Raw genomic sequence first — 60948 nt, forward strand, 5'->3', positions numbered from 1 at the left:
TGGCTCAGTGGTTAAGAGCACTTGTTGCCCTTCCAGATGACCTGGGTTTGATTCCCAGCACCCACACGGTGGCTCATAGGCAGCTGCAATTCCAATTCTAGGGTGTTTGATGCCCTCTTTTGTCCTTCATGGGCACTAGACACACACATGGTACACAGATATACATGCAGACAAAATACTCATACATATTCTAAAAGAGTTATTTTAATTCAAAACATGTACACACACACACAAAGAAAAATAAAACATAACTGTCGAGAATCTAGTCATCTTTATTCTGGGTTTGATGAAAGCAAATGAAATTACCAACTTTTTTGTTGTTTTTTTTTTGAGACTTTTTAAGATGTCTACAATCATCCTCTTTGTACTTTAGTTCATCATAGTTAAGATATGGAAATGACCGTAATGTCCACCAATGACCTTATGGATAAAGAAATTGTGATCTGTATTTGTAATGATTGAGAGTCTCCAGAAAAAGATCTTGTTGTATCCTATTATATGATAAGGTAGAAGGACATTATAACAAGTGAAATAAAATAGAAAGAAAAATATTATATTAGCTTGCTTATTCATAGATGTTTTTAAAGTTAATGGTGTGTAGTTATTTCCTCTGGATTGTAAGGTTCCTTGCTGGAGGGAGAGGGAAAGCTCACCAGACATATAAAACTTACAAGAAACTCTCAGCACTCAGAGGCTCATGAAACTTACATGACTCACAAAGCCCTCCAAGATTGTAGAAACTACTATTTCTTAGGAAGACGAGACTTTTCAGTAGTATATCTGCCTGCACATCGCACAGCTCTCATGAGTTGACTCTCCAATGATGCAGCCCCTTTGAGTCATCTGTACTTTTGTAATTAACCCCAGCAAAACCATTGGACTTTGATGGAATTGCTTCTTTGGTTTATCATTGGTCTCTTCATGGGGGTGAATGGTAATGGGCTTCCAAGGAAAAGATCACACAATAATCACATAACACAGAAAATAGAACATAGCCTATGGTGTGTAGAGAACTGATTTTAGATACCTAAGGTGGACAAGTCTAGATATCTAATTACAAAATAGTGATACAGTTAATAATTTTATTGAATAAGATAGTTGTGTTCAGTAAGTAATGGCTAGTAAGTAGATCTTCTCTAATTCAAAAAGAGATTAAAAACATAATGCAAGATAACAGAGAGTTAATTTGCTTCAGATACTGGTGACCTTACTTCCCCTATGGAACCCATAATATTCTTTTATGAACCTCAAACACATGCAGTTATTTTTATTTAAAAAAACTAACAAACTAACTATAAAATAAAACTAGAAAAAAGAAAAGCAATATTCTACTGCATGCAAAAAAAAGTCACCTCTAACTATTACAGTAGAGAGACTTGGGAATCTCTGATTCTGGAGTGACTAGGGAAATCCATGCTCTCTGATGACCAATTAGCTACTGTCCTGGATGAGAAGATCCTGAGGGGTTTCAGTTTCCATGGAGATGCAATTTCCTTCTCACAAAAAACAACAACAACAAAAAAAAAACAAAAAACAAGATTTGTGAAAAGCAAGGGGTGGCTGTGTGCCCAGATACACTAGTGGCTTCTTCGGATTTCTTGAACATGAAATACATTTCCACTAATATAATCGAATTGCTATGTTCTCTGCAAACTAAATAATAAAATATAATAACCAGAAAACAATTTTATTGAATAAAATTCTGTGTCCAAATAAGCACTTTTTCTATTAAGTTGTACATACACTTGAATTATTTAGACCTTGATAAACAAAACACAAAGAGAAATACATTTATTTGTTACAATATTGGCTAGTGCCCCAAGCTAATAAATATAAAATACAGAATCTTAGGCAGCAGCTAGCTGGATAAGATCTAGAGCAAAATAGGGCATATTCAAATAATTTCTATTTAGTATCTGGGCAACCTGAAAATAACAACACAACATAATTAATTATCTGGCATTTGGTCTCCTGATAAGTATAACTAATAAGAGGGAGGAATTTGCCTATATCCCACACTGAAATAATTAAATGTAATAGCACAAGATGTTCTATAAGCTCAGGGCTTGCGTTATATTAAGAGTTCTAGAAATGAGAACACTTATAGATTAGTTAACTCTATAAAGCACATTGTTTGACCTTTTGCCTAAGAATGGGCAATTAAGAAGAATCTAGAACTTTGGAAAGAACCGGGCAGACCAAGCAGTGATGTGTACTAATTAGGTTCATGTTGGATTTCCGCTCCAGTTTCTCTAGATTCTTCTCTTCCATGAACAGTATCATCTTCCCACACCACGCATCATTTCTGAGTTGCACTGTGCAGCTGAGGAAACAGCAATGTCCCCACGCCCCACTTACAGAATGCCTCCCTAATACCTCAAGTAGAAAAGCAACATTCCTTTCTAGCCTCTACAGCCTTCATGATACATCAGTAATCATTGTTTTCTTATGTTCTCCAAATGTCATAGAAGGGTATACACTTCAGCAGGCCTTAAAAAGAGGTCCTAAGATGTGAAGGGACATAGGCAGGGCAGAGGGGATTAGAAGCATAGACATCGGTGCAGGTCCTTGTCATAGGGCATTCAGCATGGCACCATGCTAGAAATCTGGATGGTGCTGCCATCAGAACAATGCTTCTCTGTCTTCTAGGCTTACCTAGAAACTGTCTCTACTTTGTATAAGAGGAGACAATATCCATTTCCTAAGTGCCTTGTTACGGATCACCTCTTACTCCCTGTAGCATATGGAGTATAGGCACTGAATTACAAAGCATTTCAAAAGACGCTCCCACTTCCAACTTCAAAATAAGGAATCCCAAAACCCATAGGGTCTGTTGAAACAAACCCAGAAGCCCTGCTTGCTGTCAATCTGTCTCTTGTTAAGTCTGCTGAACTGAAAGGTTACTGAGTCAGTGCTGGACCAATGATGCCAGGAAGCCATTTATACACCATCTTTGCTGCTGTTGTGGGAAATACGAAGACGTGTGAATGACATAATAAAATACTAATTCACATGGATATATCAAAGCTTTCTCAACAAACACATTTATTAGATTTTGTGATGATATAAAATGTATCATTGTTTTAGGTTTTTTATATGCATACTTACAGGTGTGTAATGTCAAAGGTGGTCTTTGCAAGTCCATTACCTTAGCATGGTATGGTTTATTTACAGTCCTTACCAGGTCCCTGGGGACCAGCTGTACCACCTGTTCAGACGTGTTCATTTCACTCATTTCTGTGAGTCTCAGTTCATGAAACAAATGAGACAAGATTTTTTTTAAAAAAAATTGAATGATACCATATATTCTGAAAGTTATTAAGAATATGCCACATGAAGATTTTGAAATATTTTTATTATATATTTTGAATTGCTTCACTTTTGTTGACATGTATAAATTGTACATATAGCTGGGGCCTATGAGATAATTCAACACAAGCACAAAGTACACTTACAGAACTCAGCCTCTCTAATTGGTTCACAGAACCCAGCCCCCCATCCACTCACAGACCCAGCCCCTCTCATTCACTCACAGACCCAGCCTCCCTCATCTATTCACAGAACCTAGCCCCTCTCATCCACTCACAGACCCTGCCCCCTCATCCACTCACAGACCCTGTCCCCATCATCCACTCACAGACCCAGCCTCCCCTTATCCACATTATATACCCACCTTTCCAAATTCTAGTGACCAGTGCTCTACATTTAGTTTGGCATCTTCACTTTCCACATGATAAAGACCATAAAGCTCTTGTCTTTCTGGGTCCTGTGGTCTTTGTCTGTCTACATCACGAAGCTCGACGATGCAACAAGGTGTGGTTTGTTAGCTGCTATCATCCCATTTCCAGATGCAGTGTCTAGAGAATGAACAGAACTCAGCAAAAATTGTTAAATGATAATTAATGCATTCTCCTCCATTAGAAAACATACGTCATAGAATATTTGTCTCCAAAGTGACACAAACAGAATAAACACATATTGTTTTTAACGGTGGAATAAAGTTTTACTGTTTAAACATTCCTATCCATGTTTTATCAACAAACTGTTCATAATTATAGCTGTGCTTGATATTAATATTTTAATAAATGAATCAAGCTTAGAAACCTAATAAAAGCAGTGATTTGGGTCGGGGACCGACTGGGACCGGAGCGGCAGCAGAGGACACAGGCTGCTGGTGGCGGGAACCGTCCCAGCAGCAGAAGCAGGCTGCAGGGACCACGCGCAACACCAAGAACAGATCACCCCACTACAATTAAACCAAAGAGGTAGGCCTTCGGTTGGGGAGGTCCCTGGCAAAGGAGGAGCCGGGTCCTATTCCTGAAGACCCTTCTGAGGGGTGAGAGGGATCTTGTCCCCCGGCAGGAACCAGGAAACAGAGCAAGGGCATTTTGTAAGAGGAGCCCCTGGCCAGCAGGGAAACCTGAACCAGTTTTAAAAGACCCCTTAGATAGCATCGATAGGAGGAGATGGGCAGGCGCCAAGGAAAGAATTCACCCAATAATCTGAAAAACAACATGAAAACACCAGAACCCAACGATCTTACAACAGAAGGTCTCCAACACCCTAACACAGAAGAAGTGGAAAAAATTGACTTTATGAAAGCAGTAGAGTCCCTTAAACAACATGTGAAAAATGCCCTTATAGAAATGGATGAGAAGTATAACCAAAAATTTGAAGAAATGAGTAAATACATACATAATACCCTGGGAAACCAAAAGAACGATCAAACAGGTAATGGAAACAGTTCAAGAATTGAAAACTGAAATGGAAGCAAGGAAGAAAACACAAACTGAGGACCAGCTGGATATGGAAAATCTAGGTCAACGAGCAGAGCCTACAGAAACAAGCATAATCAATAGAATACAAGAAATAGAAGAAAGAATCTCAGATTCTGAGGACACCATAGAGAAAATAAACGCTCTGACCAAAGAAAACTGCAAAGCCAACAAATTCTCATCACAAAACATTCAGGAATTATGGGACACAATAAAAAGACCAAATAGGAATAGAAGAAGAAGAGTCACAGCTCAAAGGCCCAGAAAATATTTTGAACAAAATTATGGAAGAAAACTTTCCCAACATAAAGAAAGATATTCCTTTGAATATTCAAGAAGCATACAGAACACCAAACAGACTGGATCAAAGGAAAACATCCCCTCGCCATATAATAATCAAAACACAAAATATACAGGTTAAAGAAAGAATACTAAGAGCTGCAAAGGAAAAGGGCCAAGTAACTTATAAAGGTAAACTGATCAGAATTACACCTGATTTCTCTATGGAAACAATGAAAGCCAGAAGGTCCTGGATAGAAGTACTGCAGAAGCTAAGAGACCATGGATGCAAGCCCAGACTACTATACCAGCCAAGCTTTCGTTTACTATAAATGGAGAAATCAAGACATTCCAGGATAAGAACAAATTTAAACAATACGTAGCCACGAATCCAGCCCTACAGAAAGTAATAGAAGGAAAATCGCAACCCAAGGAATCCAACATTGCCAACACTGCCTACAATAACTCAGGCATCTAGCGACCCTTCACTAGCACAACTCAAAGAAGGGAGACACACAAATTCTACTTCCAAAAACAATAAGAATATCTGGCGTAAACAACCACTGGTCATTAATATCACTTAAGATTAATGGTCTCAATTCACCTATAAAAAGGCACAGGCTAAGAGATTGGATACGAAAACAGGATCCAACATTCTGCTGTTTGCAAGAAACACATCTCAACCACAAAGACAGGCATCTACTCAGAGTAAAGGGCTGGGAAAAGGTCTTTCAAGCAAATGGTCCTAAGAAAAAAGCAGGTGTGGCCATATTAATTTCTAACAAAACTGACTTCAAACTAAAATCAATCAGGAGAGATCGAGATGGACACTTTATACTCAAAACAGGAACAATTTGTCAGGATGACGTCTCAATCCTGAATATTTACGCCCCTAATATAAAAGCACCCACGTATGTAAAAGAAATATTACTAAAACTCAAGGCAGACATCAAACCACACACACTAGTAGTAGGAGACTTCAATACACCTCTCTCAGCAATGGACAGGTCAATCAAAAACCTAATAGAGAAACCTAATAGAGAAGTAAGAGAACTACTGGAGGTAATGAAGCAAATGGACTTAACAGACATCTATAGAACATTCCACCCAAATAGGAAAGAATATACCTTCTTCTCTGCAGCCCATGGAACCTTCTCGAAAATTGACCACATACTCGGAAACAAAGGAAACCTCCACAGATACAAAAAAATATCAGTGTCCACCTGTGTCTTATCAGATCACCACGGATTAAAGTTAGAATTCAACAACAATCCTACCTCCAGAAAGCCGACAAACTCATGGAAACTGAACAGTCAACTACTGAACCACACCTGGGTCAAGGAAGATATCAAGAAAGAAATTAAAGTCTTGAATTTAATGAAAATAAAGGGACAACATACTCAAACCTATGGGACACTATGAAAGCAGTGCTATGAGGAAAGTTCACAGCACTAAGTGCCCACTTAAAGAAAACAGAGAATGCATACATCGGAGACTTAACAGCACACCTGAAAGCTTTAGACAAAAAAGAAGCAGACGCGCCCAGGAGGAGTAGAAGACTGGAAATAATCAAACTGAGGGCAGAAATCAACAAAATAGAAACGCAGAAAACAGTCCAAAGAATCAATGAAACAAAAAGTTGGTTCTTGGAGAAAATCAACAAGATCGACAAACCCCTATCCAAACTAATTAAACGACAGAGAGAGAACACGCAAATAAATAAGATCAGAAATGAAAAGGGGGACATAACCACAGACACAGAGGAAATTCAGAGAATCATTAGATCTTACTACAAAAGCTTGTATGCCACAAAACTAGAAAATGCAAAAGAAATGGACATTTTTTTAGATAAGTACCACATACCAAAGCTAAACCAAGACCAGGTGAACGATCTAAATAGACCTGTTAGTCGCGAAGAGCTAGAAACCGTTATCAAAAATCTACCTTCCAAAAAAAGCCCAGGACCAGATGGTTTCAATGCAGAATTCTACCAGAACTTCCAAGAAGAGCTAATACCTATACTCCTTAATGTATTTCACAATATAGAAACAGAAGAGTCATTGCCAAATTCCTTTTATGAAGCTACAGTTACCCTGATACCAAAACCACACAAAGACCCAACCAAGAAAGAGAATTACAGGCCTATCTCACTCATGAATATCGACACAAAAATTCTCAATAAAATACTGGCAAACCGAATCCAAGAACACATTAGAAAAATTATCCATTATGATCAAGTAGGCTTCATCCCAGAGATGCAGGGCTGGTTCAACATATGCAAATCTATCAATGTAATCCACCATATAAATAAACTGAAAGAAAAAAACTATATGATCATTTCATTAGATGCTGAAAAAGCATTTGACAAAATTCAACACCCCTTTATGATAAAAGTCTTGGAGAGATTAGGGATACAAGGGTCATACCTAAATATAATAAAAGCTATTTACAGCAAGCCATCAGCTAACATTAAATTAAATGGAGAAAAACTCAAAGCCATCCCACTAAAATCAGGAACACGACAAGGCTGTCCACTCTCTCCATACCTCTTCAATATAGTGCTTGAAGTTCTAGCAATAGCAATAAGACAACATAAAGGGATCAAGGGGATTCGTATTGGAAAAGAAGTTAAGCTCTCGTTATTTGCAGATGATATGATGGTATACATAAGCGACCCCAAAAACTCCAGCAAAGAACTCCTACAGCTGATAAACACCTTTAGTAATGTGGCAGGATACAAGATCAACTCCAAAAAATCAGTGGCCTTCCTATACACTAAGGATAAGGAAGCAGAGAGGGAAATCAGAGAAGCATCACCTTTCACAATAGCCACAAATAGCATAAAATATCTTGGGGTAACTCTGACCAAGGATGTGAAAGATCTATTTGACAAGAACTTTAAGTCTTTGAAGAAAGAAATTGAAGAGGACACCAGAAAATGGAAAGATCTTCCTTGCTCCTGGATTGGGAGGATCAACATAGTAAAAATGGCAATTCTACCAAAAGCAATCTATAGATTCAATGCAATCCCTATCAAAATCCCATCAAAATTCTTCACAATAAACAACTTTATATGGAAAAACAAAAAACCAGGATAGCCAAAACTATCTTATACAACAAAGGAGCGTCTGGAGGCATTACCATCCCTGACTTCAAACTCTACTACAGAGCTACAGTATTGAAAACAGCTTGGTATTGGCATAAAAACAGAGAAGTCGACTAATGGAATTGAATAGAAGACCCTGACATTAACCCACAAACCTATGAACACCTGATTTTCGATAAAGGAGCTAAAAGTATACAATGGAAAAAAGAGAGCATCTTCAACAAATTGTGCTGGCAAAACTGGATGTCAACCTGTAGAAGAATGAAAATAGATCCATATCTATCACTATGCACAAAACTCAAGTCCAAATGGATTAAAGACCTCAATATCAGTCTGAACACACTGAACCTGATAGAAGAGAAAGTGGGAAGTACTCTACAACACATGGGCACAGGAGACCACTTCTTACGTATAACCCCAGCAGCACAGACATTAAGGACCTCATTGAATAAATGGGACCTCCTGAGACTGGGAAGCTTCTGTAAAGCAAAGGACACTGTCGCTAAGACACAAAGGCAACCCACTAACTGGGAAAAGATCTTCACCAACCCCGCAACTGACAAAGGTCTGATCTCCAAAATATATAAAGAACTCAAGAAACTAGACCGTAAAAGGCTAATCAACCCAATTATAGAATGGGGCATTGAGCTGAACAGAGAATTCTCAACAGAAGAACTTCAAATGGCCAAAAGACACTTAAGGTCATGCTCAACTTCCTTAGCGATCAGGGAAATGCAAATCAAGACAACTTTAAGATACCATCTTACACCTGTCAGAATGGCTAAAATAAAAAACACCAACGATAGCCTTTGTTGGAGAGGTTGTGGAAAAAGGGGTACACTCATCCATTGCTGGTGGGAATGCAAACTTGTGCAACCACTTTGGAAACCAGTATGGCGGTTTCTCAGGAAATTCGGGATCAACTTACCCCTGGACCCAGCAATACCACTCTTGGGAATATACCCAAGAGAGGCCTTATCATACAACAAAAGTATATGCTCTACGATGTTCGTAGCAGCATGGTTTGTGATAGCCAGAACCTGGAAACAACCTAGATGCCCTTCAATGGAAGAATGGATGAAGCAAGTATGGAATTTATACATATTAGAGTACTACTCAGCAATAAAAAAACAAGGACTTCTTGAATTTTGCATGCAAATGGATGGAAATAGAAAACACTATCCTGAGTGAGGTAAGCCAGACACAAAAAGAGGAACATGGGATGTACTCACTCATATTTGGTTTCTAGCCAAAACCAAGGATATTGAGCCTACAATTAGTGATCCTAGAGAAGCTAAATAAGGAGAACCCAAAGAAAAACATATAGGCATCCTCCTGAATATTAACCTTCAGCAAGCGATGAAAGGAGACAGAGACAGAGACCCACATTGGAGCACAGGACTGAAATCTCAAGGTCCAAATCAGGAGCAGAAGGAGAGAGAGCACGAGCAAGGAACTCAGGACCCCGAGGGGTGCACCCACACACTGAGAGAATGTGGATGTTCTACTGGGAACTCACCAAGACCAGCTGGCCTGGGTCTGGAAAAGCCTGGGATAAAACCAGACTCTCTGAACATAGTGGACAATGAGGACTACTGAGAACTCAAGAACAATGGCAATGGGTTTCTGATCCTACTGCATGCACTGGCTTTGTGGGAGCCTAGGCAGTTTGGATGCTCAACTTACTAGACCTGGATGGAGGTGGGGGTTCCTTGGACTTCCCACAGGACAGGGAACCCTGATTGCTTTTCGGGCTGGGGGGGGGGGGGACTTAATTGGGGGAGGGGGAGGGAAATGGGAGGCGGTGGCGGGGAAGAGACAGAAATCTTTAATAAATAAATAAATTTTTAAAAAAAAGCAGTGATTTGCTTTAAAATAATTTTAGACAGTAAAAATTGAACTTAGCTTCAAATCTTGAAGTATAAGACTCAACTTGAAAACCTGAAGTTCATGTATTAGAAAATCAGATGGCCTGGGAATGTACCCACCAAAGGCTCAACACAGGCCATCAGTGCCCACTGACTGCTGAGTCTTAGCAAATGCAAGCTCAGACTAGACAAAAATCTAATCGGTGCCTCCTCTCACATTTGGAGGGAGACCTGGAAGTCATCTCTTCAGCCGCTTGTGTCATCCGTTCCCTGTCTCTGGCAAATCTAAAACCATTACTCAAATGATGACAGCCTCTCTCCACCAGTCATCTCCTGTAGCCTTTCTTCTATGTGGCCTTGAGTTCCCCACGTCTACTGATAAATCTATTATTCCTTTGCCTCTTGTTTCAATAATTTTCTTATTAATATCTTTAAGCCTATCAAAGCATGATTCACCCAATTCTGGAAGAATGGAATTTTTTTTTAATAGGATCTATCACTAAATCCAGGCTAATAAGTTCTGCAGGAAAAAAGAAACAATTCAAGTGCCTGAAGCAATACTATTAACAATTCATAGCCTTGCTAACATATGTCTTACCTCTCCTTCTCATCTGGATAGCTGTCTACAGAAATTATCTATTAGGAAGACTGTACAATTTTTAAAATATCATCCCTGCCTCCAGTTTCTGTTATCACCCTCTTCTAGATCTTATCCTGATAGCATTTGGCAGGTTGAGCCACTGTCCCTTTCTGTTTAGTCTTTTCACCTCCCTCCCTGTATGTCTTCCTTCCCTGCATCCTCTCCTGCCATCTCCTCTACCTGTACGCTGCGGATCCTCTTCTAATATCATGCTACAAACCATTCCTGGAAAAGTCATCCACTTCAGGGCTCGAGTCACACTCCCTGTGTGCATAACACACAACTACATCCCCATCCCTGTCTGTTGTCTGCATTTCGGATGATGTTTTGATATTTGGAGCCTGCTTGACCATAAGGGACTTCCACGTTGAGGTACAGAAATTATCACAGATAGCAAAACACTTCCTTGTAAGAAACATCTCATGAAAACAATCAGTCTAGAGTCCTTCCAGATCCTCTGCTGGTGTTTAACACAGAGGCTTCTATGCTCTGTAACACAAGACCATGTTATGTCATATCATAAAGCATGCTGAAATTCTTTTTTAAAAAGGCACAGTATTTAAACTTTGTACACTGTCTCGTAGTCTGTGGCTTTTGTCTGCATTTCCCTCATCTTCCCTTCTCTCTAGCAAGCTTTGGCTCCTCACTTTGTGGACCCATGTACAGCAGGTCTCTTCCTTTTGAGAACTGTTGAGCAACGAGCTACTGACCAAATTCCAGTTATCTCCTTACCAGGGGCCTCACTTTACCTTAAAGGATAGCAAAGCCTTGGTGTTACTTGACGTCTCCTTGCCTGTCATTTTCTCTTGGAAGCGCCCTGAATCTCAGCATATTCAACCAAAACTCGTTCTTGTCCCTTATAGAAACGCTTCTTCTCCTGTGTGCTTCATCTCAGGGAAGTACATCTCAGCTATGCTGGTCACCTGACCAGAAACTAGTCACCAGCCTCCACACTGATACTTTCTTTGAGTACACACTACAAGCCACTTTATCTAGAACAGCATTTCTCAATTGGAGATGAAGTCATGCATTCAGGAAGATTCACCGATGTCCACAAATGTTTCTTCTGTTTGTCGAGGCCAGGGGTGGTGCATGTGTGCATAGCAGCTCACGTGCGTCACCACCACATACACATGAATTATCCAGTCCAGAATGTCAGGACTGCGAAGGTGACAGTCTCACTTCTTGGGAGAAGTCTTCCTTACTTTCGTGTGAACTGAAAACTCCATGTTGTATGATCATATGGGCACTTCATCTTCTCACATAACACTTACCATCCTTGACATTAATTTATGACCTTTAGCTCCAAGTGTGCCAGGGCTTGTGAGGAACAAAACCATGTCTGTCTTGTCTTCAGAACAAGTACGTGAAGACATCCTTCATGAGAAATGGGTGTTTTAAATTATTTTTTTAGATTCTAAAACCAAGTACAAATGCAGATGCTTCATGGCTTCTATCCACAGTTAAAGTGTTGTGCTCTGAGAAAGACAGTAACTTCCCTCTGTTCTCCAAAGCCAAAACTTAGATTTTCAAAGGTAAATCATAATATAAGAAAATTTGGGTGAAAGGAAAACAGACTAAATAAAGACTGTCTGGAAAGGAAACTGGCTTCTGGTTTCTCAAAAGCTTCCTGCGCATCCAGAGCCTGAAACTTTTACTTCCATTATATTGTAAAATGTTCTAGCATTCTCTCAGCAAATTGGGGTGGCTTTATACCCAGGTGTGACACTCCAGAGTTTCTCCTTTGAAGCTATCTTTCCAAAAATTAACATGCTTGACTAAATTCCCTCTTGGCTAAATTACTTTTATATTTACATATTTGATACAGCAATAGAAAGACTGTTGACTATCTGTGTTCATGTCTGTCTATATATGTGTATAGGAGTATTAATGATATCTGCAAAAAATAAAATTCTTGAGAGCGAAACTCACATTTAATTCTTTTTCAATTTCTTTATGCCATTCTAATACATCACTGATTTAACTAAATGGAGCCACATTCCAGCCAGAAATGTCAATCATCTGACCAAGCATGGGTGCTTCTAACTCATCCCCAACTTTCCTTATTAGAAAATTCATTCTTAAATAAATCAGTGTTTGGTGCATGAGTTCTCACCTTTTATATCTCTTCAGGAGTGTTTCCTTGTGATTTTTATGCATTTTAAATTAAAATATAGTTGCATTATTTTCACCGATTCTTTTCCTCTGTCCAGTCCCTCCCAAACTCCCTCCCCACAACTCATATCATGTCTGCCCCATTCTCAAACTGACAGCTTCTTCTCTGATTATTACTGCGACACACACAATTTCTCTATCTCTTTTTATCTGAGTGTGCAATTTTTTATTAGCTTGTAGAAGACTCTCCTCACTGTGGAGCTTTATTAGGCACCAATGCACCCTGCTCCCCATTCTCGACCACAGCCTCCTCCTCCACAGATTTAATTGTTGCTTACTCAACCCATCTTTCCCATGCTAAAATCACCCAGTATCTCATTCTATCCCGCATCTTTCTTACATGAGTTTCAGGAATCCATCACCTTCTTGGCAGAAGCAATCAATATTTTTTAGAATGCAGTCAGCTTATTTGGCATCCAAAAGACAAATGAACAAATGCACACTCTATGTTCACACCGACTCCTCAGGTAAAACATTGTCTTCTCTCATGTCTGCATCCTTGTCTACTCTAAGAAGTCTTCCTTGATGTATCAACAGCTCTGACTTTGCATCTAGCCTTTGTCTCCTAGTTATGATGTATGTACCTTATTTTGCATGTTTTATTGCCTTGGCATCACAGAAGCTAAGTTTTGCAAAACACTATTAAGCCAATCTTTGCACTTAATGAGAAAAGCAAATGCTCTGTAGATGTTTAGTGAGTTCCCTAATTTTTATGTAACTGGAAAGTTAGCAAAAGTATTGTGCAACCTGCTGTGGACACTTAAGTGGGAGGACAGAGAAAGAAAAGACTCAATTAGTGCTAAAATATCTTCCTGCCTGAGTTCCACGTTTCTACACTCAAGCCAGGAACACCATAGAACCTTGCATAACTGCTTAACGCAAGGTCTATTATTTTCTGATTTGTCTGTGGGTGCTGAAGTACCACTGAGTCATTGCTCACCCACAGCTCCAAGGAAGAAAACTACCGCACTTGCCTCTCTTGATAGTGTTGGCATCCAACGTGAGGGGAGACCCACAGGGCACAGTCATCTAAGAGCCAGGGAGAGCCACCTGCTACCTCAGACCTGGCCTCCTCTGTAAGGTGCAGAGCTTGACTGAGAACGACTGTCCTGGAGAGCTTGTGACAATAAGTGGTTTCTTCCTTCAGCGGGGGAGGTTGCTGAGCTTCATAACTCGGGGTGAGGAGCCATCACCTCCACTGTTCTTCCTCACTCAGCCCAAGTCAGACTGGGAAACTGTTATACCTCCATATCAGCTAAGTCCAAGCCCTTCTGTTCTGTCCTGAGGGCATCACCCCCTTTAAAAATCACAAAAGGGAGAGTTGTTTATGAGTTAAGTCCCTAGAGACCTGCATGCCCCGTGAGGCCATTAAAATCAGCCGACGGACTCCCCAAGACCTAAATTGCAGGCCTCAGTGTTCCCTATTCCCCATACACTGTTCAAATATAACTGATTATTATTCAATATCCTCAATACATAAACCCCAAAGATCAGGACATACTAGATCATTTAAATCAACAGGAGCTGAACAGCTGCTGCCTCTCCCTTAGAAAGAATAAGCTATGTCTCCACTGAACCACCCCTCTTTCTGGCTACACAAACCTCCATCCTGCAGGCATTCTTTCATTCCTGAATTTTTAAAATTATTTACTGCGTTTCTCTCTCCTCTCTCTCCCTCTCCCTCCTTCTCTCTCTGTTGGTATGGAAATCAAAGGACAACTCTCAGGAGTGGATTCTCTCCTTCTACCACGTGGGTCCCAGGGATTGAATTCACATATGGTTTGGAGGCAAACACATTTATCCTTTGCTCCCGATCCTGGGTTCTTAAGAAGAGGACAGACGGGAAAGACTGGGGAATCTAGGGCAACATATCAGATTTGGCAGCAAATTTTGAAGTCCCTGTCCAACACACAGAACTCTGAATCTGTATACAAATGTTGCCGCGCAGCCTGCTCTTATGTCTTGGGGAAGGAAAGCACCCCTTACATAATTTTCAGCTCTTCCATTATAAGCTGTCCTTTGAGTTTCAATATTCACCTTCATTTTTCCATTCCGTATCACAAGGAAACTCATCTTCCACATACAAAGCAGCTTCTCAAATATTGAGGTTATGATGTCTTTAAAAACTCAACTTCATATGGTATAATTTATGTATAAAATAATGTAGGCATTTTGTGTATGAGTCCTGCGAGCTTCACTTTTTAAAAATAATGTATTTATTTATATTTTATATGCACTGATGTTCTATTTGCATGTATGTCTGGGTGAGGGTGTCGGATACCCTAGAACAGGAGTTACAGATAGTTTTGAACAGTCATGTGGGTGCTGGGAATTGAACCCTGGTCGTCTGGAAGAGCAGTCAGTGCTCTTACTCACCAAGCCATTTCTCCAGCCCCAAGCTTAAGTTTTAATTGTAGTTTAAAAATTAAAATTTAACAGGAAGAAATAATAACTGAGGAGATATCTTTAACATAATGTGCTTTTTATACTTTGCCCTTTTCTTTTTGCACGTTTTATTTAATTTTGCCACTTTTAGTATTTTTATCTCTTGTTGCCTATTTTAATCTAGTATATATGATACATATCATAATGATTTTGCTTTCATTCGTGAATTTCTCATGTATGTTTTAGGGTTTTTCTGTATGTCTCTCCACAAAGTCAATGAGTACTCATTACTATTCTTCTCAGACATAATTCGTACACTTTCCCTCTCTTCCTTTTTCTCTTTCTCATCTCCTCCTTTATAACTATAACTTTCCATAGCTTTAACAGTCTTTAAGTCATGGTTATTAGCAGTTTCCCAATTTTCCCCTCCAAATATTTTCCCACCTTAATATTATTTTTCTAATGATTCTAAGACTAGTTTGTGTCTTTGCCCAGCCAACTTCCCTTCTACACCTAACCGTAGGAACTAAAGCATACTGTGTTCCATATTATCCTTGTTAGTTTAGCCTCCACGGTTTTGAGGTTAACTGAACCACAGTTGATAGTTGACTAATAGGGCATTTGCCTGTTGTGCATATCCAGCAGCTGGCTATGTTAGATAAGTTATAAGGGAGAGAAAACTCACACCATGATGACAAAGGAAGATGGCTATGATGCAAACATTTTCCTGAAACACTAGATCAAGCCTTAGTTTGGTTCCTAGTTACTTCTTAATAAGCTGTATTCTCAGCAATAATTGGCCAAAAGAAAACAAACTCAGTGGCATCTTTGGAGGTTCCTTGTCTCATAAAGTAGTATCAAGGCACTTCATATTTTTAACTTTACCTTATCTTTATTTTATTTTATGTATACAGATTATATGTGCACATATTTCTTCTCTCTTTTTAATGCACAGATCCTTTGCATATATATTACAGCTCTCAGTTTAGTATTTTTATGGGATTTCTGAGTGTGTGAACAGTGGGTCTCTGTTTTTTGTTCCTTCTCTTGGGCTCTTCTCCTTCTTTTTGCTTTGCCCTATTCCGATGTGTTAGTTTGTGTTTTATCCTATTATAATTTATTATTATCCTATAGACACCTGTCTGTTTGCTAATGAGAGACAGAAAGGGGGTAGATATGGATGGGAGGGGAGATGGGAAGGAGCTGGAAGGGATAGAGGGAGAGGACATGGTGATCAGGATGTATTATGTATGGAGGGGGAAATCTATTTTCAACAAAACAAAAACTGTTCAAGATCCACATAAGCAAAGACAGTGTCAGAGTTGTCTCATAAAGAGAATGATTTTGTCACTGCCTCCTGGGATTGGAGAGCGGCAATCTCTGGTACTGCAGTTTACAATCAATTAGTCTTCCATACATAATGCACCCATGCAGAGACAAACAGATAATGGGTCATTGCCCCCTGAGTTGAATACAGCAAAGTTGTTTGTTTGGGGCCACATACTAACCCATCAGGAACAGAGTGAAAATCTGTGTTGACTACAAATTGCTTGCTAGGATTTGAATAGTTGGCAGCCCCAGCGCCAGCACAGCCTATCAATCCATGTCCCTCTTTCTCTGCTCAAATCTGGTACTCACCGTGTTTTATGTCATCTGATTTGCACCTGGGGTCCTTACTTGTGATCTTGATGACGAACACTGTGAAGAGCATTAGGACAATAGAAAGTGCTGTAGTAAATTAATCTCTTGGAATGCTAATGGGTACAAAAGTGTATTCCACTCAGTGCATATGGTTTCAGGGATGGGGTGGGGTGGATATTTTGAGGAGCACAATAGCTCAGGTTAATAGAGGGCCTTCAAGAATGGTATATGGAAAGGACTTTAGAAAGATTTGAAATAATTCATCAGAGAAATCTATCTGGCCGCATTCTCAGGAGTATTCTGGAAGTCTCTCAGGTCACCTGAGGGAAATGCGTTTTAAAGAACGCTCTTTCACAAGTAAATGCAGAATAGACACTCTAGCTGGGAAGCTGGCTGAGATCCTAAGGTACAGTTTAGTACGGTGCAATACATTCCCACCTGTGTGCAATTACTACTGAGTAACAGTAAGGTGTATTTCCTTTGCTTTCTCCAAGATAAAATATTGTATTATCTTTCATTATTTTCATATTTGAGTTGAAAACAAGTAGAAAGGACATTGATCAGAAGGTGCTCATAGCTTCTTGGTTAGGTGTGGGACTCTGTCTACCTCCCCTTCTCAGTGCTGCAACTTCGGCTGTTTTGAACCTGTGTAGGTCCTGTGCATACTCTCTGTGAGCTCATATGTACATCACCCCAAAGCTCCACCTTTACCCAAGAAGCTATTTGCTATTGATGCCCCCTGAAAAGGGGGAAATTAGTTTTCTCCAATGGGGTGTCACTGGGCATATCAACCACAATCCAGGCCAGGGCCCATGCCCAGGAGTAGTTTGCTAATATAAAACAGACTCCATGGGATGGTTTGTTTTATTTCAGTGTTTTTTTTGTCATTGTTTTGATTGATTGGTTGATTAGATTTTGCGATTTTGATTTCTCAGAGTGACAATGAACGTGAAGTTAAGTGAGCAGGGAGGTGGAGAGAATCTGGGAGGAGTTGGGAGAGGGGAAAGAATATAATCAAAATACATTGTATGAAAATTTTAAAAAAATGCTCATCAACTGGGCTGGAGAGATGGATCAGCCATTAAGGACTAGGCTTGCAACCAAGAAATGTTCATGGATTGCATTCATTAATGGTTACATTAAATCAATGTATTACGTTAAATCAATATATTACTTATCTTCCCGTATCATCCTCTTGCTCAAGATGAGCAAGTTTCACAATAGAAAGTCCTACCAAGATAGGACGTAGCATTTGGGAGGCAGAGGCAGGAGGATCGCTGTGAGTCTGAGGCCCTACATAGAAAGACCTTATCTCAGAGAAAGAGAGAGTGTAGACGGACTTTCTTTTCTGCTGCCAGCCCCAAATAATGACATGGAAACTTCTTATTAATTATGAAAGCCTGGCCATTAGCATAGGCTTGTCTCACTCAACTAGCTCCTATAACTTAAATCAATCCATTTATATTAATTTACGTTCTGTCACGTGGCATTACCTCTCTTTCATCTTACACCTCTTATTTCCTCTCCATCTGGCTAGCCACCCCACCATTCTTCCCAGAGTCTTCTCTGTCCCTGGAAGTCCCACCTAACCTCTTCCTAGCTATTGGCTATTCAGCTTTTATTACACCGATCACAGAAATACATCTCCACACAGTGTACAAATGCCCACAATGAGAAAGTGTGTGTGTGAGAGAGAGAGGGGGGAGGGAGGGAGAGGGAGAGAGAGAGAGAGAGACCTACCAACACTTTAGACTCTTAATCACAGGCTCATGATGTCTGTGACCAAGAAATTAGTAAGTAGGACAAACCATGATTAAAATGAGATACCTTCTGTTCTGAGCATGAAAATCTTTCCCACTCACTCCCAAAAATATAGACCAATGCAGATAAAATAGAAGAAATGAGCCAAAGCAAAAGTGACTGTCCCCAAGATGGTTCTCTTGTTAACTGCTGTATAGGATTTCATGGCATCAGATTCTAGAGTTTAATCTTTATGTTCTGAGAAAGAAGTCACTGAATCACTTCTGATGATGTTCCATTCCAGACAAGGTGACAGAGAACGTATCTGGACACAGCTCCAGCACTTACATGAAAGTTTCTCTAGCTTTTCAGAGTCAAATCCTGGGCTAGAGGAGGTGGAGAGCTTCAATGCCAGAAGACCTATCATACTGATGGAACTTTTTTTGTTTTTCTCTTATTCTTAAAAGCAGTGAAGAATGAGGTTACTAAACTAGCCATTTATTGTTTGTTACTTAAAAAATTTATGGAAATGTATCTCACTATTATTTTAATTTGTGTTTCATTGATTATAGACAAGGTTGATCATTTTTGCATTTTAAAAACATTAGTTCTTTAATAGTTTTTAAATCATATTCTCTGCACCCACCACCTTCCAGACTCACTCCCTTCCCTACTCACTGACTTTTGTGTCATTACCATTCACTCCACAGCTAGGGGTGAGACTGTGTACTCAACTTCCCCCCCCCCCGCCATGCTGGTATTTGATCTGGCTTGGGCTTGCACGAGCATCACACATGCTATCACAACCGCTGTGTCCAGGAGACACTGTCTCCTTGCAGTCATCTACCACCTCTGGTCCTTACGCTCTTTTGGGCCCCTTTTCCATAGCAATTCCTGAGTATTTGGAGGAGGGGTGTGGTACATATGCTTCATTTAGGGTTGAAAATTCTTCAGTCTTTTGTTCTCTGTATCTTGACCCATTGTGGGTCTCTGCCTTCGTTACCATCTACTGAAAGGCTGTTTGTTGCTCATTCAGTTTACTCTGGAAATACTTATTCATATACTTGCCTGTTTGACAAGGGTCTTTGTGCTTTTCTGAAAGATAGGTTGGATGGGTTTCATATTCTGTATACTAACCTTCCATGGGTCATGTACACTTCAAGAACCTCCTAATCTTTATCTTGATGTTCACATTATGAAGTGTGTTGTACAGCATGGGGCAGTGGGGAGGAAGTGCACACACGTATAACATGGGCATTTAATACCTATCTTTTACTTACTGTTGTAAGTTTTGTCTTAAATATATCCTCAAGATAAGATCATATTATAAATTTCTATGCTCTGAAATTTTTAGTCTCTTGCTTTTTACAATGAGACCGTGAATCAACTTGGTAGATAATGCCAATGCTATGTCATGCTTATTAGATGCCCTGGCTTCCCCAAATATTTGGCCTTTATCATGTACCAAAGTTTTATATATGTTCGTTTTTGTTTCTGGTGGTCTTTTTCTCCTGTTATTCCATCTTCTACTCCCGTGTCAACAACCTTTGCAATTGTTACCACAGATCTACAATATCCTGAAGTATTGTGGCTCACTGTCCAAACATTTTTATTTTTCCAAGTTTTTCTTTCTTGCTCTGAAACAAAAAGAAGCAAATTCACCCAGGAGGACTAGATGACAGAAAATAATCAAATTGAGAGCTGAAATTAACAAAATAGAAACAAAGAAAACAATACAAAGAATCGATAAGACAAAGATTTGGTTCTTTAAGAAGATAGACAAAACTTTATCCAAACTAACTAAAAGGAAGAGAGAGAATATCCAAATTAACACAATCAGAAATAAAAAGGAAAACATAGCAACAGACATGGAGGAAATCCAGAGAATCATTAGGTCATACTTCAAAAACCTGTACTTCACAATATTGGAAAACTTAAAGGAAATGAACAATTTTCTGGATAAATATCTCTTACCAAAATTAAATCAAGACCAGATAAACAAATTAAATAGACCTATAACCACTAAGGAAATAAAAACAGTCATCAACAGTCTCCTAACCAAAAAATGGTCAGGGCCACATGGTTTCAGTGCAGAATTCTACAAGATTTTCAAAGAAGATCTAATAACAATACTCCTCAAATTATTCCACACAATAGAAATAGTAGGAATATTGCCAAACTCTTTTTATGAGGCTACAGTTACCCTGATACTCAAACCACACAAAGACATTACTAAGAAAGAGAATTACAAACCAATCTCATGCATGAACATTGATGCAAAAATATTCAATAAAATACTGGCAAACTGAACCAAGAACACATCAAAAAAATCATCCACCACGACCAAGTAAGCTTCATCCCAGAGCTGTAGGGATGGTTTAACATATGAAAATCTGTCAATTTAATCATCATAAAAACAAACTGAAAGAAAAAAACCACATGATCATCTCATTAGATGCTGAAAAAGCCTTTGACAAACTTCAAAGGTCTTGGAGAGAGCAGGGATACAAAGAACATACCTAAACATAATAAAGGGAACACACAGCAAGCCAACAGTCAATATCAAACTAAATAGAGAGAAACTTAAAGTGATATCATTGAACTTAGGAATAAGACAAGGTTGTCTCTATATCTACTCAATATAGTACTTGAAGTTCTTGCTCAAGCAATACTAAGACAACAAAAGGAGATCAAGGGGATAAAAATCAGAAAAGAAGTCAAACTCTCACTATTTGGAAATGATATGATAGTATAATTAAGTGACCCCAAAATTTCTACTGAGGAACCCCTAAAATTCATAAACACCTTCAGTAATATAGCAGGATACAAGATTAACTCAAAAAAATCAGTAGCCCTCCTTTATACAGATGATAAAGGGGCTGAGAAAGAAATCAGAGATACATCACCTTTCATAATAGCCACAAACAACATAAAATATCTTGGAGTAACTCTAACCAAACAAGTAGAAGACTTGTATGACAAGAACTTTAAATCTTTAAAGAAAGAAATTAAGAAGATACCAGCAAATGGAAAGATCTCTTGGTTAGGTAGAATTAAGATAGTAAAAATAGCCATCTTAACAAAAACAATTTACAGAATCAATGCAATGCCCAGAAAAATTCTTCACAGACCTTGAAAGAATACTCAACTTCATATGGAAAAACAATAAACCCAGGATAGCCAAAACAATCCTGTACAACAAAAGAACTTCTGGAGGCATCACAATCTCTGACTTCAAATTCTACTACAGAACTACAGTAATGAAAGCAGACTGGTATTGGCATAAAAACAGACAGGAAGACCAGTGGAATTGAATCAAAGACCCAAATATCAATCCACACACCTGATTTTTGAAAAAGAAGCAAAAAAATATAAAATGGAAAAAAAGAATGCATATTGAACAAGTGGTGCTGGCATAACTGGATATTAACATGTAGAAAAGTGAAAATAAATCCATATCTATTGTCATGCACAAAACTCAAGTCTAAATGGATCAAAGACCTCAACATAAAACTCATCACACTGAACCTCACAGAAGAGAAAGTGGGAAGTACACTTGAATGCATTGGCACAGGAGACCACTTCCTAAATATAGCACTAGTAGCACAGATACTAAAAAAACAATCAATAAATGGGACCTCCTGAAACTGAGAAGCTTCTGTAAAGTAAAAGACATCGTCAACAAGACAAAAGCACAGCCTACAGATTGGGGAAAGATCTTCACCAACCCCTCATCGGAAAAAGGACATTCTCCAAAATATACAAATGACTTAAGAAACTTGACATTTAAAACATAAATAACCCAATTTAAAAGTGGGGTACAAATCTAAACAGAGAACTCTGAACAGATGAATCTCAAAGGACTGAAAGACTCTTAAGGAAATGTCGACATCCTTAGCCATCAGAGAAATGCAAATCAGAACAACTCTGAGATTTCATCTTACACCTGTAATAATGGCCAAGATCAAATGTACTGGTAACAACTTATGCTGGAGAGGATGTGGGCTAAGATGAATGCTTCTTCATTGCTGGTGGGGGTATAAACTTGTACAACCACTTAGAAAATCATTATGATGATTTCTCAAAAACTTAGGAAACAATCATCTCAAGACCCAGCAATACCACTTTAGGGTATATACCCAGAAGATGCTCAATCATACACAAGAACATGTGCTCAACTATGTTCATAGCAGCATTATTTGTAAAAGCCAGAACCTGAAAACAACCGAGATTCCTTTCAACCAAAGAATAGATAGAGAAAATGTAGTAAATTTACACAATGGAGTACTTACTACACAGTGGAAAAAAAATAATGACATCTTGAATTTTTCAGGCAAATGGATGGAGCTAGAAAACATCATTTTGAGTGAGGTAACCCAGACCCAGAAAGACAATTATCACATGTACTCACTCCTAAGTGGGTTTTAAACATAAAGCAAAGAAAACCAGCCCCAAAATCACAATCCCAGAGAACTTAGGCAACAATGAGGACCCTAAGAGAGATATTCATAGATCTAATCTACATGGAAAGTAGAAAAAGACAAGATCTCCTGAGTAAATTGGGAGCATGGGGATCTTGGGGGATGGTTGAAGGGGAGGAGAGAGGCAGGGAGGGAAGCAGAGAAAAATGTAGAGCTCAATATAAATCAATTTATTTTTTGATTTTTCGAGACAGGGTTTCTCCGTAGCTTTTGGTTCCTGTCCTGGAACTAGCTCTTGTAGACCAGGCTGGCCTCGAATTCACAGAGATCTGCCTGCCTCTGCCTCCCGAGTGCTGGGATTAAAGGCGTGCGCCACCACCGCCTGGCTAATATAAATCAATTTTTAAAAAAAGGAAAGAAAGAGTACATCCCAATTAGATTAAGTATTACATAAGAAGATTTCAGACATTTCTCATCCTATTTTTCATCTCTTTGGAAACTTACTGTGTATACTGTTTCTATTCTCAGCTCTGTGTAGCTTAGGTAAGTGGAATTATGCTGTATTTGTTTCCTTATGGCATGTGCACTGCACATAGCTAATATATTCAAGGTTCATTCATAGTATAGCATGGATCAGATTTTACTTTCCTTTTGAAGACTAACACACACACACACACACACACACACACACACACAGAGAGAGAGAGAGAGAGAGAGAGAGAGAGAGAGAGAGAGAGAGAGAGAGATCCCGCATTTTGTTTATCCATTCATCTGGTGACAGATGATAGACTCCTTAGCACCTTTGCCTTCACCATATGGCTACTGTGAACAATTCTGCTATGAATGTGAATACACAGGTCTCTCCTCAAAGCCCTGCTTTCAACTATATTGAATATAAACCCAGTTAAGTTGACAGATCATACAGTATTACATTTTTAATCTTTTTGAGGAATCTCCATCTGTTTCCCATAGTAGAAGCAGCACCATTTTCCAAGTGCCCATGCAATTGATTTTTATGTTTTCTTTCTAACGTTAGAAAGACAAAAGCTTTCTAAAATCCCATTTGTCTCGATGTCTTACAAATTCCTTTGTATAATATGTATAGAGATAAAGTAATCTGATAGAAAGTAAAATTTCACCTACTGTTTTCGAATTCTGATATCACTTACTGTTTTTTATCAGTTGCAGTTTTCAATACAGAGTTGAAAAAGGTTCTCTACCCTGTTTATCATATGAAAGACGCCAGCACTTCATTAGTATGATGGTGGGAATTGTTAGACGTGGTCTGAGCTCACCTAAGCTTCTCTTCTAAGCTTGTTGTGACTTTTTGTCATGAATTGGTGCTGACTGTTCACAAAGGATTTTTCTTCCCCACCCTAGGTAATTTTGTGATATTTATCACTATGTCGATGGGTGTCACAAGTTGCACGTAAGGTCCAATGTTGACATGTCATTTCATTGTTGTGATAAATGCATTTTAACTGTTTTTAAAGTTGGTTTATATCTATCTGAATTCAACTTACTAACATCTTATCAAGGACCTTGCTTCTATACTGAAAAGAGATCGACTTACATTCTGCTCAGTAGTCTTTTATATTGAAAAATAGCTTGATCTACATTTTGGTCAGTAGTATCCTTGATTTGTTTTTCACTGAGGTTATACAAGAAAGTGAGTTTGAGTAGTTTTTACTTTCTGTTCTCTGAAAGGATTAGAATAGAATGGCTGTTTTGTTCCTTGAAAATTGATGACATTCAGTTGGGATTGGTCAGAATAAAAAATATTCAATTACCAATTCTAGGTCTATTGGTTTATTCTTATACATTATTATTACATCTTATGTAATACATGCTGTATTATATAATATAAAAATCATTAGTTTATAATATAAGTTATTGTAAATGTCTAGTTATTTATTATTTTATTATTAAATTTTTATTATTCAATTTAATATTGCTTAAATATTAAAATGTTTATTATTCAATTGTGAATTATTAACAATTCCAAACATGTGCATAATATAATCTGATAACAATCACTCTCTCTACTCATGTGTGTGTGTTTGTGTGTGTATGTGTGTGTGTGTGTGTTTGAGAAAAAAGATTCTAGGCTATTTTATTTTCCCTTCAACAAGAACAAGAAATGAAAATTAACATTTATTGCACACACACGACACATCAAGTGCTGATAAATGATATCATGCTCATTTCAGAAAAGGAAACCAAGATTAAGGTAAGGCTGATGCTTTGACCACTCAGAGCTCTAGAAAGGTGTAAGCTTAAGTATATGTGAGAGAAAAATCCTAGGATTTTTAGCACACATACCAAGGTCATCAATGGGAAGGTGTGGTGTGGCCTTAGCTGCCTAGGTTCATATGTTTGGATATATGGTCTGAAGTTGACGGAACTGTTTGGGAAGGATTAAGAGGTGTGGCCTTACAGGAGGAAGTGTGTCACTAGAAGAAGATTTTGAAGTTTCTCTGCTTAAATAAATGATCCTGTCTAAAAGTCACATACTCTATAAAACAATCTGTTCATGATCTGATAATTTTCTCCAAGTACCATAGAACAATAAACACTGCAAGAAACCTTTGAAATGGACTCTGATACAGCAAGAATGTGACAGGATCACCAAATAAAATGAGAAAAAGACAAAACAAAACAAAAAAACCCCAATAACTCATGTCCTCTGCTGAGGGCTAGATTTGAACTGCATAGAAACTCTGTGCAGGGGTGACTTGAGGTAGCGTTCTCACTTACAGGCTTGGCAAACCAAGTCAGGAGGAGGCAAACTTTTCCCATCAGTAGAATGCCTTGCCAATAGTCAGTCCTTGAGAACACAGATGTGCACTGTAGTTCAAAGGCTCTGATTAGGTTGTGGTTTGTCTTCTGATGAGGTGTCTTTACATATTATATTACAAGAGTTTTTCCCATAACACTGAGCTTTTTGTTTAGATTAGCTAGGGCACGAAGCTCTTGAAATTATTCGCAACCAAGTTACTAGTCTATGAAACTATTTTCATGTATTATGGGAACTTAGTTTGAATCTTGATTTGAGTATTATAAAAAGAGCACTGGCTTGCAATAAAGTAGGCAGTTGTATCTCCTACTCTGCATCCCCTGTGTCCTGATTTCTGCGGCACAACCCAGGGTCATCCATAACCGAGGAGGTTGGGGAAGGGTCCCCAACACTCTGCTTTGGATTATACTGTCAAATATTCAACAGCATATTAGGATCTGACTTTGTAAAGAGTCATTTAGAATTAATTCTCTCCTGGTTTTTTTTTCTTTTCTCACATGAAGTTGAATATTATTCTTTTTGAGGCCTGTGAAGAATTTTTCTGGGATTTTGATGGGCATTGCATTGAATCTGTAGATTGCTTTTGGTAAGATTGCCATTTTTACTATCATAATTCTACCTAACCAAGAGCATGGAAGATCTTTCCATTTTCTGCTGTCTTCTTCAATTTCTTTCTTGAAAGTTTTAAAGTTCTTGTGATATAAGTCTTTCACTTGTTTGGTTAGAATTACTCCAAGATATTTTATGTTATTTGTGGCTATTGTGAAGGGTGGTGTTTCTCTGATTTCTTTCTTGGCCTGTTTAACATCTGTATAAAGGAGGGCTACTGATTTTTTTTAGTTAATCTTGTATCCTGCTACATTATTTAAGGTGTTTATGAGTTGTAGAAATTCCTTAGTAGAGATTTTGGGATCACTTATGTAAACTATCATATTATCAGCACACAGTGAGAGTCTGACTTTTTTTCTAATTTGTATTCCCTTGATTTCCTTTTTTGTCATATTGCTCTAGCTGGAACCTCAAGTACTATATTGAATAGATATGGAGAGAGTGGACAACTTGGTCTTGTTCCTGAGTTCAATGGTATCACTTTGAGCTTCTCTCCATTTAGTTTGATGTTGAAAGTTGGTGTGCTGTGTATTGCATTTATTATGTTTAGGCATGCTTCTTGTATTTCTCCTCTCTCCAAGACCTTTATCATGAAGAAGTGTTGGATTTTGTTGAAGGATTTTTCAGCATCTAATGAGATGATCATGTGGGTTTTTGCTTTCAGTTTGTTTATATTGTGGATTAAATTGACAAATTTTTGTATGTTGAACCATCTTATCATCTCTGGGATGAAGCCTACTTGGTCATGGTGGATGATTTTTCTGATGTGTTCTTGGAGTCAGCTTGCCAGTATTTTTACATCAATGTTCATACATGATATTGATCTGCAACTATCTTTCCTAGTAATGTCTTTCTGCAGTTTGGGTATCAGAGTAACTGTAGCCTTGTAAAAAGAGTTTGGTAATATTCCTACTGTTTCTATTGTCTGGAACAGTTTGAGGAGTATTGGTATTAGTTCTTCTTTGGAAATCTTGTAGAGTTCTGCTCTAAAACCATCTGGTCCTGGGCTTTTTTTGTTGGGAGACTTTTAATTACTATTTCTAAGCAATCCTGTACAATAAAGGAACTTCTGGGGCATCACAATCCCTGATTTCAAACTCTACTACAGAGCTACAGTAATGAAAACAGACTGGTATTGGCACAGAAACAAGAGGACCAATGGAATCATATTGAAAACCTGAATATCAATCCACACACCTATGAACATGATTTTTGAAAAGAAGCAAAAACAAAGTGAAATGGAAAAAAGAAAGCATATTCAACAAATGGTTTTGACATAACCGGATATCAACATGTAGAAGAATGAAAATATATCCATCTCTATTGTAATGCACAAAACTCAAGTCCAAATAGATCAAAGACCTCAACATAAAACTAATCACACTGAACCTCATAGAAGAGAAAGTGGGAAGTACACTTGAACACATTGTCACAGGCAAATACTTGCTAAGTATATCCCCAATAGCACAGACACTCAGAGCAACAATTAATAAACAGGACCTCCTGAAACTGAGAAGCTTCTGTAAAGCAAAGAACACAGTCAACAAGACAAAATGGCAGCCTACAGAATGGGAAAATATCTTCACCAACCCCTCACATCAGACATAGGGCTGATCTCCAAAATATATAAAGAACTCAAGAAATTGGTCATCAAAAGAACAAATACTCCAACAAAAACTGGGTTACAAAACTAAACAGAGAACTCTCAACAGACGAACCTAAAATGGCAGAAAGACTTAAGGAAATGCTCAACATCCTTAGCCATCAGAGAAATGCAAATCAAAACAACTCTGAGATTCCATCTTGCACCTGTGAGAATGACCAAGATTAAAAACACTGATGACAACTTATGCTGGAGAGGATGTGGAGTAAAGGCAATACTCCTTCATTGCTAGTGGGAGTGCAAGCTGGTACAGATGCTTTGGAAATCAGTGTGGCATTTTCTCTGAAAATTAGGAAACAACCTACCTCAAGACCTAGAAATACCACTTTTGGGCATATACCCAAAGGATTCTTAATTATGCCACAAGAACATGTGCTCAACTATGTTCGTATCAGCATTATTTGTAATAGCCAGTACCTAGAAACAGCCTAGATGCCCTTCAACTGAAGAACGGATAAAGAAAACATGGTACATTTACACAATGAAATACTACACAGTGGAAAAACATAATGACATCTTGAAATCTGCAGGCAAATGGATGGATCTATCTAGAAAACTTCATATCGAGTGAGGTAACCCAGACCCAGAAAGACAAATATCATATGTACTCACTCCTAAGTGGTTTTTAGACATAAAGCAAAGTAAAAGCAGCCTTACAATTCACAAGCCTAGAGAATCTAGAGAACAAAGAGGATCCTCAGAGAGACACACATGAATCTAATCTAGAAGAAAATGAGATCTCCTGGGTGAATTGGGACCGTGGGAATCATGGGAGAGGGTAGAAGGGGTTTGGGGAGGAAAAGAGGGGAGCAGAGAAAAAATATATAGCTCAATAAAAACAATAAAAAAGTATGACTTTTAAAAAAAGAATTAATTCTCTCACTCCAAACCTGAGTCTCCATAACTGCTCACTGCGTGCTCTTTTCCAACTTGTATTTGTGTTTTGGAAAAGCTGTGATGCAATCAGCACTTAGCCACTGCTGAGCAGTGACCAGTGACCTAAAGGCACTGCAGGAGCGCCTCACTCCCAGCTTCCCACAAGAAAGGCACCAAGTCTTGCTGCCTACTGACAATGTATTTATTATTTTTGACAACTTCATAAATCCATGTACTGAATTTTGATCATTTTTACCCTTTGTTATCTTTGTCCAAATCCCTCTCTTTTCCAGTGAAACTTTTGTCCTCCAACAAGCCCGTAAGGATTGCTTTCTAGAGACCAATGGGCTCAATTATCCTGGAGCCATCACAGAAAGAAAATGCTTTTTACTACCTTGATTCTGTGCCTCTCCCGAGCACCTTCCACAGAGCCCCCTTCACATCCTTGTTCCTCAGGGTATAAATCAGAGGGTTGAGCATGGGAGTGACTATGGTATAAAAAAGGGCAACAAACTTGCCCTCGTTCTCAGAATAACTGTCATTTGGTTGCAAGTATGTATAGATGGTTGAGCCATAAAACATAGAAACCACCAGGAGGTGGGACCCACAAGTCCCAAAAGCTTTTCTGCGGCCAGATATTGACTTGACTTTTAACACAGCCCTAGCAATGTGTGCGTAAGATCCTAGAATCAGTGTCGCGGGGAAAACCAAGATTATGGCTCTGGCCACAAACATCTTGGCCTCTGTTCCAGCTGTGTTCTTGCAAGCCAACTTGAGGAACACGGGCATCTCACAGAAGAAGTGATTCAGTCGATAGCCACAGAGAGGCATGGCCATCATGAGGCCTGTCTGAATCAGAGAGTTGACAAGGCCCGCTACCCATGATGAGATGGCCAGCGCCTGGCACAGAAGTGGGTGCATAATGGTTGTGTACAGGAGCGGACGGCACACAGCAGCGTAGCGGTCAAAGGCCATCACCACTAGAAGCATACTTTCTGTGGAGCCCAGGGCAAGGACACTGAAGAGCTGAGCCACACACCTTCCGTATGTGATGGTATGGTCGTGTCCCTCAATATTGATCAGGAGCTGGGGCACAGTGCTGGTGGTGTAGCAGAGGTCCAGGAAGGAGAGGTGGGAGAGGAAGAAGTACATGGGAGTGTGTAGTCGGAGGTCCACGTGTGACAAGGCAATGATGGTGGTGTTGCCAAAGAGAGTTAAGGAGTAGAAAATCAAAACGTAGATAAAAAGAATGAGTTCCAGTTGAGGCCAGTCAGAGAAGCCCACCAAAATGAAGCCTTTGCCCAAACTGGCATTGAAGTCTCCCATAGCCTTTGACCTGTACAACAGCGGAATACAATTCAGAGTATCTGTTGAAGAAAATGCATTAAGACATTGTTCAGAGCATTCTTCCATCAGCCCTAAATCATCTGTTTTATCATTCAATTCTGTTTTATTCAGGCTTTTATTCTTACTTTTCTATAAAATGAACCTCTCTGGATTGGGAACGATGTCATCTTTATTTGAACTATAGCTCGGCTAATTGTTCCAAGACTTTAGCCTGACCCTTCAGTATTATGGACCCAAACTTTCTTATTCCAGAGTAAGGAAGTGCTTTGAAAATCTAAGGTCTACGTCATACCATAAGTATTCTATGTTGTTATCTTTGGTTCCTTTTTTTTGGCTTATTTGTTAGCTCATTTCAGATTTGAATCCAGGCTCAGCCAGGTGGCAATCACAATTTTGACCCTTGGGTCCTCATTTGCTGCCTTCTGCACCATGGATAGAAGCTCCACTTGCAGTATTTGCCATCTGTCACAGAAGACTGAGAAGCAGTTTCCTTTCTTTGGGGTGAAAATACAAAGAAATGTGTTCCTTATGATTAGTAAGAAGGATGGCCTCCCTTGACGCTGCTTCTTCAACTAAAAATGTCCGTAATTCAACTCCATAGAAAAAGCCATTTTCTCCTCTCTACCCAAGCCCTTTCTGAAACTATTTCCTTCTAGTTCCTCCTGTTCACTTGATGACATTCATGCCACACATCTTTGTCTCTCTAGGAGCTCCTCTGTGGTAGAGGACAAGCTAAACATAAAAATAAGTATTAGCGTATATCACAGAAATAACAAATAATGAATAAACATTTTTATCTCTTTATGGCACTGAGGATGCCAAAGTGAATGCTGCTTTCATTCAAGGTGCACCATGGCTGTTGAATAAACTTTCTTCAGAGCAACATGTGCGTTTACCTTTTTAGAGTTCATGAAAGCTAATTTCCTCTAAGCCTGCAGATTGACGGCTAACGCACCGGTGGGTGGTGGAGGTGTGAGAGGCATAGACTATCGCTCTCCTCAAAAGATGGGCGCTTCTTATAAAAATATAAGCAAAGTTCTATGAAAGCTTGCCGAGGAGAGAGAAACAGAGTGTCATTCCAAAGTCTAGCCTACAACTAGTATGAGGTGATTCTGTGAACCTAACTAGTCCCTCTTCTGTCAAGTTTAGCAACGTGGAATCTTACCGTCAATGGGTCAATGCTGAACTCAGTGCCTTTAGGTCTGTATCATGGCCCCAGAGAACAACCCTAGCATGGGCCAGCTGGGCCTCCTACTCTGAAATACTCACTTCTGGGAGTCTGAGCTTAGTAACCTAAAGTAAAAAAAAGTAAAATGAAGAAAATAGTTTGCTCCAAGCAATTTGGGTGGTGGCGAAATAATGCATCATGTATATTACAAACATTTGTTTGTGTTTTCTCTTAAACCTGCTCTGCCTTCATAATTAGCAGTTAACTTGTGCAAATTAGGGTGCTTAGTTCACTCGGCATTGTGATGTCCAACATTCACTGCAGAAACTGGAAAACAACGATCTTATTGACTAACTGATTGGATGAATAAATGAATGAATGAATACATTTCTAACCCTGGCACCATGTCTGATGTACACAATTGTTCCTCACTTAGTGACACAGGGTTTTTGTTCACTCCCATTGTATACTTCTAACAATGATTTTATATTGTGGCATATGTAAATACCACTTTTCATTTTTTAATTTTGTGCGTATGTGTGTTTTGTCTGCATGTATTTCTGTAAGTATGCTATATATGACTGATGCCCACAGAGTTCAGAAGAGGGCACTGAATCCCCTAGAGCCAGAATGACAGGTGACTGTGGGTGCTGGGAATTGAACCCAGGTCCTCTGTAAAAGCAACAAGTGCTCTTAACCACTGAGCCCTGTCTCCACCCTCCAACTAATACACTTTCAATCAGCAAAGCTTAGCGCTACTTCTAATATGATAAACAAATGAACAATGAGCCAAGGTATTCAATATGATAAAGCTCAGAGCCTTACTTACATCACTAATGATCATTTTAATGAATAAAAACTTGGATAATTTTGAATCAGAGGCATGAAATTTAATTTTCAGCATTTCTGCTGTCAGCTAGATGCTCTACCCAGGGCTGGCAACACTCGGGAGAAGCTGGGGACTAAATGGACAGACCCAGAAACATAGAGCCCCAAACCCTAAAACCAGGGACTCCAGGCTTCAGAAGTCAACCTATGGCTTCTGGGTTAGGGATGGGGGCCATCTTCAATTAATAACTACTTGCAAATGAAAACTGAGTTCTCTCCAAGGGAGTCTCTCTGGGGAAACAACCACTCTCAAGGGAGGCTGCGTGCCCAGCAAGAGATGGCCGGCAGAGAATGAACTCAGTGCCGTCTTTGGAGGTTCTTCAATTCCTAATGTCGTGTCAGAGAATTTTTTAAACCTTATTATCAATTTTAACTTTATATTGTCAATATATATTTGTCTATTTTCTTACCCTACAGGTTCTTTGCATATATATTATGACTTCCAATTTAGTGTGTTTATATGATTCCTGAGTGTGGCTTCTGTGTCTGCCTCTGTTTCTTGCACCTTGCACCCTTTCCCTTCTATCTATCTGCTTTATTTTATTCTGGTGAGTTAGTTTTTGTTTTATCTTATTATATTATGTTGTGTTTTATTATTATCCCTGAGAAGCCTGTTTGTTTTCTAAAGGGAGACAGAAAGGGCACAGTGGATCTGGATGGGAGGGGAGGTGGAGAAGAACGGGGAGGAGCAGAAGGAGGGGAAATCATAAGAAGGCTATATTATGTGAGAAAAAAACTATTTTTAATAAAAGGCGTGAAAAAAGAATCTGACCTTATTGCTATAGATTGGAATTTCAGTGCCCTGGGTTTTAACTACCAGTGGCCCCGGCACTTTATGCCTATGCAATCCTTAGCTTCCAGCACCAGTGAGCAGCAGTGGGAGGCAGCAGCAGGCTGCAGTGGGGAGCAGGCTGCAGTGGGGAGCAGGCTGCAGTGGGGAGCAGAGGCAGCAGGCTGAAGTAGGGAGCGGAAAGCAGCAGGCTACAACTACCCTTCTAGGGGGTGAACAAGGGAAGTTCATTCCTTCTGCTCTGAGTGAAAGTGATTGGTAGATTTTTCCAAGGCTTGTGATGACAAAAATACAAAATCTAGTTTAAGGTTCTTAAAAGAAATAAGCCTGGAATAAGCAGCAGGAATGGTGGTATGGACTCCTGGAAGCATCTGTGGTGTGTTCAGAACAGCTGAGCTGCCATGAGGGAAGTCTGACCCGTGGTCACTGAGTGCCAACTTGGCTGATGGTCCTCTGCTCACAGAAGCCAGGATCCAGGAAAGGGTCTATCAGCTCTCTACTGGAGCTTTAAATTTCTCCAGCATCCAACATCTTGTTTATTTAAAGCAAAAATAAGCATGAAAAGGTTTGTTTACTACATATATGCAAAGAACACTAAAAAGACCCAGTAGAGTGTACATGTGTGCATAAAACAATAACAATTAAAAGATAAGCAGTCATGAATTTGAGAGGGGGTGGGAGGATGGAAAAAGTTGGAGTGGGGAGAAAGAGAGATATGAAATAAATATATTACTCATATGTGAAAGTCTCAAAAATAGAAATTTAAATTGAAAAGGGAAAATAGTTACTGCATATAAATAAAGAGTTATTATTAGCATCGACAGTACTCTCCTCTCCAACAAATACCCACAGAGACAGCTGGAACACTTTACCTCTCTCAGTCACAGTTGGGCAACTGCATAACGGAGCACACCCAACTGTAGAACTTCCGACTAGTTCACAAGAATGTAGACGGCAACCTCACAGGCCACATTAACTCCGAGAAAGAAAAACAGTTAGCTATGCCACACTTCCAAGAACATTACAAAGCAAGAGTAGTTTTAAGAATACATCAATCAGTCACTGGAATGGAAGAGAGAGGCCAGGAACAAATCTTAGCGCACAGCCAACTGCTATTTTCTAAGGACACCAGGAAGACACAAAGAATAAAGGATAGTCTCTCACATAAGCAGTGCTGGAAGAAATGTATTTCCACAGGCAAAGGTTAAGGCTGCAACTCTCAAACACCCTTCACAAAACTCAGTTCAGCAATGACAAGAGCAGACACCACCACTGGCAACATCATGAGAGACACTGTAAGAGAAAGAAGCCAGATTTGGAGAATGGGATGATTGATCTTCAGAACTAAACATCCAAGATCAGCTGTAGTATCTTAAAGCCCTCATAGACTGCTGTTAAGGACACCCTGTGTCCACCACAGGTGACTTCACCGTGCCTGCATTTGACACACTTCTACTGCTTAGGATCCAGTCATTGCATTTATGACATACTACAAATGCCTCCACTCTTCCCTGGGATCCTGCTCACATCCACTTACACTGCTCACAAAAAGAAGACCCCAGATTAACCAAATCCCATGATGCTTGAAGTCTTTCACCTCTCTTGAATAGTTGCACATTACTCCTCATTTGTATGTGGCATTGGACTTCTGGCAAACTCCGTAGAGTGAAACCTATCATTCACAAGCCAGGAGTTGTGAGCACACTAATAGGCTCCATTCTAGACAAAAATAAGTGAGAAGATGGGCAGAATTCGGCTTCCTGCCAACAGCTCTAGTGTACACCGCTGAGAAGGGTGGGAAAGTTCTCACGATGGGATCATACACAGTAATCACAAGGCTCCTTCCAAAAAACAACAGTCGTCCTGCACTGAAAGAAACAATATGTAAACTATACCAGATCCGATTGTCCTCCAGCGGAGGTAGGACTTTCAAAGTGACTATTTCCTTAAGAATTTCCCATATCTCATTCCAGCAAAAGGAGAAAATTAGGTCAGGCTGATATAACTGGTTCCTGGTAGCTCCTGAGCAGCTATTTAAGATTGACAGGGGATCCCTCTGTATTTTCATATTTGTTTTAAAGTATGCTATCCAATGCTTCTGTGCTGGTTGAAGGATGTCACACCGACTAGTCATCTGAAAGTATCCTGGATGAATACTGGGTGTCTTCATGGCACAGTTTAGATGAAAAACCAGGATGCTTAAAAGCGGGAGTGATGGCTTATATACAAGCTTAAATATTTCTCCTACAGAAAAGGGGATGGCCTTTCTTTGTTCTCCGCAGGGCAGAATGAGGCCCAATGCCTGAAATATAGCAAAGATCAAACTGTGGCTAAATATAAAACAAGAAAACAACCCTGAGAAATTCTAAGAATGGCAGTCTCAAAGTGCACATATTTCTGCTTTTAAATTGTCTTTTAAAATGCCTTACTTGTAACCTCTGGAAGAACCACAAAGAAACTTGACATTTGCGTGTTTGAAACTCTTGACTGAGATCCTCAAGAACCTCTGTTTATCTCCCAGTGTGTCTGCCTGGATATGTGTGTGAATATTTGCGGCTTCCATAAATAATAAACTAGTGTGCAGTGCTGGGAATCAGTCCCAAGACTCCCCCACACACTTGGCAGGGATGCTACCACCAACCTACACTGTCAGTAGTAACATACTTGATATCTGATAAGATGAAAATGTCCTTCATACCGAGGCACTGAGTTAATGACATTGTCTGACTGTAGTGGAGCTACCTTTGAGAAAAAAATAACCAACAGAATCCTATGTCTGAAGACAGGAGGGGTCTGGCAGATTCCTTGGTCATCACCCTCTTTACTAAAGCATCCATCTTTCAATGTGAACTCAGTGCTGTCCCTCCTTTTACGTCTCTATATGTGACTCTCTCCTCAGCCTCTGGAGAACAGGACTCTCAACGAGAGCTGAGCAGGCACCAAATCATCCAACACTCCTTCTCCACCAGTCTGTGCTTCTACAGACTCAATCCCTCTCTCCTGCCCACACCACCTGAAAAATCACACCACATCCACTTCATCCCATTGTATTTAGCTGATCTGCAAACTCCTTGATGAAATATTTAAAACACACTAACATTTTGTAGTAGAAGACCAGAAAATAAAGGGTTTTGTCAGCTTAATTAAAATTCAAAGATTTAATGAATTAATTACATATCAAACTCTGACGCCCCGCATGAAACACTGACCCCGAATAAGAATCCTCTTTCATCCTCAGCTACTCTAATAAACTGTTCCTCACTTATTTTCAGCATCTCTGACCCTGGTTGTGATCTGTTTCCTGGTTCTGATGTCTACAATTTGCTTTGCATCTTAAATGCTAGGCATCAAAATACTGAGATTTAGAAGGTCTATGAATCTAGAGAATCCCACTGAGTCTTACCACAATCCTGGGGAGGAAAATTGGGTTGACTTCCCTCAATCCTGCTGGCTTCTAGTAAATATGAAACCCATTCCACACTGATGTCATTTAGAAGTGTTTGAGGAAGGCCTGTTTCTCTTCAGTCCCAACTGCATCTGTGGTATGGCAGGCTGGATCACAGCTCTGCTCCTGGAGAAATCATTCTTTCTTGAGGCCACCTCGCCCAGCAGGCTCACCTGCTGAGGCCCATAACTAAGGGACAGGAAATAGCCTGTGCTGTTCTCTGACTCCCTCACCATAGACAACTGGCCCTAGACAGCTCCTGACCTTAAGGCAGACTTTTCCATGCCCACCCTTGGGACATTGCCTGGGCCTCCTTAATAGAAGTGGAAACATGACTGTTTACTCAAGTGTGGCCTTGGAGACCTCTGGGGACCCTGAGCCAATTACACTTAGTTGACTGATTCTCCAGGCTCTATCTGTTCTCCACAGTTCTTTCTATCCCTCATACACTGCCCAATCCAATGTGACCAAAGAGGTTCTCAAAACACATCTTTTCATACAACTTGTGCAAATTGAGTGAGTATATTCCTCATACTTTTTCGCTACCTTGACCCAAATCAAATCAGCCTATCAGGCCATATTCCATGTCTTCCATAGCACAAACAAGTTCACCCTCATCCAAATGTGAACTTCTATCCAAGGAATTTCCATTTTCAACTTATTCACATGAGTGGGGATTATGTGTCCAACTAAAATCTGATGCTTTGTGTTGCTCTCATGCAAATTCTACTTCAAAATTAGTAGTTCCTCTTTTATTTCCTGATTTTGCCCAAAAATAAAGCTAAAAATTGAAGACATTGATTTTTTTTGTCATTGTGTGTCAACTGGAATGCTTAGGTGAAAGAAAAGTTGACAGACAGCACAATGCTGTGCTGGGGGGCTTCTAGAAAATGTAAAGATCACCAATATTTCACAGGAGAAAATGAATACTAAACCTGTCCTAAAGTGGACAGATATCCCTAGAGCATGAAGTACATGGGCTGTCAGATCTGAGGGTTCAGCTTGAGAAGCAGGCGTTACAGGTCAGAATGCAGCACTCGGGACTGATCCAGCATGAGTATCACAAGTTGGGCCTGCCAAGACCACCATGGGAAGTGCAATGCACAGTGGCCTTGTGTCAGCAGGGTACCCCAGGATGAGGACGGCTTGTGGGGTGGAGCCTTCTATCCACACTGCTGCCCCCAACAATCAAATGATCATCAGCAGTAAGGAGATCCGTGTGTACTGTACTGTACTTTACCGGTATATCTCATTAAATATCCCACTAGACGCTCAACACCAACTGGCACTTATTTAAAACAGGTGATGGTAGTCCTCCAGAGATCCTCCCCACTCTCTGTAAAAAGGTTTTGTTGCATATTGGTACACTCTTGAGCATCTCACTGGTTTGTAAAGGCACCTGTAAGAACTATACAGATATCACTTCAAGAGCTAGACCAAAACACCACACAAAAGTGAGAAACGGCATTCCTAGGAGCCTTGAGGTTGTTGGGTAAAAGTTCCAATGAGAAGAATGGGCCACTTCTCTGAGTTGTTGGCCCCAGAAGGTCCTTGAGGCCCCATACATTGTAACACTATTGCTGATGGTGTTGGTGGATGCTAGATGTAGATGGTGCATTTTTATTGCTGAAGACATCGCAGGCTTTGGCTATCAGACATGGAAAATAAAGCTAGGACTAAACTGGTAGCTAGAAGGCACCACATTGACGTCTGGAGGAGAACTGTCACCACCAATTCCACTCAATTATAGACCCCACGTGTTTCATTTCCAACATGCCAGACAAGCTGTGTCCTCAGGTGCAATGGTAGCATGACTGTTTTGGGTGAAATGCTTGTCAGCTGAATTTGCAGTCTATTCCTTAAAACCACAGGAATCACAAAAGGTACAATAAGCCTGAAAGAGAAGGTCAGAGGTCCCAGTGAGGATGCTCCTACTATTACTTTCTTAAGTTAACATAAAGTAACTGCCAAATTAGATTTTAAACTTCCACATTTGTGCCCCCCCCTCTCTCCCTCTGTGTGTGTGTGTGTGTGTGTGTGTGTGTGTATACTTATGGATCATTACTACTTTTAGGTTCAATTGTTCATGGAGAGATACTTCTTTTTTGCATCAAGAAGTACAAAGTAGATTCACAACTGTCTGTGCTTCTGAAACCAAGTAACCGTTGCTCTGGCATAGTGGCCCGATACTATATGTAAATGGAGAAAAACTTCTAACATTCATAACACTCCCTTCAAGGTTCAGGAACAGCTGGAGATGAGGGAGCAGAATAAATGTGAGCCCCCAAAGAGAAGGTCCAGTCTGTGTAGTTATTTCCTCTGCTTTTAAACTTTCCCTCCTTGAATACAGAAAGAGGTTCCTTAAGGATCAGAAAGTAAACCAAAAAAAAAAAATTCTCAAAAAGTTCCTGAAACTACCAAGATTTACAACAGCTTTCCCAAGTTTATATGAGCAGAGACAACTGCTAGGGAGAAGAGACTGTGTCTGGCTGGCTCAGACACCTGCACGCTGTGCTGGGAAGTCCAGGATGTGGTTTCGTGAGTCATCACCCATACTGGGGTGTGCTTTTTGTAATGCCTTTGAGCCAGCCACACTCCTGTAAGTAACCCCAAATAAATTTCCTGCTTTGTGCTAAGGCAGAGTTGAGTGAAACAACTTCTTTGGTTTGTCATGGTTGCTCTATCTTAGGTTAACAGATGTTTGCTCACAGCTGCCCAGGAAATTCACAAAACACGTTTCGAGTTGAGAACTATATTTTTGCATCAACCAAAGAATACAACAAAATGTAACAAAATTGGTAATGCTGAGAAAAGATTAATGACATGGTATGTAAAATATGTTCCAAACATAAGCAAAATTAGTGGAATATTGTTATGATAAAATGTGATTCAGTTAGCACAAAATTTATCATGCTTACAAAAGTCAATCGACAGAGATACCTGCACTTTTAAACAGAAACCACTATTTAAATACATGGAAGTAAACAAAGTAATGAAAATCTGGTTATCCCAGAAAACAGAGATGAATAGAAAAGAAACGGAGCCCCAATATCAACTTTCATGTGTCTGGTCAAACAGTGAAAAGAAGCCTATTCCTTTGATTATTTTTAATTTCAATTACTAATTTTCATGGAAATACAGATTATATTCTCTACAAATTTATGCGTCAGGATATATATATATATACATATATATGTGTGTATATATTATAGATTTCTTTGAAAATTTCTTAGTTTACTCTTTCTATAATCATTTTCCCTGTTCTCGTCTGTATCAAACTGGAGAGGAATGTTGGCAGCTGCTGTAACAGATACGGTTCTAGGAGATCTTTCTTGCTTTGATGCAGTGTGTGTAATAACAGTTTTGCTTTTTTCTCCAAGAAGATAAGTGAGCCCATCTCTGAAATTCACACTCTACATGAAGTAGCTCTGCTCATCATCAGCTTCCTTATTCCAAGCAAAGAGTGGTAAGCCCGAATGTGAGAGGCCCTGAGTTATGACTGAAGCCAGAGGGGTCATGATACAGAAGGGCAATGGGGTGATATTGATGCCCCACTTAGTCATGATGGTTCACATCCATGCACATGCATGTGACCCTACATGGACACACTATGCTATAAATTTTTTATACAGGCAGTAAGTTAGGAGAGAAAAGTGGTGTTGAGGAAAAGGGAGAAATTTGAAGGAGGAACTGTGGGTGGATTTGATCAAAGCACAGCACATAAATGTATGGATATTAAATTAAAATGAACATACAGAAAGGATAGAAAGTCAGAGTGAAGTCATGCCCTCTGCCCGGGCTCACAGTGTCCACTGTGTGACACATTGGGAATCTGACTTTGAGTGTTGCGCTTCAGAATAAAAAGTCCTCTGACACACAAACTGGACAAGAACCAATCCGGTTCCTGTGAGTGCTCACAGTCCACTCTTCCCTGCCAAGAACCCAGTCCATTTCCTCAAGTGCTCACAAGAAAGCTCTCCCAGTCTCCTCTATGGGAAGTTGTGCCTGAATGTATACTTATGCTTGCTGAGCAGTAATGACAGTAACCAAGAGAGCAGATCCCCAATCCAACTTCCAAACTAGGGAAGTCTTATGCCTCCTAGGGAAAGTTTTATTTTATTGTGTTAATTTATTTATTATATATACATACACACGTGCATCCACTTACACACAGTCAGAGGACTTGTCTATCTCTTTCCATGACGAGAAATTGAGGAATCAAACTCAGATCAGCAGACATGACAACAAGTGCCTTTGTCTGCTGAGCCATCTTGCCAGCCCAGGACTGATTTTGTGTTTCTGTTTTATATGCTTTGACAGTTTCATGAATGTACATAATTAATTGTACTTGTTTAACAACCCACCCCTTCTTCCACTGAAACCCTCTGGACTTACAGGTTACAAAATGTTTCACTGATCATCTTTCCCTCTCTACCCCGTGGCTGTGGCTCTCCCTAGCACACTCCACAGAGCCCCCTTCACATCCTTGTTCCTAAGGGTATAGATCAGAGGGTTGAGCATGGGGGTGATGATGGTATAGAAAAGGGCAACAAACTTTCCTTTGCTCTCAGAATAGCTGTTTTTCGGTTGTAAGTATGTGTAGATGGCCGAGCCATAAAAGAGAGAAACTACCAGGAGGTGGGACCCACAAGTTCCAAAAGCCTTTCTGCGTCCAGCCATTGACTTGATCTTCAGCACTGCCCTGGCGATCTGTGCATAGGAGCCTAGAATGAGTATGGCTGGAACTGCAACAATCACCACTCTGGCCACAAACATCTTGGCCTCTGTTCCTTCTGTGTCCTCACAGGCCAACTTGAGGAACACGGGCATCTCACAGAAGAAGTGATTCATTCGATGGCCACAGAGGGGCATAGCCATCATGAGACTTGTCTGAATCAGAGAGTTCAAGAGGCCTCCCAACCAGGAGACTATAGCCAATGCCTGGCAGAGAACAGGGTGCATGATGGTCGTGTAGTGCAGGGGACGACACACAGCAGCATAGCGGTCAAAGGCCATCACCACCAGGAGCAAACTCTCTGTGGAGCCCAGAGCAAGAGATGTGAACAGCTGAGCTACACACCCACCATAGCTGATGGTCCTGTCTAGTCCATGGAGGTTGATCAGGAGCTGGGGCACAGTGCTGGTGGTGTAGCAGAGGTCCAGGAAGGAGAGGTGGGAGAGGAAGAAGTACATGGGAGTGTGCAGTCGAACGTCCATTCGGGAGAGAGCAATGATGGCGGTGTTGCCAAAGAGAGTCAAAGAGTAGAAAATCAAAATATAAGTAAAGAAGATGAGTTCTAGTTGAGGCCAGTCTGAGAAGCCCACCAAAATGAAGCTTCCTCCCAAGCTGGTATTGAAGTTTCTCATATCCTTTGACATGAACAAGTACTGGAAGGTAAATCAGGGCATCCTAAGACATCCTAAGACAGGGTTCATATACAGTTTAGATTATTCCTCAGGTAATACTAAATCATGAGTTTTATTATCTGTTCTGCTATTCAGTTCACATCCCTCCAGCCTTGTGGTCTTACTCTTTTCTACTTTAGGCATAATATCTCCACTAGGAATGATATCATCTGTATTTGAGCCATATCACTGTTGCCTTCTTGTTCCTAGACTTTACCCCTACCTCTCCATCATGTTCTCATTACATTGAGATTTGGATCAACTCCGTATCATGGAAATTGCTCTAAAACTATTGTGAAACCAGTTGTGGGAAAATCAGAGGCATAGCCACACAAAGGAGGACTGCAGTTTAGACCCACAACATCCACAGAACCCCCTCCTCTGCTCAGTACATCAGTAAGTTGTTAGGCTCAATTGTGTCTTTATTATCGTATGGCTACATCATCAACTTATTGAACCAGCATGGAGGTTCTATCTGGCCTCTCTCGTCCAACAACGTTATTACTGACTTGGAGATAAAAGTGGTATGAAAATTGCCTCGTATTGGGGAAAACCTGGTTTTCTTATCAGAACTGTAAACTTCTTACATTATTGATGAGCTCTTCATATTCAGAGACACTCAGAAACACACAGAGAGATGAGCATAGATACCAGTCTTTGTGATATGGAGCAGCAGCAGTATCCGATATGTCAGTGCCCAAATGCTTGGAACTTGATAAAATGAGTTAGATCAGCACTATGTCATTCAAAGTTAATTTGAATAAACAAAATATGCTAAATCTCACCCAATTTCCCCTCCTTATAGTGTGTATTCCACCTTCTCATTAGCCTCTGGAGAACCGGACTCTCAACGAGAGCTGAGTTGGCACCAAATCATCCAACACTCCTTCTGCACCAGTCTGTGCTTCTACAGACTCAATCCCTCTCTCCTGCCCACACCACCTGAAAAATCACACCACATCCACTTTATCCCATTGCATTTAGCTGATCCTTGATGAAATATTTAATAACACACTAACATTTTGTAGTAGAAGACCAGCAAACAAAGGTTCTTGTCATCTTAACTAAAATTCAAAGACTTAATGAATTAATTACATATCAAACTCTGACTCTGTACAGAGAACACTGACCCCAAATAAGAATCCTCTTTCATCCTTCTGCTTTAATAAACTGTTCTTCACTTATTTTCAGCATCTCTGACCCTGGTTGTGATCCGTCTCTTGGTTCTGATGTCTACAAATTGGTTTGCATCTTAGATCCTAGGCATCAAAATATTGAGATTTAGAAGGTCTATGAATCCAGAGAATCCCACCGTGTCTTACTCACCACAGTCCTGGGGAGGAAAATTGGGTTGACTTCCCTCAATCCTGCTTGCTTCTGGTAAATATGAAACCCATTCCAGAACAATGTCACCTAGAAGTGTTTGAGGAAGGCCTGTTTCTCTTCAGTCCCAACTGCATCTGCGGTGTGGCAGGCTGGATCACAGCTCTGCTCCTGGAGAAATCATTCGTTCTTGGGGCCACCTCGCCCAGCAGGCTCACCTGCTGAAGCCCATAATTAAGGGGCAGAAAATAGACCGTACTGTTTTCTGACTCCCTCACCATAGACAACTGGTCCTAGGCAGGAGCTGGTATATCATCCAACTTGACCTTAAGGCAGACTTTTCCATGCCCACCCTTGGGACATTGTCTGGGCCTTCTTAATAAAAGTGGAAACATGACTGTTTACTCAAGTGTGGCCTTGGAGACCTCTGGGGACCCTGAGCCAATTACAATTAGTTGACTGATTCTTCAGGATCTATCTGCTCTCCACAGTTCTTTCTATCCCTCATACACTGCCCAATCCAACGTGGTCACAAACACATCTTTTTATATGGTTTGTGCAATTCCTCATACTTTCCCTACTTGGGCCAAAATCGAATCTGCCTTTCTAGCAGACCATATTTCATGTCTTTTATAACCCAAACAAGTTCACTGTCATCTGAATGTCTTCTTTACTTGGAATTTTTGTCTTAAGTTTGTTAAGTTGTTAAGTTCCATGGAAGAAAGACATTTGGATGATGGTGAACTTGTTTTGGTTATCGAAGACATGGAATATAGTCTGATAGAAAAGTTCGTTTACATGAATGTGGATTATTTTTCCAACTAAAATCTGATGCTTTGTATTGCTCTCATCCAAACTCTACTTCAAAATTAGATATTTTACTTTATACCCTGATTTTGTCCTAAACAAAGCTAAAAATTGAAAATATTGATTTTTTTTATCCCTGTGTGTCAGCTGGAATGCCTAGGTGATAAGTGGACAGACAGCCCAATGCTGTGCTGGGGCTGTTCTGAAAAATGTAAAGACTACCAACACTTTACAGGAAAAAATAATAAACCTGTCCTAAAATGAACAGATATCCCTAGAGCATGTAGTAATGGGAAATAAAGCTAGGACTAAATGGTGGCTCCTCCTTTTCAGTTGCCTTTTGAGGAGCTAGAGGGCACCACATTGACGTCTGGAGGAGAATTGTCACCACCAATTCCACTCAGCTATAGACACCATGTGCTTCATTTCCAACATGCCAGACAAGCTGTGTGCTCGGGTGCAATGGTAGCATGACTGTTTAGGGTGAATTGCTTGTCAGCTGAATTTGAGGTCCATTCCTAAGCACCAAAGGGATCACAAATGATGCTTTAAGCCAGAAGAAGGAGGTCAGAGGTTCCAGTGAGGATGCTCCTACTTTATTTTCTTGAGGGAATATAAAGCAACTGACAAATTATCTTTAAACATTTGTGTGTGTGTGTGTGTGTGTGTGTGTGTCTGTGGTATGTGTACTTACAGATCATTACTACTGTTAGCCTCAATTGTTCATGGTGGGGGCGACTTTTCTTTTGCATCAAGAAGTACAAAGTAGATACACAACTTCACGTTCTTCTGAAACCAAGTAACCGTTGCTCTGGCATAGTGGCCCGATACTATTTGTAAATGGAGAAAAACTTTCTAACATTCATATCACTCCCTTCAAGGTTCGGGAACAGCTGGAGATGAGGGAGTAGAATGAATGTGAGCCCCCAAAGAGAAGGTCCAGTCTGTGTAGTTATTTCCTCTGCTTTTAAACTTTCCCTCCTTGCAGACAGAAAGAGGTTCCTCAAGGTTCAGAGTAAACCAAAAAAAAAAAAAAAAAACACCCAAATATCAAGAAGTTCTTGAAACTAACAAGATTTACAACAGCTTTCCCAAGTTTACATGAGCAGAGACAACTGCTAGGGAGAAGAGACTGTGTCTGGCTGGCTCAGACACCTGCACGCTGTGCTGGGAAGTCCAGGATGTGGTTTCCTGGGTCATCACCCATACTGGGGTGTACTTTTTGGAAATGCCTTTGAGCCAGCCACACTCCTGTAAGTAACCCCAAATAAATTCCCTGCTTTGCTAAGGCAGAGTTGGGTAAAACAACTTCTTTGGTTTGTCATGGTTGCTCTATCTTAGGTTAACAGATGTTTGCTCACAGCTGCCCAGGAAATTCACAAGACACCTTTTGAGTTGAGAACTGTATATTTGCATCAACCAAAGAATACAACACAATGTAACAAAATCAGTAATGCTGAGAAATGATTAATGACATGGTATGTAAAATAAGTTCCAAACATAAGCAAAATTAGTGGAATATCATTATAATAAAATGTGATTCAGTTAACACAAATTTATCATACTTACAAAAGTCTATCAACAAAGATACCTGCACTTTTAAATATAAACCACTATTTAAATACATGGAAGTAAATGAAAGTGATTGAAATCTGGTTGTCAAAGAAAACAGAGATGCAGAGAAGTAAAGCAAATAGAGCCCCCAATATCAACTTTCACGTGTCTGCTCAAACAGTAAATACTAGCCTCTTCCTTTGCTTCTTTTCAATTTTAATTACTAATTTTCTTAGAAATATAGATTTTATTCTATATAATTTATGCATCAGGATTTTCTTCTATATAAATATATGCATATATAAACTATGGAGTTCTTTGAATATTTTTCTCTTAGTTTACTCTTTGTATAATCATTTTCCCTGTCCTTATCTGTACCGAACTGGAGAGGAATGTTGGCAGCTGCTGTAACAGATACGGTTCTAGGAGATCTTTCTTGCCTTTTGCAGTATGTGTAATTAACGGTTTTGCCTTTTTCTCCAAGAAGATAAGTGAGCCCATCTCTGAAATTCACACTCTGCATGAAGTAGCTCTGCTCATCATCAGCTTCCTTATTCCAAGCAAAGAGTGGTAAGCCCGAATGTGAGAGGCCTTCAGAGAGACCCTGAGTTATGACTGAAGCCAGAGGGGTCATGATACAGAAGGACAATGGGGTGATATTGATGCCCCACTTAGTCCTGATGGTTCACATCCATGCACATGCATGTTACCCTACATGGACACACTGTGCTATAAATTTTTTATAAAGGCATTAAGTTAGGAGAGAAAAGTGGTGTTGAGGAAAAGGGGAGAAATTTGAAGGAGGAACTGTGGGTGGATTTGATCAAAGCACAGCACATAAATGTATGGATATTAAATTAAAATGAACATACAGAAAGGATAGAAAGTCAGAGTGAAGTCATGCCCTCTGCCCGGGCTCACAGTGTCCACTGTGTGACACATTGGGAATCTGACTTTGAGTGTTGCACTTCAGAATAAAAAGTCCTCTGACACACAAACTGGACAAGAACCAATCCGGTTCCTGTGAGTGCTCACAGTCCACTCTTCCCTGCCAAGAACCCTGTCCATTTCCTCAAGTGCTCACAAGAAACCTCTCCCAGTCTCCTTCTGTGGGATATTGCAGCTGAATGCACACTTATTCTTGCTGAGCAATAATGACAGACAGCAACCCAGAGAACAGATCCCCACTCCAACTTCCAAACAAGGACCGGCACTAAGGCTTTGTGCCTCCTGGGGACTGTTTTCTTCTGCTTTAATTTTTATAATGTTTATTTATTTTACACACACACATACATCCATACTTGTATGGAGGTCAGAGGACTTGACTATCTCCTTTCACCATGGGGAATTGAGGAATCAAACTCACATCCTTGGGCTGGGCAGCAAGTGCCTTTGTCTGCTGAACCATCCTGCCAGCCCAGGACTGATTTTTTTCTGCTTGTTTGATTTTATTTTCCCATTTTTATAAATTTGACAGTTTCATTAATATACATAATTATTGTATCTGTTTTGACACCAAATACCCCTCTCCCACTGAAACCCTCGGGACTCACATACTGTAAAATGTTTCACTGATCATCTTTCCCTTTCTACCCCGTGGCTGTGGCTCTCCCTAGCACCCTCCACAGAGCCCCCTTCACATCTTTGTTCCTCAAGGTATAAATCAGAGGGTTGAGCATGGGGGTGATGATACTATAAAAAAGAGCAACAAACTTCCCTTTGCTCTCGGAATAGCTGCCCTTGGGTTGTAAGTATGTGTAGATGGCCGAGCCATAGAACAGAGAAACTACCAGGAGGTGGGACCCACAAGTCCCTGCAGCCTTTCTGCAGGCAGCCATTGACTTGACCTTCAGCACTGCCCTGGCAATCTGTGCATAGGAGCCTAGAATGAGTATGGCTGGAACTGCAACAATCACCACTCTGGCCACAAACATCTTGGCCTCTGTTCCTTCTGTGTCCTCACAGGCCAGCTTGAGGAACACGGGCATCTCACAGAAGAAGTGATTCATTCGATGGCCACAGAGGGGCATGGCCATCATGAGACTTGTCTGGATCAGAGAGTTCAAGAGGCCTCCCAACCAGGAGACAATAGCCAATGCCTGGCAGAGAACAGGGTGCATGATGGTCGTGTAGTGCAGGGGACGACACACAGCAGCATAGCGGTCAAAGGCCATCACCACCAGGAGCAAACTCTCTGTGGAGCCCAGAGCAAGAAATATGAACAGCTGAGCTACACACCCACCATAGCTGATGGTCCTGTCCAGGCCAAGGAGGTTGATCAGGAGCTGGGGCACAGTGCTGGTGGTGAAGCAGAGGTCCAGGAAGGAGAGGTGGGAGAGGAAGAAGTACATGGGAGTGTGCAGTCGAACGTCCATTCGGGAGAGAACAATGATGGTGGTGTTGCCAAAGAGAGTCAGAGAGTAGAAAATCAAAATATAAATAAAGAAGATGGGTTCTAGTTGAGGCCAGTCTGAGAAGCCCACCAAAATGAAGCGTCCTCCCAAGCTGGTGTTGAAGCTTTCCATAGCCTTTGACATGAACAAGTACCAGAAGGTAAATCAGGGCATCCTAAGACATCCTAAGACAGGGTTCAAATACAGTTTAGAGTATTCCTCAGGTACTCCTAAATCATGAGTTTTATTATCTGTTCTGCTATTCAGTTCACATCCCTCCAGCCTTGTGGTCTTACTCTTTTCTACTTTAGGCATAATATCTCCACTAGGAATGATATCATCTGTATTTGAGCCATATCACTGTTGCCTTCTTGTTCCTAGACTTTACCCCTACCTCTCCATCATGTTCTCATTACATTGAGATTTGGATCTACCCAGTATCATGGAAATTGCTCTAAAACTATTGTGAAACCAGTTGTGCGAAAGACACAGACTTATAACCTATGCTACACAAGCGAGAACTGGAATTCTGACCCCCAATATCCACATAACCTCCTCTGCTGCTCAGAAACACCAGTCAGTCGTCAGATTCAAATGTGTCTTTGTTATCGCAGGACCGCATCATCAACTTACTGCACCAGCGTGGAGGTTCTATCTGGCCTCTCATCCAACAACGTTATTACTGACTTGGAGATAGAAGTGGTACAGAAACTGCCTCTTACAGCAGAAGCCCTGGGTTTATTATCAGAACTGTAAACTTCTTACATTATTGATGAGACCTTCATATACAGAGACACTCAGAAACGCACAGAGAGATAAGCATACATACTCACCAGTCTTTGTGATGTGGAACATCAGCATATTAGATATGTCAGTGCCTAAATGCTTGGAGCTTGATAAAATGAGTTAGATCAACGCTGGGTCATTTAACGATACTTTAAATGTATAAGAATGTATTAAATCTAACCGAATGTCCCCTTTTGCTTGCATATTCAACCTTCTCATTATCCTCTGGAGAGCTGAACACTCAACCAAAGCTGAGTGGGTACCTGAACTCCTTCTGCATCAGTCTGGACTTTCTCTGACTCAGTCATTCTCTCATGCCAACACAAACGCCCACTCTAGAGCCACTACACCGCATTTATTTGTTCCTGTAAATATTTATGGTGATCTTCAAGACTCCTTGATGAAATATTTAATAATAACTCACAATCATTCTGCAGTATAGGACCAGAGAATACAATGAGTACAGTGTGCTTAATTGAAATTCCCACGCAGTACCTTGCCTCAAATTAAGAGGAATCCTCTTCCATCTTCTGCCTGCCCCGCGAATAAATTGTTCTTCATTTAGTTTCCACAGTTTTAGACATGGTTCTGTTTTCTGTCTCCTGAATCTGATATCTTCAATTTTCTTTTCATCTTAGATACTAGCCATCTCAGAGATTGAGTTTTGAGAGGGACTGTAAAACCTGCATAGCTTACCAACTCTGTCCTCACTAGAGTTCTGGGTAAAAAAACAATTGTGCTTACCTTCCTCAATTCTATCTGGAAGATCATGTGAGACCTGCTCCTCTTTGGCCCTGATTTCCTCTGTGATGTGGAGGATTGGAGGCCTGCTGTGATTGTAAATAAGTCTTATTTATATGTATGGCTGTCTTCCCCAACAGTCTTGCCTGTCCGGGCACACAACTATGAAGAAGGAAGTGTCCTCGGCTGCGCTCTGCTCACTTATCTAACCAAGACTAGGAAGGACCTGGTAAATTATTAAACCATCTTTTCCCCTCTGGACATTGTCTAGACCTCTTTAACAGCAGTGGCAACAGAATTATTTATCATCTGTGGCCTTTGAGACCTGTGGGCCCCAATGTGGCAATTATAACTGACTGGCTGGTTCTCCAAAATGTTCTTGCTATCCTCAGCTCCTCTATTCCCCACACACTGCCCAGTCTCAGTCCCTCTATTCCCCACACACTGCCCAGTCCAAGCCCCTATATACCCCAAACACTGCCCACTCCAGGCCCCTATATTCACATAACACTGTCCAGTCTCAGCTCTGTTGGTAAAGGGGCTGCTTGTTTGTTCCCGCCCACCCAGCTAGCTTTGACCCAAAATAACCACACAGAAACTGTATTAATTAAATCACTGCTTGGCCATTAGCTCTAGCATCTTATTGGCTAACTCTTACATATTAGTTTAACCCATTTCTATCACCACAAGGTTGTGGCCTACCAGCAAAGTTTCAGCACGTCTATCTCCAGCAGCAGCTCCATGGCGTCTCTTGACTCTGCCCTGCTTCCTCCCAGCATTCAGCCTAGCTTTCCCTGCCTACCTAAGTCTCGGCTCCTCTACTCCCCTCACTGCACAGTCTCAGCTCCTCTACTCCCCTCACTGCACAGTCTCAGCACCTCTACTCCCCTCACTGCACAGTCTCAGCTCCTCTACTCCCCTCACTGCACAGTCTCAGCTCCTCTACTCCCCTCACTGCACAGTCTCAGCTCCTCTACTCCCCTCACTGCACAGTCTCAGCTCCTCTACTCCCCACACTCACCGCACAGTCTCAGCTCCTCTACTCCCCTCACTGCACAGTCTCAGCTCCTCTACTCCCCCACACTCACCGCACAGTCTCAGCTCCTCTACTCCCCCACACTGCACAGTCTCAGCTCCTCTACTCCCCTCACTGCACAGTCTCAGCTCCTCTACTCCCCTCACTGCACAGTCTCAGCTCCTCTACTCCCCTCACTGCACAGTCTCAGCTCCTCTACTCCCCACACTGCACAGTCTCAGCTCCTCTACTCCCCACACTGCACAGTCTCAGCTCCTCTACTCCCCACACTGCACAGTCTCAGCTCCTCTACTCCCCCACACTCACCGCACAGTCTCAGCTCCTCTACTCCCCCACACTGCACAGTCTCAGCTCCTCTACTCCCCTCACTGCACAGTCTCAGCTCCTCTACTCCCCTCACTGCACAGTCTCAGCTCCTCTACTCCCCACACTGCACAGTCTCAGCTCCTCTACTCCCCTCACTGCACAGTCTCAGCTCCTCTACTCCTCTTACTGCACAGTCTCAGCTCCTCTACTCCCCCACACTCACTGCACAGTCTCAGCTCCTCTACTCCCCTCACTGCACAGTCTCAGCTCCTCTACTCCTCTCACTGCACAGTCTCAGCTCCTCTACTCCTCTCACTGCACAGTCTCAGCTCCTCTACTCCCCACACTGCACAGTCTCAGCTCCTCTACTCCCCCACACTCACGGCACAGTCTCAGCTCCTCTACTCCCCTCACTGCACAGTCTCAGCTCCTCTACTCCCCACACTGCACAGTCTCAGCTCCTCTACTCCTCTCACTGCACAGTCTCAGCTCCTCTACTCCCCACACTGCACAGTCTCAGCTCCTCTACTCCCCAACACTCACTGCACAGTCTCAGCTCCTCTACTCCCCACACTGCACAGTCTCAGTTTCTCTACTCCTCACTGCACAGTCTCAGCTCCTCTACTCCCCCACACTCACTGCACAGTCTCAGCTCCTCTACTCCCCTCACTGCACAGTCTCAGCTCCTCTACTCCCCTCACTGCACAGTCTCAGCTCCTCTACTCCCCACACTGCACAGTCTCTGCTCCTCTACTCCCCACACTGCACAGTCTCAGCTCCTCTACTCCCCACACTGCACAGTCTCAGCTCCTCTACTCCTCACTGCACAGTCTCAGCTCCTCTACTCCCCACACTGCACAGTCTCAGCTCCTCTACTCCTCTCACTGTACAGTATCAGCTCCTCTACACCTCTCACTGCACAGTCTCAGCTCCTCTACTCCCCACACTGCACAGTCTCAGCTCCTCTACTCCCCACACTGCACAGTCTCAGCTCCTCTACTCCCCCACACTCACTGCACAGTCTCAGCTCCTCTACTTCCCACACTGCACAGTCTCAGTTCCTCTACTCCTCACTGCACAGTCTCAGCTCCTCTACTCCCCCACACTCACTGCACAGTCTCAGCTCCTCTACTCCCCACACTGCACAGTCTCAGTTCCTCTACTCCTAACTGCACAGTCTCAGCTCCTCTACTCCCCCACACTCACTGCACAGTCTCAGCTCCTCTACTCCCCTCACTGCACAGTCTCAGCTTCTCTACTCCTCTCACTGCACAGTCTCAGCTCATCTACTCCCCTCACTGCACAGTCTCAGCTCCTCTACTCCCCACACTGCACAGTCTCAGCTCCTCTACTCCCCTCACTGCACAGTCTCAGCTCCTCTACTCCCCACACTGCACATTCTCAGCTCCTCTACTCCCCTCACTGCACAGTCTCAGCTCCTCTACTCCCCTCACTGCACAGTCTCAGCTCCTCTACTCCCCTCACTGCACAGTCTCAGCTCCTCTACTCCCCACACTGCACAGTCTCAGCTCCTCTACTCCCCTCACTGCACAGTCTCAGCTCCTCTACTCCCCACACTGCACAGTCTCAGTTCCTCTACTCCCCCACACTCACTGCACAGTCTCAGCTCCTCTACTCCCCTCACTGCACAGTCTCAGCTCCTCTACTCCTCTCACTGCACAGTCTCAGCTCCTCTACTCCCCTCACTGCACAGTCTCAGCTCCTCTACTCCTCTCACTGCACAGTCTCAGCTCCTCTACTCCCCTCACTGCACAGTCTCAGCTCCTCTACTCCCCACACTGCACAGTCTCAGCTCCTCTACTCTCCACACTGCACAGTCTCAGCTCCTCTACTCCCCACACTGCACAGTCTCAGCTCCTCTACTCCTCTCACTGTACAGTCTCAGCTCCTCTACTCCTCTCACTGCACAGTCTCAGCTCCTCTACTCCTCTCACTGCACAGTCTCAGCTCCTCTACTCCCCACACTGCACAGTCTCAGCTCCTCTACTCCACACACTGCACAGTCTCAGCTCCTCTACTCCCCACACTGCACAATCTCAGCTCCTCTACTCCCCACACTGCACAGTCTCAGCTCCTCTACTCCCCACACTGCACAGTCTCAGCTCCTCTACTCCCCACACTGCACAGTCTCAGTTCCTCTACTCCCCACACTGCACAGTCTCAGCTCCTCTACTCCCCACACTGCACAGTCTCAGCTCCTCTACTCCCCTCACTGCACAGTCTCAGCTCCTCTACTCCTCTTACTGCACAGTCTCAGCTCCTCTACTCCCCCACACTCACTGCACAGTCTCAGCTCCTCTACTCCCCACACTGCACAGTCTCAGCTCCTCTACTCCCCACACACACTGCACAGTCTCAGCTCCTCTACTCCTCTCACTGCACAGTCTCAGCTCCTCTACTCCTCTTACTGCACAGTCTCAGCTCCTCTACTCCCCCACACTCACTGCACAGTCTCAGCTCCTCTACTCCCCACACTGCACAGTCTCAGCTCCTCTACTCCCCCACACTCACTGCACAGTCTCAGCTCCTCTACTCCCCTCACTGCACAGTCTCAGCTCCTCTACTCCTCTTACTGCACAGTCTCAGCTCCTCTACTCCCCCACACTCACTGCACAGTCTCAGCTCCTCTACTCCCCACACTGCACAGTCTCAGCTCCTCTACTCCCCACACTGCACAGTCTCAGCTCCTCTACTCCCCACACACACTGCACAGTCTCAGCTCCTCTACTCCTCTCACTGCACAGTCTCAGCTCCTCTACTCCTCTTACTGCACAGTCTCAGCTCCTCTACTCCCCCACACTCACTGCACAGTCTCAGCTCCTCTACTCCCCACACTGCACAGTCTCAGCTCCTCTACTCCCCCACACTCACTGCACAGTCTCAGCTCCTCTACTCCCCTCACTGCACAGTCTCAGCTCCTCTACTCCTCTTACTGCACAGTCTCAGCTCCTCTACTCCCCCACACTCACTGCACAGTCTCAGCTCCTCTACTCCCCACACTGCACAGTCTCAGCTCCTCTACTCCCCCACACTCACTGCACAGTCTCAGCTCCTCTACTCCCCACACTGCACAGTCTCAGCTCCTCTACTCCCCCACACTCACTGCACAGTCTCAGCTCCTCTACTCCTCTCACTGCACAGTCTCAGCTCCTCTACTCCTCTCACTGCACAGTCTCAGCTCCTCTACTCCCCACACTGCACAGTCTCAGCTCCTCTACTCCCCCACACTCACGGCACAGTCTCAGCTCCTCTACTCCCCTCACTGCACAGTCTCAGCTCCTCTACTCCCCACACTGCACAGTCTCAGCTCCTCTACTCCTCTCACTGCACAGTCTCAGCTCCTCTACTCTCCACACTGCACAGTCTCAGCTCCTCTACTCCCCCACACTCACTGCACAGTCTCAGCTCCTCTACTCCCCACACTGCACAGTCTCAGTTCCTCTACTCCTCACTGCACAGTCTCAGCTCCTCTACTCCCCCACACTCACTGCACAGTCTCAGCTCCTCTACTCCCCTCACTGCACAGTCTCAGCTCCTCTACTCCCCTCACTGCACAGTCTCAGCTCCTCTACTCCCCACACTGCACAGTCTCTGCTCCTCTACTCCCCACACTGCACAGTCTCAGCTCCTCTACTCCCCACACTGCACAGTCTCAGCTCCTCTACTCCTCACTGCACAGTCTCAGCTCCTCTACTCCCCACACTGCACAGTCTCAGCTCCTCTACTCCTCTCACTGCACAGTCTCAGCTCCTCTACTCCCCACACTGCACAGTCTCAGCTCCTCTACTCCCCCACACTCACTGCACAGTCTCAGCTCCTCTACTTCCCACACTGCACAGTCTCAGTTCCTCTACTCCTCACTGCACAGTCTCAGCTCCTCTACTCCCCCACCCTCACTGCACAGTCTCAGCTCCTCTACTCCCCACACTGCACAGTCTCAGTTCCTCTACTCCTAACTGCACAGTCTCAGCTCCTCTACTCCCCCACACTCACTGCACAGTCTCAGCTCCTCTACTCCCCTCACTGCACAGTCTCAGCTCCTCTACTCCTCTCACTGCACAGTCTCAGATCCTCTACGCCCCTCACTGCACAGACTCAGCTCCTCTACTCCCCACACTGCACAGTCTCAGCTCCTCTACTCCCCTCACTGCACAGTCTCAGCTCCTCTACTCCCCACACTGCACAGTCTCAGCTCCTCTACTCCCCTCACTGCACAGTCTCAGCTCCTCTACTCCCCCACACTCACTGCACAGTCTCAGCTCCTCTACTCCCCTCACTGCACAGTCTCAGCTCCTCTACTCCTCTCACTGCACAGTCTCAGCTCCTCTACTCCTCTCACTGCACAGTCTCAGCTCCTCTACTCCCCACACTGCACAGTCTCAGCTCCTCTACTCCCCTCACTGCACAGTCTCAGCTCCTCTACTCCCCACACTGCACAGTCTCAGCTCCTCTACTCCCCACACTGCACAGTCTCAGCTCCTCTACTCCCCACACTGCACAGTCTCAGCTCCTCTACTCCCCACACTGCACAGTCTCAGCTCCTCTACTCACCTCACTGCACAGTCTCAGCTCCTCTCCCCACACTGCACAGTCTCAGCTCCTCTACTCCCCACACTGCACAGTCTCAGCTCCTCTACTCCCCCACACTCACTGCACAGTCTCAGCTCCTCTACTCCTCACTGCACAGTCTCAGCTTCTCTACTCCCCCACACTCACTGCACAGTCTCAGCTCCTCTACTCCTCTCACTGCACAGTCTCAGCTCCTCTACTCCTCTCACCGCACAGTCTCAGCTCCTCTACTCCCCACACTGCACAGTCTCAGTTCCTCTACTCCTCACTGCACAGTCTCAGCTCCTCTACTCCCCCACACTCACTGCACAGTCTCAGCTCCTCTACTCCCCTCACTGCACAGTCTCAGCTCCTCTACTCCCCACACTGCACAGTCTCAGCTCCTCTACTCCCCTCACTGCACAGTCTCAGCTCCTCTACTCCCCTCACTGCACAGTCTCAGCTCCTCTACTCCCCACACTGCACAGTCTCAGCTCCTCTACTCCTCTCACTGCACAGTCTCAGCTCCTCTACTCCCCTCACTGCACAGTCTCAGCTCCTCTACTCCTCTCACTGCACAGTCTCAGCTCCTCTACTCCCCACACTGCACAGTCTCAGCTCCTCTACTCCTCACTGCACAGTCTCAGCTCCTCTACTCCCCTCCCTGCACAGTCTCAGCTCCTCTACTCCTCTCACTGCACACTCTCAGCTCCTCTACTCCCCTCACTGCACAGTCTCAGCTCCTCTACTCCCCACACTGCACAGTCTCAGCTCCTCTACTCCCCACACTGCACAGTCTCAGCTCCTCTACTCCCCACACTGCACAGTCTCAGCTCCTCTACTCCCCACACTGCACAGTCTCAGCTCCTCTACTCCTCTCACTGCACAGTCTCAGCTCCTCTACTCCTCTCACTGCACAGTCTCAGCTCCTCTACTCCCCACACTGCACAGTCTCAGCTCCTCTACTCCCCACACTGCACAGTCTCAGCTCCTCTACTCCCCACACTGCACAGTCTCAGCTCCTCTACTCCCCACACTGCACAGTCTCAGCTCCTCTTCTCCCCACACTGCACAGTCTCAGCTCCTCTACTCCCCACACTGCACAGTCTCAGCTCCTCTACTCCCCACACTGCACAGTCTCAGTTCCTCTACTCCCCACACTGCACAGTCTCAGCTCCTCTACTCCCCACACTGCACAGTCTCAGCTCCTCTACTCCCCTCACTGCACAGTCTCAGCTCCTCTACTCCTCTTACTGCACAGTCTCAGCTCCTCTACTCCCCCACACTCACTGCACAGTCTCAGCTCCTCTACTCCCCTCACTGCACAGTCTCAGCTCCTCTACTCCTCTCACTGCACAGTCTCAGCTCCTCTACTCCTCTCACTGCACAGTCTCAGCTCCTCTACTCCCCACACTGCACAGTCTCAGCTCCTCTACTCCCCCACACTCACTGCACAGTCTCAGCTCCTCTACTCCCCACACTGCACAGTCTCAGCTCCTCTACTCCCCTCACTGCACAGTCTCAGCTCCTCTACTCCCCACACTGCACAGTCTCAGCTCCTCTACTCCCCACACTGCACAGTCTCAGCTCCTCTACTCCCCACACTGCACAGTCTCAGCTCCTCTACTCCCCACACTGCATAGTCTCAGCTCCTCTACACCCCTCACTGCACAGTCTCAGCTCCTCTACTCCCCACACTGCACAGTCTCAGCTCCTCTACTCCCCACACTGCACAGTCTCAGCTCCTCTACTCCCCACACTCACTGCACAGTCTCAGCTCCTCTACTCCCCACACTGCACAGTCTCAGCTCCTCTACTCCTCTCACTGCACAGTCTCAGCTCCTCTACTCCTCTCACTGCACAGTCTCAACTCCTCTACTCCCCACACTGCACAGTCTCAGCTCCTCTACTCCCCCACACTCACTGCACAGTCTCAGCTCCTCTACTCCCCTCACTGCACAGTCTCAGCTCCTCTACTCCTCTCACTGCACAGTCTCAGCTCCTCTACTCCCCACACTGCACAGTCTCAGCTCCTCTACTCCCCACACTGCACAGTCTCAGCTCCTCTACTCCCCACACTGCACAGTCTCAGCTCCTCTACTCCCCCACACTCACTGCACAGTCTCAGCTCCTCTACTCCTCACACTGCACAGTCTCAGCTCCTCTACTCCCCTCACTGCACAGTCTCAGTTCCTCTCCCCACACTGCACAGTCTCAGCTCCTCTACTCCCCACACTGCACAGTCTCAGCTCCTCTACTCCCCCACACTCACTGCACAGTCTCAGCTCCTCTACTCCCCACACTGCACAGTCTCAGTTCCTCTACTCCTCACTGCACAGTGTCAGCTCCTCTAATCCCCCACACTCACTGCACAGTCTCAGCTCCTCTACTCCCCTCACTGCACAGTCTCAGCTCCTCTACTCCCCTCACTGCACAGTCTCAGCTCCTCTACTCCCCACACTGCACAGTCTCAGCTCCTCTACTCCCCACACTGCACAGTCTCAGCTCCTCTACTCCCCACACTGCACAGTCTCAGCTCCTCTACTCCCCACACTGCACAGTCTCAGCTCCTCTACTCCCCACACTGCACAGTCTCAGCTCCTCTACTCCTCTCACTGCACAGTCTCAGCTCCTCTACACCTCTCACTGCACAGTCTCAGCTCCTCTACTCCCCACACTGCACAGTCTCAGCTCCTCTACTCCCCACACTGCACAGTCTCAGCTCCTCTACTCCTCACTGCACAGTCTCAGCTCCTCTACTCCCCACACTGCACAGTCTCAGCTCCTCTACTCCTCTCACTGCACAGTCTCAGCTCCTCTACACCTCTCACTGCACAGTCTCAGCTCCTCTACTCCCCACACTGCACAGTCTCAGCTCCTCTACTCCCCACACTGCACAGTCTCAGCTCCTCTACTCCCCACACTGCACAGTCTCAGCTCCTCTACTCCTCACTGCACAGTCTCAGCTCCTCTACTCCCCCACACTCACTGCACAGTCTCAGCTCCTCTACTCCCCACACTGCACAGTCTCAGTTCCTCTACTCCTCACTGCACAGTCTCAGCTCCTCTACTCCCCCACACTCACTGCACAGTCTCAGCTCCTCTACTCCCTCACTGCACAGTCTCAGCTCCTCTACTCCTCTCACTGCACAGTCTCAGCTCCTCTACTCCCCTCACTGCACAGTCTCAGCTCCTCTACTCCCCACACTGCACAGTCTCAGCTCCTCTACTCCCCTCACTGCACAGTCTCAGCTCCTCTACTCCCCACACTGCAGATTCTCAGCTCCTCTACTCCCCTCACTGCACAGTCTCAGCTCCTCTACTCCCCCACACTCACTGCACAGTCTCAGCTCCTCTACTCCCCTCACTGCACAGTCTCAGCTCCTCTACTCCTCTCACTGCACAGTCTCAGCTCCTCTACTCCTCTCACTGCACAGTCTCAGCTCCTCTACTCCCCACACTGCACAGTCTCAGCTCCTCTACTCCCCCACACTGCACAGTCTCAGCTCCTCTTCTCCCCACACTGCACAGTCTCAGCTCCTCTACTCCCCACACTGCACAGTCTCAGTTCCTCTACTCCCCACACTGCACAGTCTCAGCTCCTCTACTCCCCACACTGCACAGTCTCAGCTCCTCTACTCCCCTCACTGCACAGTCTCAGCTCCTCTACTCCTCTTACTGCACAGTCTCAGCTCCTCTACTCCCCCACACTCACTGCACAGTCTCAGCTCCTCCACTCCCCTCACTGCACAGTCTCAGCTCCTCTACTCCTCTCACTGCACAGTCTCAGCTCCTCTACTCCTCTCACTGCACAGTCTCAGCTCCTCTACTCCCCACACTGCACAGTCTCAGCTCCTCTACTCCCCCACACTCACTGCACAGTCTCAGCTCCTCTACTCCCCACACTGCACAGTCTCAGCTCCTCTACTCCCCTCACTGCACAGTCTCAGCTCCTCTACTCCCCACACTGCACAGTCTCAGCTCCTCTACTCCCCACACTGCACAGTCTCAGTTCCTCTACTCCTCACTGCACAGTCTCAGCTCCTCTACTCCCCCACACTCACTGCACAGTCTCAGCTCCTCTAGTCCCCTCACTGCACAGTCTCAGCTCCTCTACTCCCCACACTGCACAGTCTCAGCTCCTCTACTCCCCACACTGCACAGTCTCAGCTCCTCTACTCCCCCACACTCACTGCACAGTCTCAGCTCCTCTACTCCCCACACTGCACAGTCTCAGCTCCTCTACTCCCCTCACTGCACAGTCTCAGCTCCTCTACTCCCCTCACTGCACAGTCTCAGCTCCTCTACTCCTCTCACTGCACAGTCTCAGCTCCTCTACTCCTCTCACTGCACAGTCTCAGCTCCTCTACTCCCCCACACTCACTGCACAGTCTCAGCTCCTCTACTCCTCTCACTGCACAGTCTCAGCTCCTCTACTCCTCTCACTGCACAGTCTCAGCTCCTCTACTCCTCTCACTGCACAGTCTCAGCTCCTCTACTCCTCTCACTGCACAGTCTCAGCTCCTCTACTCCCCTCACTGCACAGTCTCAGCTCCTCTACTCCCCACACTGCACAGTCTCAGCTCCTCTACTCCTCTCACTGCACAGTCTCAGCTCCTCTACTCCCCACACTGCACAGTCTCAGCTCCTCTACTCCCCACACTGCACAGTCTCAGCTCCTCTACTCCCCTCTCCTTTATTGCTTTGTGTCTTAGCTGGGGTCATCCTTGTGGATTCCTGGAAATTTCTCTAGTGCCAGGTTTCTTGCTAACCCCATAATGGCTCCCTTAATCAAAATATCTCTTTACCTGCTCTCATCTCTGCTCTTCCTCTATCTTGACTATCCCATTCCCTCAAGTTCTCCTCCCCTATCTTCTTCTCCCCTCTTCTTCCCCTTCTGCCCTCACTACCTGAGCTAATGGGAGCTCACCAACTCCAGCTCCAGATAGGGAAGGAACAAACATAGGACCAAACTGGTCCCTCTGAATGTGGTTGTTGATAGTTGCATGGCTGGGGCCACAGGCAGTGGCACCAGAATTTATCCCTACTGCTTGTACTGGCTTTTGGGGGAACCTATTTTCTTTGGATGGATACCTTGCTTAGCCTAAATATAGTAGTGAGAGCCTTGGATTTTACCCAAAACAATGTACTTTATCCCCTCTGAGGAGCGGAGGTGGGATGGGGGGAAGGGGTAAGTATAGGGAATGGGAGGAGGTGAGGGAGTAGGAACTTGGATTGGTATGTATAATGAAAAAAGATAGTTTGGCCCTGCCTCAACTTGCTAAGCCAGACTTTGCTGACTCCCCAAGGGAGGCCTTACTGCCTCTGAGAAGTGGACAGGGGGTGGAGTGGAGGGAAGTGGGGGTATAGAAGGGGAAGGAGGGGGAAGAGTAGTTGGTATGTAAAATGAAAAC

General features: G+C 43.0%; 3 protein-coding genes across 3 annotated transcripts; all 3 read right to left on the bottom strand.

Annotated features, from left to right (window-relative positions):
- Window positions 1–29365: 29365 nt before the first annotated feature.
- LOC142859470 (olfactory receptor 2Y1B-like) lies at window positions 29366–30301 on the bottom strand. The gene has a single exon (XM_075989641.1). It carries the CDS (start codon window positions 30299–30301, stop codon window positions 29366–29368), a length of 936 nt encoding a protein of 311 aa, XP_075845756.1.
- A 10743-nt stretch (window positions 30302–41044) lies between these two features.
- LOC142859471 (olfactory receptor 2Y1B) lies at window positions 41045–41980 on the bottom strand. Its single transcript, XM_075989642.1, has one exon. It carries the CDS (start codon window positions 41978–41980, stop codon window positions 41045–41047), a length of 936 nt encoding a protein of 311 aa, XP_075845757.1.
- Window positions 41981–47292: 5312 nt separating this feature from the next.
- LOC142859472 (olfactory receptor 2Y1B-like) lies at window positions 47293–48228 on the bottom strand. Its single transcript, XM_075989643.1, has one exon. It carries the CDS (start codon window positions 48226–48228, stop codon window positions 47293–47295), a length of 936 nt encoding a protein of 311 aa, XP_075845758.1.
- Window positions 48229–60948: the final 12720 nt, after the last annotated feature.

Source organism: Microtus pennsylvanicus, chromosome 11 (genome assembly GCF_037038515.1).
Source record: "Microtus pennsylvanicus isolate mMicPen1 chromosome 11, mMicPen1.hap1, whole genome shotgun sequence".
Lineage (NCBI taxonomy): Eukaryota > Metazoa > Chordata > Mammalia > Rodentia > Cricetidae > Microtus > Microtus pennsylvanicus.

Coding starts and splice junctions, on each gene's coding strand:
- LOC142859470 (XM_075989641.1), bottom strand. CDS start 30,301: ATGGGAGACTTCAATGCCAGTTTGGGCAAAGGCTTCATTTTGGTGGGC.
- LOC142859471 (XM_075989642.1), bottom strand. CDS start 41,980: ATGAGAAACTTCAATACCAGCTTGGGAGGAAGCTTCATTTTGGTGGGC.
- LOC142859472 (XM_075989643.1), bottom strand. CDS start 48,228: ATGGAAAGCTTCAACACCAGCTTGGGAGGACGCTTCATTTTGGTGGGC.